The sequence below is a fragment of the Chenopodium quinoa genome, unplaced genomic scaffold (genome assembly GCF_001683475.1).
Source record: "Chenopodium quinoa cultivar QQ74 unplaced genomic scaffold, ASM168347v1, whole genome shotgun sequence".
Lineage (NCBI taxonomy): Eukaryota > Viridiplantae > Streptophyta > Magnoliopsida > Caryophyllales > Amaranthaceae > Chenopodium > Chenopodium quinoa.
In genome coordinates, this window is record NW_018744858.1 from 940,651 (window position 1) to 1,011,960 (window position 71,310).

The 71,310-nt window shown below is 37.4% G+C and overlaps 6 protein-coding genes across 6 annotated transcripts in view; 2 read left to right on the forward strand and 4 right to left on the reverse strand.

Moving 5' to 3' along the window:
- Nucleotides 1-8,176: 8,176 nt before the first annotated feature.
- LOC110704759 (PHD finger protein ING2-like) lies at nt 8,177-14,946 on the forward strand. The gene is made up of 7 exons (XM_021882570.1): nt 8,177-8,331; nt 8,438-8,509; nt 8,626-8,819; nt 12,341-12,404; nt 12,868-13,130; nt 13,229-13,267; nt 14,402-14,946. Exons 1-7 carry the CDS (start codon nt 8,286-8,288, stop codon nt 14,507-14,509), a joined length of 786 nt encoding a protein of 261 aa, XP_021738262.1. The 5' UTR covers nt 8,177-8,285; the 3' UTR covers nt 14,510-14,946.
- Nucleotides 14,947-34,748: 19,802 nt separating this feature from the next.
- On the forward strand, nt 34,749-39,378 carry LOC110704760 (TORTIFOLIA1-like protein 2). The gene is made up of 3 exons (XM_021882571.1): nt 34,749-35,780; nt 36,307-37,834; nt 38,372-39,378. Exons 2-3 carry the CDS (start codon nt 36,314-36,316, stop codon nt 38,864-38,866), a joined length of 2,016 nt encoding a protein of 671 aa, XP_021738263.1. The 5' UTR covers nt 34,749-35,780; nt 36,307-36,313; the 3' UTR covers nt 38,867-39,378.
- Nucleotides 39,379-39,495: 117 nt separating this feature from the next.
- Nucleotides 39,496-41,344, reverse strand: LOC110704761 (protein NDH-DEPENDENT CYCLIC ELECTRON FLOW 5-like). Its single transcript, XM_021882572.1, has 3 exons — nt 40,715-41,344; nt 39,868-40,314; nt 39,496-39,763 (listed from the first exon to the last, which is right to left on the reverse strand). The coding sequence occupies exons 1-3, from the start codon at nt 41,255-41,257 to the stop codon at nt 39,569-39,571; spliced, it is 1,185 nt and encodes a 394-aa protein (XP_021738264.1). The 5' UTR covers nt 41,258-41,344; the 3' UTR covers nt 39,496-39,568.
- Nucleotides 41,345-42,040: 696 nt separating this feature from the next.
- LOC110704763 (photosynthetic NDH subunit of subcomplex B 2, chloroplastic-like) lies at nt 42,041-44,787 on the reverse strand. Its single transcript, XM_021882574.1, has 3 exons — nt 43,906-44,787; nt 42,449-42,868; nt 42,041-42,338 (listed from the first exon to the last, which is right to left on the reverse strand). Exons 1-3 carry the CDS (start codon nt 44,386-44,388, stop codon nt 42,141-42,143), a joined length of 1,101 nt encoding a protein of 366 aa, XP_021738266.1. The 5' UTR covers nt 44,389-44,787; the 3' UTR covers nt 42,041-42,140.
- A 542-nt stretch (nt 44,788-45,329) lies between these two features.
- Nucleotides 45,330-53,422, reverse strand: LOC110704762 (T-complex protein 1 subunit theta-like). The gene is made up of 13 exons (XM_021882573.1): nt 53,060-53,422; nt 52,182-52,444; nt 51,933-52,079; nt 51,673-51,834; nt 50,511-50,588; nt 50,040-50,173; nt 49,076-49,148; nt 48,913-48,990; nt 48,651-48,773; nt 48,470-48,564; nt 47,144-47,353; nt 46,593-46,650; nt 45,330-45,714 (listed from the first exon to the last, which is right to left on the reverse strand). Exons 1-13 carry the CDS (start codon nt 53,205-53,207, stop codon nt 45,637-45,639), a joined length of 1,647 nt encoding a protein of 548 aa, XP_021738265.1. The 5' UTR covers nt 53,208-53,422; the 3' UTR covers nt 45,330-45,636.
- Nucleotides 53,423-71,020: 17,598 nt separating this feature from the next.
- Nucleotides 71,021-71,310, reverse strand: part of LOC110704764 — a 5,030-nt gene continuing 4,740 nt past the window's right edge. Inside the window, exon 9 of the mRNA XM_021882575.1 lies at nt 71,021-71,310. This exon is cut by the window's right edge and continues 252 nt beyond it. The gene's annotated coding sequence lies outside the window, so the exon portion shown is untranslated.

The following is a 71,310-nucleotide window of genomic DNA, read 5'->3' on the forward strand; positions in this document are numbered from 1 at the left end:
CCTGTTTCCCGCTCTTTTATCCTACACCCCACACCTCCTAATTCCACACCACACCAACCACTCACCAACACTCCCCTGCTCCATACTCAATCTCCCTCCTCAAGCAATCAACAAAAAACACCAACGTCAGTTCTGCATTTCTTTCCACCCATTAACAACCATCTCACCAACATCAATACCGACCATTCCCAAAAACGAACGAACATGAGCAAGAAAAAAATGAGCATACCTGTTGTCTTGATTTTCCCCTTCTTCTGCAACTTGTTTTGAAATGTCATTGAGTAATTTTGGATCTACAGTAGGACTCTTTGCAACTTTTTTCTTTTTAATGCCGAACATTTTATTAAGCGGCCTATTCAAGAAAATTAGGGTTTATATCAACAATTTAACACCACACTAAAATTTTAATTTATAGAAATGACAATCTAAAAATAAACATCTATACTTACATATCATCTTGATTTCCAGTAGATGTTGAAGTATTTTTTGATTTTCTACAAAAATAAGTGAAAAACTTGCGTTACTTTATGAATTCACCCACAAGAATTAATCTAAACAACTTTTTGCAAAAACAAGTGAAATGAATGTAAATACAAACTAATCTAAACAATTTTTTACACCAATTTCACTAATTAACGAAAATTTTCGAAGAATAGAGTTTCGAAAAATTCAGATAAAAATTCACATAATTCGGACAAAAATCAGTGCAAATTTACCTTTTCTTCGGATAATCCTTTTGATTTTGCATCACTTCTCATATATCCATTTGTTGATTTTTCAGTTTTTATTGAAGTAAAATCATGTAGAGGAGAGAGAAAATCAGAGAAATTAATTGCAGAAATTTTTGAAAAATTAATGAGAAGTAAAACGATTTTTATTTTATTTTTTTGTAAAAAGTAAATTGAAAGGCAAAATATGGCGGTAAGGGAAGTAGGTCGCGTTTTCGTTTGGGCGAGTTTTGCAACTGGGCTTCTTTATTGGGCTGGTGTTGCATGTAGAATAGCTGCACAAGGGAACAACTTAGACCAATTGCTAACAGGTCATTGACTATTGTTGATCGGTTTTGGCGTGATGAAAGAAAATGCCCCAAAGTTGGGATTATTTAGGAATAATCGATAGTTGGGATTAATTAAAGTAAATGGCCCAAAGTTGGGATTAATGATAACAATTTTTCCTTTTTTAACACCCAACTACCACATTTATAATTTTTTACATCAAAGATTTAAAGTCAATTCATTTATTTAAAATTATGTGTCGGTTAAAGTATAACATTAAAAAAAATAAAAAATAAAAAAAGGAGAAAATTAAGTGATACTTCATCCTTATTTTTTATAGGCACTTACCAATGCAAAACTTTGCTCAATAATATCTTTAATTATCATTAAGTGAAAGCAATATTTTTAATTATTAATAATTATTAACAAGTACCCCTAAGCCTATATTTTTTTCTTACGTATAAATAACTGTCATTAGTCAAAATGATGAATTGGGTAAATAGGAAAGTTAAAAAAAAAAAACAAAAAACAAAAAAGGAATTTGTCAAATGCAGCCATATAGAATACTCACTTTGCCAATTGTAATCTTTTAAAATAAAAATAGCAAATTGCAGCCTAAAAGTTTCAATATTTTGTTAATTGACACTTATTTCTTTTTTTTTAATGACGTTAGGCATTTTGCTATCGTTCACGCGTTTTGTTGAGTTATTGTGTAATTAAAAACCGCAAAGAGTTTTGTTGCCGAAAATAACAAAATTAGGAAATGAGTGGAGATGTTTGGGTATTTTTTCCATCTAATTTGTTTCCAAAAAAATTGAATTCGTGAAGTTAGAGAGATTCAACCCAATACTTACAACGAAAATCATTCTTCTCTAGACAAAGATTGAGAAAATGGGTCAAACGGGGTAGTAATTCCATCAAAATTGTGAGGAAACGGATTGGATCGAAGGTGGTAAAAGGGTGGCTTGTTCACCACTTATGATTGTGAATAAAAAGTGAGAAGTGTGTAGTCGGTAGTGCAACAAATTGAAAGTAGAAGAATGGAAAAAGAAAATGCATGAGATTATTTATAGTTACTTTAAGAGGCCACATTTATCAAATTTGATATTTTAAATGGCCGCATTTGGCAAAAAAAATTCCAAATTTTTTTTTTAAAAAAAAAAAAAAAAAAAAAAAACATAGCCTAAGCCTTAAGTTAGTATCCGTTGTAATTTAGCACAACTACTAACAGAAATCTGAAAACCCCTAAAAAATTAAAAAGGTACTAAACCACGTCCAGTATTTATCGGGTAACACCCGTATTTTTATATGAATTCCCTAATGTAACCCTTTCTTAAATAACTCTTCAATCTTCACTTTTACTTTCACTTTTACTTTTCTCTCTCTTGACCTTAAGAATTTCATCCACAACCACCACCAAGCAAATCACCACAATTCCGTCACCACCAAGCAAAGCCACCACAATTCCATCGCCACCAAGGGTTGCGACCGGCTACAAGGGACGATGTCAAGAAATCGGAAAGGTAAGGGGGTTGGCAATTAAGGTGGGCAACGTGTCGTGCCGGGCCGTGGCGAGTCGTGTCTGGCGGGCCACAGTCTCCAGCGTGCCGGGCCGTGCCGTGCCACCATGCCTGAAGATGCGTGTCGTGTCGTGCCACCCAAATTCGCAGGCTAGCCCACGGCACGGCCCACGTGCCGAGCGGGCTCGTACAAGGCTAGCTTGCGTGCTGCCCATTTGAAAGAAAGTTTTGAGCACAAGGATTATAAACACAAGGATTATATCTTTCACATTTATCCCAATCATCCTCATATATAGCATTGTTTGGAAATTTTTCATTGTAAAAAATTATTAAAGGATTCTTATATTCAATTGCCTTGGTTAACATGTCATAGGTGGAATTCCACCTAGTTGGACAATCGGTTTTGATGTTTATTGCTCTTATCTTTTGTTGTCTTAGAAAACTTTTCCATTCTTGGTATCTCATGTTTGAGCTATTAATAGACATAATAGCTTCTCTAAATTTGTTATAGTATGGATCAATTGCTCTAATTCCATCTTGTACACATAAGTTAAGAACATGGAAAACACATCTAGTATGAAGTGCGACACCATCTAATATTACATCGGTTAAATTTTGTTTCACATAATTAGAAGTATATGTCATTGAGGTTGCATTGTCAAATGTCATAGACATGATTTTTTCTCTAAGGTTGTATTCATTTATAGCTTCCATTAAATGGTGAGCAATGTTAATACCGGTGTGGGGGTATTCTAGTATTTTGAAATGGATTATTCGTTTTTGTAACAACCATTGATCATCTACCCAATGGAAAGTCACACATAAATAGTGATATTTATAACCATTATCCCAAGAATCGGCAGTTAAGACACTCTACAATTAAGTTTACTCAATTCGTCTTGTAACCGCATTTTGTACTCTAGGAAGCTTTTCATGGCGGCGGAACGAACGGTTTTCGTAGAGATTCTTTTATGTTGGGGTTGTAATGCTTTATTAATGTAAGTGTTAAATGGGTCACTTTCGGAGAAAAGAAAAGGTTGTTCGGTGTGTACTATCATTTTTCCTAGTTCATCCATATCCCTCTCACACTACTAGAAAATAGGCCATTTCCGGCGGAATAATTCCGTCGGAAACACCCTGAATTCCGTCGGAAAACACTGTTTCCGACGGAATTACCGTCGGAACGTGTTGTCGGAAGACATTTTGTAGGAAAAATGGCCTTTTTCGTCGTAAATTCCGTCGGAACGGTGTTTTCCGACGGAATTTTCTTGTAGGAAGAAAAATTTCGGCCACCGGAAAGTCCGTCGGAAATTTCCGACGGAATACAAATCCGCCGGAAACTTCCGTTGGAAATAGCAATAAAAAAATAAAAAAAAAAACCCACCACCACCCCAACCACCCTACCCCGCCCAATACAACCACCACTTCCCCACCCAAATAATTTAAAAAAAAGCCCAACACCATCTCCACCCCACTACTCCACCTCCCCCTTAACCACCACTCACCACCAGCCCCCACCACGCACCACCAGCCCCCACCACGCACCACCAGCCCCCACCACGCACCACCAGCCCCTCTCCCTTCCCCGTCACCCCACCACCTAATCTCCCCACTCCCCACCAGCCCCACCACGACAACCGGCCACCCCAAAAAAAATAAAAAAAAAAAACAACCACAAAAACAGTAAAAAAATCGAAAAAAATACAAAAATTAAACCAAAATTCGATAAATACAATACAAAAATTAAACCAAACAAATCGAAAAATACAATACAGACCAATCAAAACCATAAAAAATTCAATCAAATCGAAATTTAATTAGAATTTCATATAAAAATTAATAAAAAAAAACGATAATTATACATTAATAATTAAAGGAATACAATTAACATTACAAATACAAAAAAAACTAATTAGATCTAAATCTAAGATAAATTAAAACTAGATCTAAAAAAAAAACCTTGATAGTGTTACGCCGTTGTTGTTGACGGTGGTTGTTGTTGATGTTGGTTGACGGTGGTTGTCTTAGACGGTTGTTGATGTTGGTTGACGGTGGTTGTTGTTGACAGTGGTTGTTGTTGGTTGAAGTCGTTGTTGTTGTTGGTTGAAGCGTTGTTGTTGTTGTTGGTTGAACACAGAGAAAGAAAAGAGGAAAGAGAAAAGAGAGAAAGAGAAGAGGAGAGAGGAGAGAGAGAGAAATGAGGAAACAAGACGCACAGAAGAGGAAGAGGAGAGGAAGAGGAGAAGAGGAAGAGGCGCACAGAATGAAGGAAGAGGAGAGGAGAGAGAAAGAGAAGGGAGGCGAGAATGAAAGAGATAAGTTGTTCTTAGGGTTTTTTCCTTTTTATATTACTTATTTCCGACGGAATTTTCCGTCGGAAATTTCCGACGGAATATTCCGTCGTAAACTTCCGAGGGATTTTAATTCCGCCGAAAATGTAATCTTCCGACGGAAATATTCCGTCGGAAAGTTCCGAGAGATTTTAATTCCGCCGGAAATGTAATTTTCCGACAGAATATTCCGTCGGAAAGCCTTATTCCAACGGATTTTAATTCCGTCGAAAAGTCCGTCGGAAATTTCCGACGGAATTTTTTTCGTCGGAAATTTCCGACAGAATTATGTGTCCGTCGGAAATAGACCTATTTCTAGTAGTGTCATAGTTGTAGGTAAAGCCGTGTGGATGGAATTGGGAAATTTTTTGCTGGGTTGGATCACTAGCTGGTTGTGCACATGTTCTAAAGTGTCTACTTAAGTGTCCCGTCCCGGACTTGGATTCTGCCGAGTATATTTTACCACATGTTACATTTTGCTCTTGTTTGGGCTTTATTTAGCACAAAATAATTTCATACATCACTTTTGCGGCTTTTAGTATTTACCATGTCACTTTCGGTTAACCATTGCACTTTTGTGTTTGGGAATTGGGTATTTGTAGATTCGGGAATTTGTTGGTTAGTAATAGAACCGGAGGCATTTAGGGTATCTTGTTCGCTACCTTGGCTAGTATAAAAATTTGTGGGTCAAAGAAATTAGGTGGGAATTGACCGAATTGTGGAAATTGGTTTTGTGGTGGAAATTGGTTTTGTGGAAATCCAAGCATATTCATATTATTCATGTTATAGGGTTGAAAACCAGAAGTACCATCGTGCCTAAATTGTTCAAAGCCTAGGGGGACATTACCGTGGTCATTGGTTGGAATGGACGGACTCGAAATTTGGGGGCTTATTGGATTAGGTGATTCCCTAGAACTATTACCACGGACAAATTGGGCTTTCCTAGAGGATGATGGGTTGTTCATGTTGGGTGATGCCATAATTAACAAATTAACAATTATAAGAATAACAATAATAATAATTAATAACAACAATTATAACGATAGTAATAATAATAATAATAATAATTAATAACAACAATTATAACAATAATAATAATAATAATAATTAATAACAATAATTATAACAATAATAATAATTAATAAGTAATAACAATAATAATAACAACAATAATAAAGATTAGTTAGATCTTACAACCGTGCTTCAACGCTTTCTACTAATTACGATTATGAACTTTTAATTTTTTTTGATATTAATAAATAATAATTAGAGAATATAAGAGATTAACAGAATTAGAGATTAAGAGAAGAGATGAGTTGAATTGTGATTTGGAAGTGAATGAAATTTGGTATTTATAGGAAAATTTAGGAAAATAGTCGTTAATGGCCGTTAGAGGGGAGAAAGAGTCGTTAGAGATTAAGAGCAACGACATTATGGCCATTTTAACAGCCATTGCTGGGCATGCCAGGCCGGGCCGTGCCTGGCGGGCCGCCCACGTGCCAATAAAGGACCAGCACGCCGGGCTCGTGCCGTGCCTGTTTTCTGGCTGGCTTGCACGCGGCACGGCCCATGGCCCGCCTAGCGACCATCGTGTCGGGCCGTGCCGGGCCGCCTGCAGGCTGGCACGCCCCATGCCCACCTTTAGTTGGCGAACAGGTACTTGTTTTACATTTTATTATGTTTTACATTTTAGAATGTTCCATGGAAGGAACACTTGAAATTTTAGAATCTCCCTCGGAACATTCTAAAATTTCAAGCGTTTCCCCCCATAACATTCTAAAATTTCAGGCGTTTCCCCCCTTGAACGCCTGAAATTTTAGAATGTTCCAAGGGTGATTCTAAAATTTAAGGCGTTCTTTCTATGATTACGAAAAATAAAATTAAAAAAAAAAAGATAAAAATTCAGAGCATTCACCGACTCCGTATGCTCCGACGACCTTTCCAGTGGCGTCGTTGCTTCCTTAAACTCGTCCATTCACCGTTTGCGCTAATTGGTGAAGAGTAAAGCAATTTTTAAAAAAAAAAAAATTATGACGTGGTGGTTGTTCGTAGGTGATGGTTGTTGATGGGGCAACAAGTTAGAGAGTGGTTAAAGAAAGTGAAAGTGAAATAGGGTACATTTTATATTGGGACATGTTTATAAAGTCATGTTAAAATACGGACGTTATCCGGTAAATACCGGACGTGGTTTAACAATTCACAGAATTAAAGTGGGATATTCTCAACGGTAACCCCCAACAATTGCTACGCACCAATGGTAACCCCCCCTTTTTTGGATTATACAAAATGACCTTAATTTAATTTTTTCAATCACTCATAACCTTATTTCATTAAATTTATCAACTATAGTTAGATTTCTATTTAAAATAAAAAAAATAAATAAAAAAACTAATAAAATTAACCCAGCCACCTGCCAACCACCCCCAACTTTATTTTTTTTTCCCTTTCTTCTTCTTCTTCAGGCCACCACCTCCATAACTTCAGGCCACTGCCTCCCCGGCCTCTTGGCCCACTTGCCTTCCGGCCACCCTACCCAAAAACCCATCCCCTTCCCGTCCCTTTCCGATTTCCGGCCACCCCCACCTGCCCAAACCCCATCCCCTGCGCCGACTAAGCTAATTCGCCCATCTTTACCCACTTTTCCCCTTAAACCACCATCCTCGACACCCTAAAACCCCAAAAACGAATTCCCTAAGATCAAAACTGTAGATTTTGGCATTCCATCAACCTTCTGTTGATTGTGGAGGGGATTCTTCAGTTGATTGTGGCGGAATTCCGGCAACCTTCGCTGGTCAAAAACTGGTGATTTCGAGGTCAAAATCCAACAACATTGCAAGCCCATATCCGTTAGTTTCGCTGCGAAATCCGGCAATTTTGAGAGGTAAATTCGGCTGATTTTTGCAAGTTTAATACGATTCCAGCCACCGCAATTTCGGCAGGCTTGTTCCGGCAAGTCGATTCTTCAATTCCAGCAGTTTTCAAGAATTGCTAACCGTCGGGGAAGGGAAAAGGGGAGGGTGGTCGGGGAAGGGGGTTGGGCTACGGCATTCCGGGGGGAAGGGGGAAGGACTCGTCGGTTGTTACGGCTGGGTTATGGTGGGTGGGCTTTTTGGTGGGGGTGGCTGGCAGGTGGTTGGGTTAATTTTAATAGTTTTTTTTTTTTTTTTTAAATAGAAATCTAACTATAGTTAATAAATTTAATGAAATAAGGTTATGAGTGATTGAAAAAATTAAATTAAGGTTATTTTGTATAATCCAAAAAAAGGGGTTACCATTGATGCGTAGCAATTGTTGGGGGTACCGTTGACAATATCCCAATTAAAGTCTTGCTTCCCTCCTTTTCTGAAATCAAACTATAGAAAGACAGAAAGAGAGAGAAGGGACACCACCATAATTCGACAAACACAAACCTTAATAGCGCACTACAAGAGTGAGAAACAATGGCGATTGCAAGAACTGGTGTTTACGTCGATGATTATTTGGAATGTTAGGGTTCTTATTCCCTTAATTATCTTCATTTTATTATGCTTGATTAATTTCTCAATCCCCAATTTTCATTTGATTAATTTCCCAATTTTCTGTGAATTGACAGATGCCAGTACCTTGCCTGCTGAGCTTCAAAGGCTTCTCAATACAATCCGCGAGCTTGATGAACGTTCCCAGGGTAATTTCTCTCTCTTAATTTTGAATTTAATTCAATTTGAGGTTGATTTTGGAAAATTAGGGTTATTTTTCGATTTGGGTTTTTTGAAATTTGTTGATTTGTGGTGGTGGTGGAAGGAATGATAAATCAGACGAGGCAACAAACGAAGTATTGTTTAGGGATTTCGGGCCAGAGCTCAAAAAAAGGGTATAATGGTGAAGATGATGATGTTGGACTTGACAAATTGCGGAAAGATATAGAAGCGACTCAGGATAATGCGTTAAGCCTTTGTACCGAGAAGGTTTTACTCGCTCGACAAGCTCATGATCTTGTAAGCTTCTCCTTAGTCTCTGAATTCTCGTTTTAGTGTTGAATGTTGGAGCTTTTGGTTACTTACATGCTCGTTTCGTTGCTAATTATTAGAGAATTGATGGTGGATTGTTATACTGTAGTCGGCAGCTTATTCTAGATGTAAGATGTAAGTGCTAGGCTGCTAGCATTAATATGCCGGGAAAATTATAGTAGTATATTTAGGAGTAAATGGTAGCCAAAGTACTTAGTACAATAGTGAATTTTAGACTAGCACACCAATCACATTAGGAATCTTATTATGTGTTAATATGTTTGCAAACCTTAACCTAGAATGTCCCTTAATAGAATGTCCATTTCATTTTGAATTCAAAATGTGCTTTTGACTACTAATCTCTTTAGTTTTGATTAACTACAATTATAAAAAAAGTTGATATTATAAAACTACACATTGAGACGAACCTACCATTATTTCACATGACTTTTGTTTTGGACTTACTAGATGAGAAATTTTTGTCAAAGATTAAAGTTTGACCAAAAATGGATATCGGCAATATATTATAGGACAAAAGGAGTATAACCTTTCCTTCTATTTTCTCACACTTAGTCATTCCTTAGCATTTCTATGCATGCTTTAGGAGAGAGATCTTGACAAAACAAGTGCTATCAAATATTTCTAATTTTGATTTGTTGATATCTTGTCTGTTTGTTGCTTTGGGGTATTACTCCACTCATATAATTGTCTCATAAACTGTTTTGGTCGTATCCCAAACATTGTCTCATTACCTTAGATGGAAAATTTTCCTCACCCAACTCGTTCAACCCATGTGATGTGTGACTCTACTACTAACTAACTAACTAACTAACTAACTCTCTCTCTCTCTCTCTCTCTCTCTCTCTCTCTCTCTCTCTCTCTCTCTCTCTCTCTCTCTCTCTCTCTCTCTTATTTTATGTGATGTGGGATCTCCCACTACATCTTTTTCTATCAATCTATTTCTCTATTTTCTTTCCACTATCTACCAAGAAGTCTACATCATGGTATTAAATTTTGGCCACATGATCGCATCGCAATCGCATTGTAAAGGAATTTAAGCTTGCCACAATCGATATATTAGGCTGTAACAGCTGTATTCCACCCACGTTCCTGGGGAAAGTGGCTATGTGACCGTCACCGCGATTGTGACCACATCTGAGATTTAAAACCATTGTCTGCACTACCATATTATTTATTAGTAATACGTGTGTCGAAGCCTTAGAGGACAATAATTTGAGCCTCAAATTATGGCTACTAATTTGCTTATTAAGGGGGAACAATTGGTATTATTATCAAAGTTTATGTTCTTAAATGTAGCTATTTTAGGTCTTCAAACTTTTACTTCTTTTTTATAACAAAAATTAAATCAAGTTTTAAGCAACTAGTAATAATATGCCCTTCAACATTTCAAGCCAATAAAGGTGGAGAGCCCCAAGAACATCCACAACCTTTTTATTTTTAAAATTGCAATCCCATATGGCTATTATAGGGTCCACAATGCAAAAAATAGGGTGAAGCGACTAGACCCCCTTCTTATTGGCTTGAATTGCCAATTAGTCCCTATTGTGGTATGGTCATATGTGAGTCTGAGGATGCTGATCTAGATGTTTTTGATGGAGAATTTTGATGTTATGCAATGGAAGAATTAGAATCTATGGAACACACTTGATTTGTCTTTTGGAGTTCTTTCAAGCAGGAAACTCTTACACCAATGTTGGTGTTAGGAAATAGGAACACCCCCCACCCCCTTCAACGATGAAATTAGTCACAGTTTAAAAACTTGAATCTCTAAGATGGTCAAGAAATCTGAGGGTTGGAAATATAGTTTTGAAGAGACATGCTTTGACAACTTTTGTGTAAGATGATAATGGTATGACACTTGTTTCAAAAAATGCTTTATGTTCACTGTTCATGTCCTCGCAGGAATACTTAAAGGCCTCCAATAGTGGATTTCACTTGTGAGATAAAATAAACTGATATGAATCCTAGGAACCTTTACTAAATCCAAGTTTTTGAAATAAAGTCCATGATATATTTCTTGAAGTTTAAGACCTAAACAAAAAGGTGTGAACTGGAGACAACAATTCGTTGGTTTTGAAATCACTATAGCTCAAGTTGACTAATATTTTCACACACAAAATTTACTAATATTCTGAGAGGAGTACAAAGGGAAGGGCAATGTGTAAAGTGGAGCTGTTAAATATCAAACCGTGTACTGAAATTCAGTGCTTAGTTACAAGTACTACAATGCTTCTTTGTGCCTATACTCAACTGATTATCCTTAGCCCCTAGCATATATCATATTTGTGTTTTTCATTGTCTACTCCCGAAGCAACTAGGAAAGTAATATGACCTTGCTGCCAAAGGCAGAAACACATAAAAATAATCCAGCCCAAGTTGCTTATTACAACATATTAAAATCACCATTGTCATAGCAAGGAAGTAGTTAGATTGTGATCACCAAGTAATCAACATCATCATCATCATCATTTCAATATATCGAAGCTTCTAGCGTAGTTAGCTATAGTAAACTAAAATACTCCTCCGTTATCTTTTAAATGCATCACTTGCTTCATTTGGCCTTTTGTTTTTTTAAATGCATCACTTCTATATTTTGTTAACTTTATACCATATTTTATTTTCTCTCTTCCCTAAAACCCCAGTCAAACTATTTTATCATTCCTTTCTCCTTCATGGTCCTTATTTAAATGATTAAAAAAACTACTCTCTCTCACATGCTATCTCTTTTATGATCCTCATTGTACTTTTATTAGATAAATCAAATATCTACTTGCCTCACTTGCAAAATATAATATTAGAGCAAATAATCTCTCCTAAATCTTCGCGTAAATGCAAGTGATGCAATAAAAAAAAAAAAAAAAAACCAAAGGGAGTAACATACTAAAATCTAGATAATTTTTGTGCTTGTTCTAAATCCTAGCCATCTATTTATTTATTTATTATTTCTATAGATTTCTCAAATGCTGAAAGCTCTATTTTTGTCTCTGTATTGTCTTTTTAAGGTGCTGATGAGCATAAAGAACTTGCTTTTTCTCTATAAAGACATCAATGGTCAAAGTTGTGAGTTAGGGAGCGTGAAATTCTACATGTCGCAATAATTATGGAACAAATGAACAATAGCTTAAGACTTGGGATAACTTGGTATAGCGTTTCTATTCTGGTGTTTTCAGGTGCCCTTTGTGGTGTAATTCATTTGATACTTTAGTACTATTTTGCTCTTCACATATTTCTATGTGATGAGTCTTCTGGTGCTTGTTAATGGCTAATTTAAAAGGTGATTGATGTCTTCTTAATGACTTGTTTTGTGGCAATCAGAAAGTTTGGTGATTTAAAGTCTGAGCTAATACTTTTATGACAACGTTTAACTCTTATACAAACAGCTTTTGAATGGAAGAGTGGACACCAAACATTACATTATGGGATCCATGTATATTCATTTGCATGTTTTCCTTGCAATTAAACTGCTGAAGCAGTGCATTTCCTTGCAGATAGATAGTCATATAAAGCGCCTAGATGAAGACCTGAACTACTTTGCTGAAGATCTAAAGCAAGGTATCTTGTTCAATTGTATTTTTCAAATTCTGACCTGCTGTAGCTCTCCTTATCTAAAATATCTTCAACCACATACTTGCTTTCCATGATCAAGAGGGTTATAATAGATTGACTTTGTTTTCTAGTATTCTCCTATTGCAAATCTGAATAACGGCCTTTTTATACTCTTTTCACTTAGCCCATAGAGCTGTAGAGCTGGTTATTGATTTGTTGCACTTATATTAGGTAAATGTATAAAGGAGGGGAGGGTGTTGCTTCTGATTGTTGGTGATGATTGTGCTCGAATTTCTTGGCTCATCTAGTCATCATGGTCCTATCTCAATGGATCGTAGTCAACTCAACAACACGTTTTTTTCTTTTCTTTTTTTTTTTTTTGGCCGAGTGTGGGGGGTGGTAGGCGTTAGTGCGCTACTGTTAAGTTAGGCTTGTGCTCATTGTTGATATTTCCTCTTAACTTATGCAGAGGGAAAGTTACCACCGGATGAGCCTGCCATTCTTCCACCCCTTCCCATACTTACAGCACCAAAATCTGAAAAGCAGCGAAGTGCATATGGAACACCTCAATCAAGGCGTTTTAGTTACAGAGACAGGGATTGGGACCGTGAGCGAGATAAAGATTCAGAGCTAATGCCACCTCCTGGTAGCCACAAAAAGGAATTCCCTGTCCCTGTTGATACTGATCAGCCTATTGATCCAAATGAACCAATCTACTGCGTTTGTCATCAGGTGATTACTTAATAATGAGTTCTTTGGATTTGTCTAAAGTCTATTTAAATGCATATAATCTTGCTTAAATTTTTAAAATTATATGTTCAATATTGCAGGTATCCTTTGGGGATATGATAGCATGTGACAATGAGAGTGTAAGTTTTTGCCGTTTTTTCTTTCTTTTTTTTTTTTTTTTCTTTTTTTTCTGTTTTTTTTTTTGGTACTGCTCTTTATATCTATTGATTTATGGCCCTTTAAAGTTTGAAGGCTCCAGAGTTCTTGCCTTTTGTCTATTTCAATGGTGCTCCTAAAGATACATGCCAACTTGGGCTTTTCCTTATTGCTGCAAACTTCAGTTTGTGCGCAGACAAGTTTTTTTTTTTTTCTTTTTCTTTTAAGTATGTGTGAAGTGCTGATAAATGGATAAGGGATGTGGTTGTTGAAGTTTGAAAACAAAACGCCGTAGATATAATTCAGGTTTACTAGAACAAAATGAAGATTCAACATTGTATACCCTATTTACTGCACCATCACGCTTCCCTTCACAATGATTTTGACATTTCGAATCCTTGTGTCCAATTTAGTAGTTTACTGGATTTGTTTTGCTAATGTGAACTTGTTTGAGAAAGGTTTCGCCCTTTTGATAGAAAAACTCACCACTTTCTCAGTAGGATCAAAAGAGGGTTTTTGGTGGAGGTATGTAAAAGAGAATAAACTTAAAAGGAGTTCCGTCAAGATGCTCTGTTTATGTTGCTTATTGTATTTGTTACTTTACCAAAATAATTAGTTGCCATTTGTCCATTAGTTCTTAATATGTGGTTTGACAATAAGAAACGTTAAATTTTGGTAGGTTTAGCCTGCAATACAACTGCCATTATGCTCTTTCTTTTCACTTGAATTTAAAAAGGCAGTGGATTTTCGGACTTAATGTTTATACCGAAATCTAAGGACAAATATATGATATTTGTATTGGGTAAAACTTTTATTCTAATATGGAATCTGTCCATTAGTTGTTTGTCTAGCTTTGTCTGTCAAGGCTTGACATTTTCTACTAATTGATATTACGAGCAACTAGTTTAACCCATGTACGTCATTGCCAAAGAACGGCTATAGCCAAGTTCTCTCATTGTTTTTTTAACCTTCTTTTGGTGGAATTTTGTCGCCTGAATTTGGACCTTTCATCCATTTCCTTTATTAGCTTCAGCTGCTATTTTGCATTGTTTTTCCTACGGATTGTATTATTGTTATTTTAGTTGATTATTCTGAAAGTAAAATTCTGATTTTGTCAGTGTCAAGGAGGAGAGTGGTTCCATTATGCGTGTGTTGGACTGACCCCAGAAACGAGATTCAAAGGGAAATGGTACTGTCCAACTTGCAGCCCTCAGTTTCGGAACTGAATCACTTTACTGTATAAATCAACTCAAAAGCCAGGGTGGATCAGCATAGTATCATTCAGTTCAAGATTCAGAAGTTATTTTCTATATTTTGCCTCAGCAAAGCGATTCAATTTAACTGCCATCGGATTATCAATTTTTTGAGTCACATTTTGGGTGGGACTAGCAACTTGAAGCCTTTGCTGCTATTACGAGCTGTCTAATATTTTTTTTAGGAATTACAACTTTCCGAGATTGATTTGGCTGTTATGTGCATTGTAAATATGACCTTAACAGTTTGTAATTCCTCTGGGTATCATAAATTCCTTGTCAATGGTATGATAATTTCCTTTGTTAAGCCAGAATGTGGATTAATCTGCAGACAGCAGCAGTGTATGATACTCTACAACTTGTATATTTTTGTCTAGTGATATATCGTTTATGTGATTTATTTTTTAAAATCTTATATACCTAGATGATTTTATAATGACTAGGGTGGCTAACGCGTGCCATAGCTAGCCATTTGGGGAGCTTTTTCCATTTAACTTTAGTTGTTGACAACATTAATGAGAAAAAAAATGTAAATAAATATTTTTAGGGGTGTAAATAACTTTTCTAGGTCATCAAAAAAATGTAAACGGCACAACTTGTCAACAACTTGTCTCCTGTAAAGAGTAATTAATTTTGATGAGAGCAAATAAGTAAATAAACATTGTACTATTTTAGAGAATAAATTGTCCAAACACTATTAATAAGTGTTATTTCAAATTTCTTTAGGTATTACAATAGTTTGGTAACTATTATCTTTTACTTTTTTTTTTTTTTTTGACAAGCTATTATCTTTTACTAATCATTGTAGATTTATTATTGCTAATGTCAGAAATCTCTTTAAAAAAACATTTTTCTTAAAAAAAAAAAAAGAAAATACCTTGGAATTTTTTTTTGTAACAACACTCCTTAATGTTAATTTGTTTTGTGAGAATATACATTAGACCAGATTCTGAACATTGACTATATTTCAAGTGTTGATTTTTCATCATATGTTCTCTTAAAACGGCCTCTCTTTATTATTTTTCTCTCGATTGGCCATTCCCTCTCCTTTATTCTTCGAAACTTCCCTCATTTACTCCTTTCTCTCTTCTCCTTCATTACCTCTGTCATAGCAAAACGAATTGATTGCTTCAATTCGTGGGTTAATTTTAGCCTCCCAAAAGAGTAAGTTTTTATTTTCTCTCTCCGCTCATTTTGTTAGTGATTTTCTACTTTTGTAATAGTTTAGTGTGATTCGTCGTTCACTGTGTCTGCCATGGATTAAAAAACACCTAAAAAATTTCAACAATTTCGGAAGGTATTAGCTCATAGAACCATGTTCTATTCAGGGGAACTCTTTCTATCTAAGCTGGAGTTCCATGGCTCCTAAAAGAAAGCTTACAGCAAGAACAAAGCGTGGAGGGTGGGCTGGGGTGGGGGGGGGGGGGGGGATTACACTCATACGAAAACCACAATGACACTTTTGGCCCTTCGAAATCAGTGTTACATCCATGCTATACACAAGAGTGAGCACAATCAATACACATGTCAAAAAAAAATTAATTTGCAATTAAAAACCCTTTTATGATAAAAGGAACAAATCCACAAAATTAATAAGTAGCAAATTCATTAAATTTAACAGCTTACTTACCTCGAAATTAAGTAAATTGAGGTGCTCCCAATTGCAAAGTGCTCATACTGCATCCACGCAAAATACAACATATTTCCTATGGTTTAGAAGTATGTGTTATTTGGTTTTGAATTTATATAATTTCAATATGACTCGTTCTTTTAATTTTTGAATAAAAATTAACATATGTCATGTTGACCCCATCAACTGCTTTAATTGCCACATTCATGACGGTCTCTCATCAATGACAGGTCATGAGAAGAAGGTTGCTAGGCCAAAAAACTTTGCGGTTAGTTTTATAAAAATTTTATTGTTTAAAAAATGGCTTGTAGGCATATTGGATTTGCGCCTATAACATGGCGTAGGCGCTTGAAAGTTGTGCCTAGGCCATGAGAAGTGTAGATGGACATTAATGACAAAACAACATAATTAACTTTAGAGTTGCTGAAATTTACATTGTACACCAGGGTGTACCGTGGATGAAAATTGTCATTCAAAAAAAAAAAAAAAAAAAACAAGTTAGCTTTCTAAATTTATGCTCCTTAATTGAAGGATTTTTGTTATTTCCTTTCCATAATTTTAGCTTCTCATATCCATAATTGTTTATAATCAGTTTTTGAAAAAATAGAGAATTTTTAGAGAGAAAATAAAATTTCAAGAGAAAGAAATAAATTTTTTAGAGAGAAAATGATGGCTCATCGTGAATTTCTTCACGATCTATGATTGTCGATTTGCACTTGATGATCAGCAGATTGATGTTTTTGACAATTGATATTTAATTTTAGATTTTGTCATCAAATGAGAAGGTAGTTTTTAATTATATATTCTTTTCAATTTATATTTCATAATTTTGTTGTTGATGATGATGTTTTTAGATTATTATATTTGTTCATATATAATTGTTAGCAAATTCATCACTGAAAGAAAATGTAAATTTATTTTTATTATTATTATTATTATTATTATTATTATTATTTTAAATAAAATAAAAATTTTGTTATTTTCGGAGGTTGAAGATGAAGTTCTTTTGGGTTAGAATAAATGTTATTTTATCAGTTTTTATTTATTTATTTATTTATTATTTTTTTTTATCCATATTCATTGGAATGAATATGTTCATTGAGTTTAATTAATATGCTCTTTGGGTCTTAACTATATGTTCTTTATAGTCACAAACTATGTTGTTTGGATTTGAAATATGTGTTCTTTACGTTACAAACTATGTTCATCTAATTGCGTATTTTTTTTAAAAAAATAAAAATAAAAAATCATCTAATTGTATATATGTATATTTTTTTAAATCAAGATCATAAAAGTTGATGAAGACGACATACTTTTGGGACCTCTTCTATTGATGATAGATTTTCTGATAGATCTAAAGAACAATCGCTATATTAATAAAGAATATGCTAATATTATTTAAAGAACATTATTTATATTATTTACCCAACATGTTGAAACATAATTCAGAAAACATATCACAATAAGTAATGAACATTGGTGTGACAATAATGGTACATTAAAATTACAATCAAAACATGGACATTTAAAAATCATATAATGAACATCATAATAGATATGCATGACCAAGATGAATTTATAAAAAAATATAAAAATATATAATTGGTTATTTAGAGAATTTTCTTAAAAAAGAAAAAGAACATAATAAAAATATTGGAATTTGAAATTTTGAAAATGAATTTCAAATTTTAAAATTTGAAATCTGAAATCTGAAATCTGAAAATGAAATCTTGATAAAAATAATTTTAGAGAGAGAAATTATAAAAAACTGAATATTTTGAAATGATTTGACATTAAATACGTGATAAAAATCAATTGGTAATTATCTTTTACCTATTTGAAAAACTGTTTCACCAAAATATCACGTTCTTTATATTTCAATGCTCTGTTCTTTTATAATGTCGTGATGTTCATTACAAATATAAGTTATGTTATTTTCGCTTTTTTCTTTTTTTTTTTTAAACTAGTTTTGATCTGGATGTACCATGCGCATGGTACACCTGGGTGTAGGGGTGTTCAAATTTGAGTACCCGGATATTCGGGTACCCGAAAATCCGGGTACCCGGATCTTCAGGTAGTTGATAAGTCGGCCCGTGTCTTGTCCCGGATAATTCGGGTACCTGGTGTTTCGGGGTTTTTTGATGTCCTGCGGGAGAGTTACAATTCCGAGACTGGAACCGGACGCCTGTACCTGCAAAACAAACGGATGCTCCGGATGATTGGAGATCCGCCTCCGACGGTCAAGTTAGTACTTGATTAAGGAGTAATTAATGCGGAAATTAAAGTGATTGGGTCTCTCTAGGTGAGAGTGTTTAATGTGTGTAATCTGCGTAATCTCCCTTAATGAGGATTAAGGGAGGTATTTATAACCTCGGGAAACGTGCCAATCTAGGTTTAGGTTAACCTTGGGCTGATTGGGCTTCCCTCGGAAGTTGGGCCTAGGTGGCCGACTTCTCCATTAGGCATGGAGTATGCCACGTGTCATGACATAATAGGTCCAAGGCGGACGAATAAGCGTGTGCCACGTGGCAAGCCCTGAGAGGTCCAACTGGGGAACACTTGGCAGGACCTGATTGGCCCACGTGGCGCATTCCGATTGGTGGGAGCAAAATCCCCTAATCATTTGCCCCTCACAGGTGGCACGTGACTGGTCACGTGTTACCTGTGACAGGTGTCGCCCTGTAACAGGCGACGACCTGCTACAGGTGTCACTCGGCGAGAGGCCGAGAGATTCTCCCGCCAAAATTTTGAATTCTGGAAGTGACCCTTCGCCTTCTCACTTCGCCTATATAAAGGAGTGTTGACTTCGGTCATTTTCACACTTGAAAACTTTGTGAGAGAACATTCGGACCCCTGAACTTGCTCTGACATTTTGGACCCTTTCTGCCTACCGCCTGCTCTGACAAGCCGACTGCAAAGGATTTTCAGAACTTCATCAATCGTCACTCGTTTAGGTAACCGTCGGTTCTCTTACTCTTAATTTTCTCTTTACTTTATTCTTTTTTGAAATGGCACCACGGAAGCACACGACACGACCTAGGTTAGTGATCAGCCGGTCACCGGGGACGGCTGAATCTAGGACTAGGAGTGCCGCCTGCCCTTTTCTGGACCCATCTTTGCCCTTTATACAAAGTCCGACTGTATCTGTGTCTATGCAGAGCATGATGGCCAGAACAAAAAAGACTGCCAGGATCTCAAACTCAGACGGCTCCTCCCACAGGGTGCCGATTAGTGAAACATCTGACCAGGCGCCAGATGTGGAAGTGAAACAAAGCGGCTTGAAAGCCGGCAGTTCTGAGGGAGGAGTCAAAGTGACCCCTTCCCATTTTACAGTTGACAATTCTACATTCTCTCCTGCTCCTTTTAAAGGAGAAGAGGCGGGCCCCTCCGGGAGAGGGGAGGAGTCGTCCTCTTCGGACTCGTCAGAGGACGAATCCGAGTCTAGCTCTTCTGGCCATGCTTCTCTGGACACAGAAGAGAAAAACAGTCGCCTACAAGAGGCGAGGCTTTCTCACGCAGTTGAGAAGGGGGACGATTGGGCGGAGCCATCCGCCTCTCACCGAGAGCAAAATACCCCCTACTACTGCACGGTACCTCGGGGCCGGATCACGGCCATGTAAGAGAAAGTGGGGAGCTTTATCGCAAACCACACAATGGGCCCCGGCTTTTTAGTGTTCGTGCCGGATCCAGAAGACACAATCGTCTGGCCGGCTGGTACCAGTTATGATGGCGCCTGCTTTGGCTGCTACGAGGCGGCCATCAAGGTTGGGCTGCGCTTCCCACTACATCCGGCTGTTCAGCGGATCTTGGATGGGTATGAGTTGGGGTTATGGCAGTTAGCCCCGAACTCCTAGGTCAACGTACTCGGCTATGTGGCCGGGTGCGAACTGCACGGGGTGGAGCCAAACTTCGAGGCTTTCGCCCACATGAACTACCTCAACCGGACCCCTAAGGCAGGCGGTACCGGCTGGTATCAATTGACGAGCCACAGGGGCTACCTCATGACAAGAGGTAAAGCAAACAAATGGAAGGACTGGCGGAGCACCTTCTTTATCATTGAGAGTTCAGACACAGAGCTGAACAAGCGCTTCAACAGGTGGAACAGGAATCCGCCCCTTCTTGCAGGCGGCCGCAGCATGCCGCCTGTTCCCCCAAGGCTAAGAAAGAGATCCTAGATAAAGGACTCTTCAAAGTAGAGTCGAAGGTGAACTCTACTTCAGGGGTACGAGAGCAAGTACCCCTGCACTGCGTCCCGAGCTTCAAATGGCTCTACGACGAGTACTTTTTGGCCGCCTGTGGCCTCAGCAGTCGGTGCTCAAGAGGTAGCCGGCCTGTCGAATACTCTGTTGTTCCGTGCATTTCTTGTTATGACTTTTATTAACTTTGCTATTTGTTTTTGCAGCGGACTCCATGAGAAAATTACCGCCTCCAAGACTGCGGCGGCCATGTTGCGGGCCTCCATCATGCAACAGTCTTCAACCGACTCCCCCAACAATGGGGCACCCTTGGTGGGCTTCGAACCTTTCACCCTCTTTTTGGAGTTGTGTTTATGCATATACTGACTCTTTTCTTCTTTTTTAGACGGGCGCTCCAAGAGCTTCTTCTTCCCAACAGCTGGACCCCAAGGCCCGGAGGACGACTGTTGCGAGCTCTCTTGGTTCTGCCAGGAAACATGCGGCGGCTGAGAAACAGCCGGCCACTTCTTCTAAAACTCCAGCTGGGCCACCTAGAAGTATGAAATTATCCTTGTAAATTTTAGACTTGCTCCCTTCTTTACTAGGTCTAATCCGTTTGTTTATGCTTGATGCAGCCGGCCCTCAGGAGCCTGACTTGGTCGAGGTGGCCAAGTCTATGATCAAGGTCGTTCCTCCAGCTGAAAGGGAGGCGGTCAGGGGTGTCGGCACCCTTGACCTAGACGGGATTGCAGGGGTCCTTGCTGAGGTATACTTAGCATATTTTTTAGTATTTGAATTCCAGGACGCCTGTTTTCTTTTTTGTTTGGAAACTGACGCCTGTTCCCCTTTTTACTTAGGCCCTGCTCCGAGTGAACGGCCTTCGCAAGCCGCTTGACCGGAAGAACAAAGAGGTAAAGGCTGCAAAAGCTATGGCCGCCTCTGACTGTGATAAGACAATGTTTCAAATTGCCCAAAATGAAGTTCTGACCATTGATATTCTTTATTATCAGGCGCAGGCTACCGCCGCTATCCGGGCTCAGTTAGAGGCGGCCCAGAAGAGGAATAGCGAGCTGGAGGCGACCATCAACAACCTCAAGGCCGAGCTGAGACCTCTTCGCCAAAAGATGTCCTCATACGAAACCTTGGAGAAATCCTTGGCGAGCGTAAAGGAACGCCTGGTGACCCAGGAGAAGAGTCTTACTCAGGAGCTCTCGGAAAAGGCCGAGCAAGAAAAGAAAGAGCTGGTCTGGGAGATGATGGAAGACTCTGCTCAAATCCAGCGCATGACTTGGGGCCGCCTCTTCCCCAATGCCGACTTTGCCTCATGGGAAAAAAACGTACCGCCAGTGTTCTGATAGATATAATCAAGAGATCCTGGCGGCTGCTGAGGAAGAGGCGTTGGAGGAGGAGGAGCAGCCGGTAGTGGCGCTTGTGCCGCTTGGGGGTAATGCATCAAAGAAGGATGCAGCTGAAGCCGAGTCCAGCAAGAAGAGTGCTGACCAGGCGGCAGCTGCTAATATTGAAGATCTGCCCCCTTCTTAAGCTTTATGTCTTCTTTCCACGACCTGCGTGCCGTTTGTTTGTATTTACCCAGCCAGGGGGCCGAGGCTCTGAATATTTTGCCGGTCTTTAATGACCGGCTTCCTTTTAATGAATATTTTTGTTTTGCTTCAAATTTGTTTAAGTATTGAATATTCTGATATCCAATTGTACACTATACCGACTGTTTTACATGGCCGATAGTTGCAGACAAGTACGGATAGTTAGTCACGCCGCCTATGCCCCTGGACGACTGGTTGTCTGTTTCCAGGCTAGACGATCAGTCGGCCATTTATCCAATCGGTATTCGAACCATTTTAAAGACTGGATCCCCTTTAGGCAGGCGGTCCTGTCATTTGTAAAATTAACCAAGTAGGAAAGTGGTTTCCTACTTGTCATGTTTTTAGGCTAGAGACTTTAGGCCGTCTATGCCGACTGTTCCCCGCCATATTTAATCTAGTGTGAACAGGTGCTGTATGAACACCTTTTTAGTTTCATACTAAATTTTTAAGGAGTGACCAAGTAAACATGATTGTTACCTAGTCGCCAAGTAACTGAGTAGTAGAGGTATCAAGCGGTGGGTACCGGTTGTTCCCCTTTATTCGCCAATGTTTGTTGGCTATTAACTCATAAAATACCAACTGTTCTTATCCCAATTAGTTCAGTCGGTCGGTTGACCCGGATGGTTACTGCGAACACTTGCTTGACGTGATTAGTCAGTTAAGTGAGATATCCTTGTCCGGGAAACGGCTACGTGGTTGTTTTGGTTAGACAGTCGTATAGGTGCCGTGTAATGATTTTATAGAACAATGTTCCACCCAAAAAGGGAGCTGCTCTCTGCGACGAATTTCATCCGGATGGATGCCGTCGGACGCCTGCTATAACGTTGGGACAGGTCGAATTGAATTTTTATATTTTGATCAGTTGGCTTGGCGCCTGGTCTGATCATTTTAGTCATGAGCCTTTGATAGTTCTTGGTGAACTGTATTATGGGAGTGTAGCCGGTTGAGTGAAACAAGCGGCGTGCCCCTCTTAAGTAAGAATAAAAATTAAACATGGAGAGTAGCCGACTGTTTGTCAGTAGGCATGCCCCTCTTAAGTAAAAATGAAAACTGAGTATGGAGAGTAGCCGACTGTTTGTTAGTAGGCGTGCCCCTCTTAGTACAAAATTTAATGAAACAGCAAACTTTAATTAAGTAGCCCTTGACTATTTACATCATTCAAAAGAAATATTTCTTAAGATTATCTACATTCGAAGTTCGAGGCAACGGTTGTCCGTCTGGTGTTCCCAGACGGTAGGTACCGTCCCTGACCTCTTCACAGATTCGGTAGGGTCCTTCCCAGTTGGGAGTTAGTTTGCCAGACTCATTAGCCCTACCAACTGCTTCCATTTTTCTAAGTACAAAGTCCCCCACTTTGAGTGGACGCCTGTGTACTTTTTTTTTGTATGATCTAGTCATTCTCAGGCGGTAAATTTCATGGCGCAAGACAGCATTGCCCCTCCTTTCAGGAAGTGAGTCTAATGCCAGGCGCATGGCTTCCCAGTTTGCCTCTTCGTCATATAGCATTACTCGAAGAGTCGGCTCGTAGTGTTCTATTGGAAGAACAGCTTTCGCACCATAAGTTAGGAGGAATGGAGTTTCTCTAGTCGCCCCTTTTTCAGTCGTCCTAATGGCCCAGAGAACATGTGGTAATTCATCCGCCCATAGGCCGCCTGCTCGTTCAATCTTTTTCTTGAGACCGTCTGAGATGATTTTATTAAAGGCTTCTACCTGGCCGTTTGCTTGTGGACGGCCGACAGATGCAAAGTAGTGTGCAATTCCTTGGTCACCCAACCAGCTTTTGAGAACAGGCGTCTCAAATTGGGGACCATTATCAAAAACCATAGACATGGGAACCCCGAACCGAGTGATGACATTTTTCCAAATGAATGAAATTACATCCTTCGTCTTGATTCCCTTTACAGCCTCCGCCTCTACCCATTTAGTGAAGTAGTCGACGGCAACAAGTATGTACCTCCTTCCGCCTGTAGCAGGCGTATATGGACCCAGAATATCCATGCCCCACTTAGAAAACGGTAGTGGGCTATGAATGGTAGTGAGGTCAGTAGCCGGACGGTGAATTAGTTTGCCAAACCTTTGGCACTTGTCACATTTTTTCACCATCTCCATCGCATCTGCTTCTAAAGTAGGCCAAAAGTAGCCCTGCCGCCTTGCCCGTTGAGCAAGCGTCCTACCGCCTATATGGGAAGCACAGTAACTAGAGTGAAGATCGTCCAGTATCTCTCGCCCCTTTTCTGGAGTAACACACTTTAAGAAGGGTTGAAGGTACCCCCTTTTGTGAAGTTCTCCCTTTATTATTTCAAAACTGGTTGCTCGTTTTTTCAGTGCTGCCGCCTGTTGATGATCATCCGGTAGGGTACCATTTGTCAGATATGCCCTGATTGGATCCATCCAGGTTGAGCTTCTGTCTAAGATTCCAATAGGTTCTTCCTCAATGCTTCTCCTCTCCATTACTTCCCAAAAAACTGTTCGAGGAGTATCACAGGCGGCGGTTAATGCTAATTTTGAAAGTGCATCCGCCTGGTTGTTTTCTGATCTCGGCACTTGGGTCAGATGGAAATCCTCAAGGGAGCCGACTGCTTGTCGGACCGCCTGTAAATACTTGATCATGGCCGGATGGGTTGCTTCGTATTCGCCATTGTACTGACTCACTATCAATTGTGAATCGGAACAGGCGTCTATTTTTCTTGCTCCTGCCGCCTTGCACATGCGGATTCCGGCTAGTAAAGCTTCATATTCTGCCTCATTGTTTGAGGCCTGAAAACTGAAGCATAAAGCATACTCGTACCCGTCGCCCTCTGGCGACTGACATATGACTCCTGCTCCACAACCATTTGAAGTAGAGCTTCCATCCACATATACCTTCCAGACTTGGTCTGTAACTTGAGAGTCAGGAGGACGAGTCATCTCAACAATAAAGTCGGCAAAGGTTTGCCCCTTCACTGCTTTTCTAGGCTCGAAAGTAACTTCGAGGCTCTGTATTTCTATGGCCCATTTGATCATTCGGCATGACGACTCCATGATGGTCAGTGGCCGCTTGATAGGTTGGTCTGTATACACGACGACTGCATGTGCCAAAAAGTAGGGCTTCAATTTTTTAACAGCCATGAAGAGTGCAAGACCAAATTTCTCCACTAAGGGATACCTCAACTCGGCATTTTTCAGTACATGACTGACAAAGTAGACCGGGAGCTGACAGCCGTCTCTTTCAGCAAGGAGAAAAGCGCTTAACGCATGATCAGAGACGGCCAGGTACATGTAGAGTACTTCTTTGGGCAAAGGGCTGACCAGCCTCGGCAAGGAATGGAAGTGAACTTTCAATTTCTGGAAGGTCGCCTCAGCATCCGGCCCCCATTCAAACCTTGCCTTTTTCTTAATTGCCTGGAAAAAGTATAGGCATTTGTCGCCTGATCGACTTAGAAATCTTCCCAAGGCCGCCAGACAACCTGTTAACTTCTGAACCTCTCGGATGGTACGAGGCGACTGCATGTCGATGACCGCCTGCACCTTCTCAGGGTTCGCCTCTATTCCTCTCTGATTGATAAGGAATCCGAGAAATTTCCCAGACTCAACTCCAAAGACACATTTCTTGGGATTGAGCATGACATGGTGCCGCCAGAGTGTGGCGAAAGTTTCTCGGAGGTCCGACAGATGATCTTTCTGAAGTTTAGACTTGACAATCATATCATCAATATATGCCTCGACATTTCTCCCAATCTGATCAAAGAACACAGTGTTTATCATTCGCTGGAAAGTGGCCGGGGCATTCTTAAGACCAAACGGCATGACCGTGTAACAGTATAACCCCTGATCAGTGACGAAGGCCGTCTTCTCCTGATCTTTCTTCCATAAAGGAATTTGATGGAAACCAGAGTAGGCGTCCATAAAGCTCATCAAAGCATGGCCGGCTGTTGAGTCGACCAGGTTATCAATTTTAGGCAGAGGGTAACTGTCTTTGGGGCACGCCTTGTTTAAGTCTGTGTAGTCTACACACATTCGCCAGGTGCCATTCGGCGTTTTAACAAGCACCACATTTGCAACCCAGTCTGGGAAGTAACATTGCCGAATGAACCCTGCATCAAGTAATTTTTTAACTTCGACGGCTGCCGCCTGACTTCTTTCTTCGCCATGGTTCCGCTTCTTCTGCCGTACCGGCTTCTTTTTCGGATCCACGACCAGTTTATGTACCGCCAAATCAGGACTAATGCCTAGCATTTCATGGACTTCGAATGCAAAGATGTCCTTGTATTCTTTCAATAGTCTGTGAAAGTCGTCACCCAGGTCCCTTAGAGCAGTCGTCCCAACCTTGATTGTTCTGTCAGGACGCGAGTCATCTAACATCAGGTCCGTATGCTCACCAGCTGGCTGAGGGCGGAATTCATCCGACCGCTCCTCTACCAATGATTGCTATTTTCTGTCTTTTCTTGCGGCCCCTGTCTGGGATTCCTTTCTCTTCTTGCCGCCCGCTTCTTGAACAGGCGCACTCTCCTTGACATTGTCAAGGTCTATTTTTCCACCACTCGACCCAGTGGCCATAACAGTGGGCTTGACATCCGAGAGATAGCACTCTCGGGCCATCCTCTGATCTCCCCTTAGGGACCCGACTGTTCCATTATCCCTCTCAAACTTGAGCAACATAAGAGATGGGATTATAACAACCTTGGAATTATTCAGGGTTGGTCGTCCCAGAATCATGTTGTAGGCCGAGAGTTCTTCTACTACCAGGAACCGGACTACCATGTGTCGTCCTTCCCCTTTTTCACCCAGGCGGATGGGTAAATCCACTCGTCCCACTGGGTGGACGACTCCTCCTCCAAACCCTACTAAAGGGTGGGATGCCGGATGTATGCAATCAGTCTGATATTTTAGTTTCGACAGACATTTGCTACTGATGAAATCTGAGGAGCTTCCGGTATCTATGAGGATTCGGCCAACTCTCTGGTTGGCCACTTTACATTCAATAACGATAGGGTCGTCATGCGGCCCTCTTACCCCTCCTAGATCTTCTTCAGTGATGACAATCTCAGGAAATGAATATTTGGAGGGTCGTTCTTGGTGAACGGAATTTACATCTAACCGTCTGATATTGTCTTTGTTGCCCCTAATAGTGGGGCCGCCTCCTGAGAAGCCGCCTGCAATGGTGTAGACGACTGCATCATCTGTATCGGAGCTGTCGGCCTGTTGATTCTTTTTGGTCGACTGCTTTTTCGAGGAAGTGTTCCCCGTAGATTTCTTGACATAAGTGTCAAGATCACCTTGCTCAGCCAAGCGGTCCAGATACCGCATGAGACTGATGCATTCATTGGTGTGATGACCAACATCTTCATGATAATCACAGAATTTTTCTTGGTTCCGATTGTTTGCAGAACCCTTCATGGGGACCGGCTTCTCAATTGAGATCCGTCCCTTGATTTCCTTTAGGATAAATTGGCTATCCTTGTTAAACACATACTTTGGGGAGTATGGTTTGAATTCTTTTTTCTTCTTCTGGGACGACTGTTTAGAGGAATCAGTTGCCCAGACCTCTTTTCTCTTCTCGTCTTTGTTTGACGACTGCTTCTGTCGTCCTTCTCTTTTGTCGGACCTTTTCCCGTCTGACTGTTTTACCGTACTACAAAGATCAGTCGCCTGTATATAGGCTTCCGCTTCAATCAAGGCCTCTTGAAGAGTCGCCACCCTCTTTCGGACCAAATCAAATTTGAAGGTCGACCCGTCTTTGAGACCTCTGAAAAAGTCAGTATAGGCTACTTCATCAGGTAACCCTTGAATCTGTATTCTCATCAGGTTAAACCGCCTGATGTAAGAACGAAGCCCCTCCTTCTCGCCCTGCTGAATTGTTCCTAAATCAAGGGTCGTCTTCTTCGCAGGGATGTTCATGGCGAAGTTGGAGGTGAATAAGTAAGCAAGCGTCTTGAAGTTATTTACACAACCAGTCGGCAGGTTGCCGAACCATTGTTGTGCGATTCCTTTGAGAGTCGCTGGAAAACACTTGCACCAAGTGGGATCATCCAACCCTTGAATGTACATCAGGTTGGTGAATGCCATCAGATGGTCTTCTGGGTTAGTAGTGCCGTCATAGGCGCCTACTAATACATTTTCACTTTGGCCGGTTGAGCGGCTTCAGTAATTTCCTTGGAGAAGGCCGACGGCTGTTCACCAAGTCTAAGCAACCGTAGCTGCCAGTCCATAGGTTGGACATTTTTTGCTGCATGTCCACCAAACGGAGGTGGCTGTAAAAAATACTGTTGTTGCGGTACAAACGGTAAGTTTGGTACCGCCTGGTCGCTATGAAAGCCGGACTGACGGGAGGTGTCGCCTGACTGACTCTCATGATACGACTGAGTATGCCTCATCGAGGTATTTCGCAGACTGTCTTGGAAGTTTGAAGTAGAGGCCGACTCTGACAATCAGTCACTCTTCTTCTGCTCTAGCAGTAGCCGAGCGTCTGTGTATGTTTTCCTCGACCCGTCCGCCTGAATATGACAAACAGGTTTCCTATTTCCTGGAGTAGGAAAACGATATTTTGTGAAATCAAGGGCAGGTGGCTCCCACTTCCTAGATTTAGGATGAGGGGTCGCCTCTCGCCCTTGAACTGGCTTCCTCTTCCGTGAAGTGGAGGGTTTCTTAGCCGACTGCTCCTTGCCCAGAGCAGGCGGCTTCTTGTTGATCAACTCTTGAATTTCTCCCTTGAAGTCCCTCATGAAGGTCATGAGTTCGTTCCTTGTGATGGGAGCAGACCCATCAGTCGGCTGCTGCCGAACAGGCGGTGCGCCTGCTGGCTCGCTTCCAGTTTGAAGATGTTCCCGTTCCCTCCTTTCGGTATGACGGGTACGTCGGGCCCTTAGGGTCCCGTCTGAAGCTGTGTGAGCTTCAACTTCAAATTCATTCTCAGTATCGTGGTCCGACTGAACTAGAGGGTCGTCCAGGGGACGTCTCTCTTCAGGAGCCGGTACAAACGTGGATGCCATCTCAGAAGTACTCTCCCCACAGACGGCGCCAAAATGTTTCGGGGTTTTCTGATGTCCTGCGGGAGAGTTACAATTCCGAGACTGGAACCGGACGCCTGTACCTGCAAAACAAACGGATGCTCCGGATGATTGGAGATCCGCCTCCGACGGTCAAGTTAGTACTTGATTAAGGAGTAATTAATGCGGAAATTAAAGTGATTGGGTCTCTCTAGGTGAGAGTGTTTAATGTGTGTAATCTGCGTAATCTCCCTTAATGAGGATTAAGGGAGGTATTTATAACCTCGGGAAACGTGCCAATCTAGGTTTAGGTTAACCTTGGGCTGATTGGGCTTCCCTCGGAAGTTGGGCCTAGGTGGCCGACTTCTCCATTAGGCATGGAGTATGCCACGTGTCATGACATAATATGTCCAAGGCGGACGAATAAGCGTGTGCCACGTGGCAAGCCCTGAGAGGTCCAACTGGGGAACACTTGGCAGGACCTGATTGGCCCACGTGGCGCATTCCGATTGGTGGGAGCAAAATCCCCTAATCACCTGGTATTCGGGTACCCGAATTATATGGGACGGAACACGGGTACCCGGATTTTATTTAGTTATTTTTTTTAAAATAAATTTGTACCTAAAATCTGGTTGTAATATAAGTAATTCAATATGACACATCAACTTAAAAGGAGGATGAAGTCACTCTGTTTATGATTTCTAAAGGTCTTTTCTCAATTGTTCTTTGCAAACCTGCCAAAGGATTTTTAGAACAACGTGAAGGTATAGGAGTCTCCTGGCCCCTGGCCAACAATGGTAAATGGAGACTTAAGTTTCTGCAGACAATCTAGCAAAAACCACTTCTCAGAAAATGCAAATGGATTACTATCCCACTGGCCACAAACAAAAATTCGGGACTGGTGTAGCAGAAGAAGAGCAATAAGCTGTAAAATGACTCAGAATCAGGAGGATTTATTCGTAGCTTTAGTTAAGTAATTCAGTATACAAACAATTACAGACAAGTAAAGGTTATGTTTACAGACAATTATTATTATTATTTTTTTTTTAACGGGTATCCGGGTACCCGAGATTAGCAAAGCCTGTTCCATGTCCCGGCCTACGAAACTACTATTTTAACGAGACGGGTACCTTACCCGGAAAAAATAGAAAAATTTGTCAATTTTCCATTAGGTTTTTTGCGAGACAATCGGGTCGGATTTTTTTAAACACCTCTACCTGGATGTACCAACCAATAATTAGATCGACTTTTTCCAACTAGCCAACATCTACTGTATTCTCATGAATGACAAGAGTTATCAAAAAAAGGTACACTTGTTCGAGAAGATATTCCTTGGCCTAGAGTTCACAGCATGGTTTATATCACACACACAAGGAATATGATGTGTAACACACATCCACGATGAATAAGAATGACAATTAGACAGATATCTATGGACTCGATCCATCTACTTCAAAATATTGGAAGAAAACCCCAATTGAATGGATGAGAAGCGAGTGGTGACGGATGAAACAGGTGATGGATCAGATCAACTCTATCCGTTTGATATTGATTCACTAGTATAAAATGCCCTTTATTCTTTTACGATGTTCGAATTCGATATTTCGTAATTGAATAATATTCTTTCAAAATCAATTCAAATTGTTACTCCCCTTCAAAATAAATGACCCTATTTGACTTTGCACTATTCACACATCACTCCGATCTCTATTTGTACATTACTCTTTATGTGTTTTAAATACTTGCTCCATTCTCAATACATGGAGTTTTAGGATAAATTGAAAAAAGTAATAAAATATGGAGGTGGTGTGGTAGGTAGAATAAAAAATTATAAAAAGTAAAAGTACTTAAGAGAATATGAAATTAATAACATACGGAGCATGATTTATTTTGGGTCCACTTAAACCTGGGCACGGGCCGGGTTGGCCCGCGTGCCGCCCGACACGGCCCGGCACGGCCCGAAGTCAAGCACGGCACGGCACGAAGTTCAACTCCCGTGCCACGGGCCGTGCCACGGACAGGGTTGAGAATTCCCAGGCACGGCCCGGCACGAGCACGGGCATGGCCCGCCGTGCTGGCCCGCAGGCACGGCCCGTAGGCACGGCCCGCGGGCCAACGGTAATGTTACCGTTTCATCTACCTCTAATAAGCCAAAAAACGGCTATAAAACGGCTAGTTTTTTGCCAATTTGCTCCCCAAAAATTCTATAAATACTCACCTCCATTTCATTCCCAAATCACAAAATCACAATCTCTTCTTCTTATCTCTTATATTCTCTAAATCTCTAATAATCCTTATTTTCTTAAATTCTCTAATTATTCTCTTAAATTCTCTAATTATTTTCCTAATATCGGAAAAAATTAAAAAGTTCGTAATCGTAATTAGTGGATCGTTGAAGCACGGTTGTAAGATCTAAACTAATCTTAAATTTATTATTGTTTTATTGTTATTATTAGAATAATCTTGTTTAATTATTATTGTTGTTAATTGTTATTTTTGTTGTTATAATTGTTGTTATTAATTATTATTATTGTTACAATTGTTGTTATTATTTATTTTTGTTGTTATTGTTATTGTTATAGTTGTTGTTATTAATTAATATTATTGATATTTTTATTGTTAAAATTGTTGTTATTAATTATTATTATTATAGTTAACCACTTTTTATTAAAAAATTAATTGTTAATTATGGCATCGAACAACCCATCATCTAGGTCTAGGGGGAAAGGCCGACTTATCCGTAGTAGTAGTTCTAGGGAACCACCAAATACAACGAGCCCCCAAATTACGAGTCAAACCAATGACCCCATTTACTTCCCCCCGGGCTATGAGCCATATAATACGTCGGGATTTCCAGCACCATACCAATTTCCACCTAATTATATCGGTGATCAACAAAAATATTGTTCTAGCCAAGGTAGCCAAGAAAGTACCCGAATTCCCTCCGGTTCTACCCCTTCTACTGCCACTCCCACTAGTCTCACTACTAACCATCACACACATCATGAATGGTTAACCGAAACTGAGATGCTACTTTTGAAAAACCGAAGGAGTGAGGTATGGCGTTATTTTGTCCTAAGTAAAGATGGTGAACAATAAGCAAAATGTAAAACATGTAATAGTGTATTCACGGCAATTACCAAAAACGGGACGGGACACTTATCTAGACACATGAAAGCTTGTGCAAAACCAGCTAGTGATCCAACCCAGCCCAAAATTTCCCAATTCCATCCATACGGCTTTACATACAACTATGAGAGGGATAGGGATGAACTAGGAAAAATGATAGTACACGCCGAACAACCTTTTATTTTCTCGGAAAGTGACGCATTCAACACCTACATTAACAAAGCACTACAACCCCAACATAAAAGAATCTCTAGGAATACCGTTCGTTCCGCCGCAATGAAAAATTTCCTAGAGTACAAAGTCCGGTTACAAGCCGAATTGAGTAACCTTAACTGTAGAGTATCTTTAACAGCCGATTCTTGGGATAGTGGTTATAAATATCACTATTTATGTGTGACTTGCCATTGGGTAGATGATCAATGGATGTTACAAAAAAGAATAATACATTTCAAAATGCTGGAATACCCACACACCGGCATTAACATTGCTCACCATTTAATGCAAGCAATAGACGAATACAACCTTCGAGATAAAATGATGTCTATGACTTTTGATAATGCAACCTCTATGACATACACAGCTAATCTTATCAAACAAAACTTAACTGATGTACTATTAGACGGTGAAGCTCTTCATACTAGATGTGTTTGCCATGTACTTAACTTATGTGTACAGGATGGAGTTCGGGCAATTGGCCCATACTACAGCAAAATCAGAGATGCTATTATGTCTATTAATAGCTCTAACATGAGATACCAAGAATGGAAGAGTTTTCTAAAACAACAAAAGATAAGGGTAATAAAAATTAGAACCGATTGCCCAACTAGGTGGAATTCCACCTATGACATGTTAACAAAGGCAATTGAGTACAAGGGCCCGTTAACATTATTTTACAACCAAAAATTTCCACAAAATGCTTTGTATGATGATGATTGGAAAAACTGTGAAAGATATATGCAATTTTTACAGTTATTATATAACATGACGTATTGTTTTTCTACTGTTTACAATCCTTGTGCTCAAAACTTTCTTTCTAATGCATGCTTACTCGCCCAACTTTTCGCTGATCATCGCCATCAAAGTGATTATGATCAGTATCTTCCAGCAATGGAAAAAAAGTGGCGTAAATATTATAGTGAGATTCCTTTGATTTATATTTTTGCTTCCATATTAGATCCTAGGCAAAAGTATGAAAACACATTTATGTTAGTTGACATTTACTTTCAATGCATGTTTCTTGACGATGATGTAGAAAACTATAAGACTAATGTGAAGGATCAGTTTTTTGCTTTATATAGAGTCTATGAAGCCAAATATGGCACCGTTCCTCGCTCAGGGCCTTCCCAACCATCCAAAAACGTAAGTAAGAAGGCCAAACATTTATTTTCACAAGCTACTAACTTGATTTCAAGGTTTTCAGGTGATTCATCAATCAGGAGAACGCAAAGCGACGTCTCGGAGTTGCAGATGTACCTGAGTTACGACTTCACCAAAGGCATGGACGACGATGAGATAAACAGCCTCGACCTCCTTGCATGGTGGAAACAACAAAGCTCGAAGCATCCAACTTTGGCGGCAATGGCACGAGACATTCTTGCTATCCAAGTTTCCTCCGTCGCCTCCGAACGAGCTTTCAGCGCATCCGGAAGGGTTTTAGACGATAGAAGAACAAGTCTAAAACCCGAAACACTAGAAATGTGCGTGTGTTTCAAAGATTGGTTGGATGCGGAAAATCGCTCACAAGACCGTTCTTACGACCACAACGACAACGAAGAAGGAACCTCCGCTTCCGGTTCGGGTTCGGCTAGTTCCCAATCTATGCAACTAGCCGATGACCTTGAAGGCGAAGGCGAAGACGAAGACGAAGACGAAGACGAGCAAGAAGAAGGAGAAGAAGAATAGACAATTATTGTATATTGTACGATTTTAAAAATATCAATTTTATCATTTTCCAATTTTTGTTTAATACCATCATTGTATGATTTTTATCATTGTTATCATTGTACAATTTTCTCAACTCAAGTAATAATAATATAAAGTACGCATTATTCACATCCAAAGTCCAATTTGCCTTTTTTCCCCGTTTTGTTACAATTTGTAAATTCATATTAAAATAAAATAAAATTATACCAATTACTAATAAATCATAAACATTAAATTTTAAAGTAATAGTATAAAGTAAATATATAAATATAAATATTAATATACAAATTATAAAACATAAATATTCAACTTATAATTATAAAATTCATAACTTAATAACTTATAACTTATAAGTTATAAACTTATAAGTTACCTTATAAAACTTATAATTATAATTTTATAACTTATATACATTATAAACTTATTAATTTATAATGTTGTCATATAAAATAAATAAAAAAAATAAAAAAAAATAAAATAAAATTATTTGAAAACTGCACCAGCCCGCTGCCAGCCCGCAGGCCGGCACGAGCCCGCCAGGCACGAGGGCCGTGCCGTGCCGTGGGCTGGCCTGTGAAAATGGCCGGCACGGCACGACACGAAATCCTGGGCCCGCCGGCATGACCGGCACGGCACGAACCAGCCCGTGGCCCGCCAGGCACGGCCCGCGGCGGCCCGGCACGACACGGTGCCCAGGATTAGGTCCACTAGTTGAGAGTAATGAATTAAAGATTGTAAAAACTTTTCAAATAAGGAAATGGAGCAAGTATTTAAATATGGTCGGTAATGAAAAATACAACAAGTATTTAACAACAAAGGGAGTATTTGTATGATTATACTTCCTCTGTTTTTTTTTATAGTTGCAACACTTCTCTTTTCACGCTTGCCAATGCATGATTTCAATCGTTAATATCTTTAATTATCAATATGTAAAAAATATAAGCATTTGATATTAATATAGTATAAATTGAGACGAATCTAATAACATCTCACATGACTAAATTTTTGCTTAAGTATAAATCATCAAACCTAATCAATGTGTACACACGAATAGTGTAAAAGTCAAACTGTTGCAATTATGAAAAAAACGGAGGAAGTATTACGACAAACAGAGGTATGTCAATCTAATTATGATATTTATATTAAAACATAGAGAGTATATTCCTTAGATCACAAAAACAAAAACAAATTCAAAAAAAAAAAAAAAAAGAAGACCATAGGTTAATTTAAAAAAAAAAAAAAAAAAAAAGGTTAGTTTAAAAATAGAGGAAATGGACAAAAAAGAGCTGAGGAGAGTGAGAAACAGCGGGGGGAATTACATCAAAATAAAAAAAAATTCAAATTAAAGGGTATTCCTATTCCCGTTTCCCAACAATAGATTCAAATGGTTTGTCTTTATTATCCACATTACTCAAACGTCACTAACACAATGCGCGCATTTCATGCCAAAAAATTCAAACCTATAAACATTTTTAAATTGGATCATACAGTACACATTCTTAAATGCTGTAATAATTGTTTAAACCCTAAAAAATAAACCAAAATATTAGAAACCCCAGAAAAATTTAAACCCCTGTTTCATGCATTACAGCTGCTCTTTCCTCATTTTCTTTCACTATTCATTTCTTGATTTCTTTCCAAATTTTGAATATTTTTACTTTCTCTGTCTTCTTTAAAGAGAAAGAGTAGATCTTTCATTATCTTTTCCCATTTAATTTTTTTTTCCCCAGTTTCAAATTAAAGAATTTCATCATTTGAAGTGAATATCTTCAACAGTAATTCGACTTTTATCTCTTTCTTTAATCTGCTGCATTGGCCCAGGTAATTTCTTTCTTCCTTTTTCTACACTTAATAAAAGTTTAACTTTTTTTTGTGTTTTTTAATTTGATTTGGGTCGATTTTTGGGGGGTTTTAAGGTTTAATTGATGTGGGTTTTTCACAAAATGTGTAAATATTTGATGGGCTGTTAATAATTTAGCAAATTTATAATCACAAGGCCGAAAAATATGATTTCTTGGTTAAAAGTCCACTCTCTTTTTTCAATATTTTTGCTGCATATTTTGGTTCTATATGGTGACATTGATGTGGGTTTTATTCAATAATGTCATAGTAAAATGGGTATTTGATTATTTTGTGTTTATTATAATAAAGTTCAGTCCTTTGTGTATTTGTTTTTTCAATTAAGTGACTATTTTTGGTTCTTTAATTAAGTAAAATTGATGTGGGATTTTCCTTTCAATTGAAAATGTGAAATGGGAATCTGAATGTATTTAGTGGATTATATGTATTTTGTGATGTGATTTTTATTGGTTTGTTTCTTATCTGTGTATGTATAAAATTGGACCAGGTTATCAATGGGTAGGAATTTGAGTCCTGCATTGCGACAAGAGTTAGCCAAGTTAAAAGATGCAGACTGTAGGAGGTCTGCAATGAAAGCACTGAAATTGTATGTAAAAGACATGGACTCGAAAGCGATTCCACTATTTCTTGCTCAAGTTTCGGAGACTAAGGATGCCGGTTCGTCGCCGGGGGAGTACACCATTTCCATCTATGAAGTTCTTGCTAGGGTACATGGGCCTAACATTGTGCCACAACTTGATAATATCATGTCTTCTATTATTAAGACTTTGACTACTAGTGGAGGGTCATTTCCTCTACAGCAGGCATGTTCTAAGGTAGTTCCTGCAATTGCTAGGTATGGGATTGAGCCCGCTACACCGGAAGATAAGAAGCAACAGTTGATCCATTCGCTTTGTAAGCCACTTACAGATGCTCTTTTGGGCTCTCAAGAGAGCCTGTCTTGTGGTGCTGCCCTTTGTTTGAAAGCCCTTGTGGATTGTGATAATTGGAGGTTTGCTTCTGATGAAATGGTGAATGAGGTTTGCTTAAAGCTAGCTAGTGCTTTGGAGGATAAATCGACACAAACGAATTCTCATATGGGGTTGGTTATGTCGTTGGCCAAGCGCAATTGTCTTACAGTTGAGGCTTATGCACGGCTGTTGATAAGGGCGGGGTTGAATATCTTGAATTGTGGCCTGACTGAGAAGAATTCGCAGAAACGCTTGACAGCCATTCAGATGGTGCATTCCTTGATGAAATGCTTGGATATTAGGAGTATTTTTTCGGAGCTAGACTCGATTATAGTGGAGATGGAGAATTGTCAATCTGATCAGATGCCATATGTAAAGGGGGCTGCATTTGAAGCATTGCAGACTGCTAAAAAACTATTAGTAGATCAAGGGTCTAAGATCAGTTGTGATGAGGTTTCAATGACTGGTTCCAACTTCAGTAGGAGTAGTAATAGCCGGAGACAGTTATCAAGTCCTGGCAGTCAGTCACCGTTATCTGTGTCACCCGAATCACTGACCTTTGATTCGTTTGGTGAGTCTTTCATGGACTCGCCAATGTCAATGAGTCAAGCTTCGTGTAATGGGAATCATATCAGGAGAAATTTCAACAGGAAACAATGGAATCAAGAAAATGGATATGTGAATGTATCCCTAAAGGATGGACTTTTCTCAGAACTTGCTCACGAAAGCATCAGATCTCATGTGTCCTCAGAACAAGATGAAGGTTCTGATAGTAGAAGTTATGCTAATGGATTTCCAGGGTTTACTCCTGGAACTCCAGTAAATGGATCACTGAGAAGCCGGCCTCAAAGTCCATCGAATGGAGCATTCAGAAGGCAAGCTCAAAGTCCAGCAAACGGAGCTCTGAGAAGCCGACCACAAAGTCCATCAAATGTAGCATTTAGAAGGCGAGCTCAAAGTCCAGCAAATGGAGCTCTGAGAAGCCGACCTCAAAGTCCAGTAAACAAAACTCTGAGAAGCCGACCTCAAAGTCCATCAATGAGAAGCCAAACTCCCAGTCCTCAGGTAATATAAACATTGATCACAATTATTGTTAAAACAATAATGCTGCGTAGACTTTAGCTTCTTAGTTCCCTGATTACAGTTGCTAGGAAATAAAACTTGACATACAAGGTTGTATGGGCCTAGAAACATGCTATAGCATATGATTCTTCTACCAACATGTATAATATTTGAAATAATTGCTGTTGTTTAAATCTGTGTTTAGTTGCTTGAGTATTTTTAATAGTGCATTCTTTATGCTTTTGTTTATATTTTATCACATCCTTTTAACTCCCTCTACTTTTTAATCATGGAGCTAGAATTTATGTTGGCATTTTTAAGTTTTGATTTGGTGCATAGTTCTGAATATGTATGCCATATTATCTACCTATCCTTCAGGTGTTGAAATTAATTAAAGGAATTATTTGGCAAGACATCATATTATCATTATAATTGCCTATCTCAGGATGAAAATTTACGGCCTTAATCTACTATATTGATCTGTGGCTGCAATAATCCTGAAACCTGCTAAGCTAATCTCTTTCTTTTTGGTGTTTTCAGAGGACGCGCTCTCAGATAAATCTCGATTATGTTAAGATTTTTACTACTCCTAGGAAGCTTGTTCGTTCACTTCAGGATAATGATGAGAATTCAGACTACTATGGGGATCAATCTAGAAGACAGAGAAGTCCTTGCTCAGCAAATTGTGAATGGAGCCCTGTAGTCAAGTATAACCAAAGCAGTTGCTTAAATAAAAATAGGCCCCAAGATGGCACTGGCAACATAACAGATGAATGTGAAGATCATCAAAGTCATTCTATTTCAGAATCAGTCTCATCAACTCAAGACGTTTTGGCCATGGCTAATGGCGATGTCTCTCTCAAAATGTTACATAGAGATCAAAGTACATCTGAGAAGATTGTGAAAATTCCTGGGCGGAACTTGCGGAAGATGGCCACTTTGGTGTTGTTAATCGTCCTGGTATTTTCTTTAGGTTTTGCATCAGTTTTATTGCTAGGTGATCAGGGTGAATTCGTTGGAATGGTTCCAACTTAGCTTCCTTAATTTCCAATGTAGCATGATTAGTTGTCATGAGAAAACAGCATTATTTTTCTCCATAAAAGAGACCTACTATGTATCAATCTGTTAAGATGTATTGTATCTGTACAAATGAGTACTTGTTTCATCTTCTGAAACTTCAATTAGCTCTCTTTTGGATTATATCATAGATCTCTTCTAGCTGGAGGCTTATCATCTAAGATTTTTCTTAAAACGCCGAATATAGTTTTGTAACCAACAGTCTATGTAACCAACAGAGCTTGCTTTTTGTCCAGTTATTGTAAATGACTACAGAAGTTGGTCTGTCATCAGTCCCATTTCGGATATTAGTGAGCCTGAGAAAAGAGAGAATATATCACAGAACGATACTCCGAAAGTCATGGTGATAAGCACTGTTGTGATCACTCCTATCTCCACCATTCTCGAAAACAACAAATTCACAATTTGTTTGTAACAATGATGGCATTTACTGGAAATTTCTACAAAAACCTGGCCTCCAAAATGGGGAGGAATAAACCTGAGAGCAAGTTAAATTGAGTCAATAAAGACCTAACAAAGAGTCATTGTTCAGCAGTTCTGTGAAAAGAGAAGAAATAGAAAATTTTGACATCAACACAACAAAGCCAGACTCAATTCATTTAGTTGATGCATTTTATATGATGGGTTCTTTTTACAAGATGGAAGTGTTAACTATGGAATTTAAAGATTTGGATTATGTAAGCGCTGCTCGCCTTTCCACGATTGTTCAGGACCTAAAGTTATAGGTTTGAGCAAAGCTGATTGTCCAACACATAAGTATGCATACTTGCCGTAGAGTTCATGGCTTGACCCTGGACTGTACATGTATAATTCTCCAAAGCCCCTCCTTCCAACATTGACTGAATTTCTTTTACCCTGTTAAAAAAACAAATTTCAACAAATTAGTCCAGTAAATAATCATTATTTTTATTCATAATTTTTCAAATTAGTTTTCGAAATAACAAGATAAAAAGCCCAACCCTGTCTATTATTGTGAAGTTTCGAGGTGCGCATGTGTATATCCTGCTCATTTTTCCAGATAAATGCTTATAATTATCTTCCTCTTCACCTTCTGTTTGCTCGTTTATTTCTGTATCGTCGGTTTTTGCACCAAACAACTCTTTGAGTGATGATAGAGGCCATGACTGACTAGGACTAGTCTTTTTGTTCTTTGCCAAGTTGGGAGGCATTATGAAGAAGTCTGAGATGGGAGGTAGCTTGTTGACATAATTTGATCCCTCTAGTCCAAATGCATAAGTGGCATCTGGTGAGCTCACAGTCAGATGGCTTAGAATAGAACCTGTTAACTCGAGTTGTGAAGATCTCGAGTTTAATACACTGACCTCTGAATTCAAGGTATCATCTTTCAGAGTTATAGTGTATTTTACTTCAACCATGTTTTCAATTTCTCTGCTTATCAATTCTACCTGCATTTTAAGATATACAATATGCCATCAGTAAAACTGTGGCGAGGAAACTGAACTTTAATCACCTTACAACAGCTAAAATGTCTATAAAATTTGCACCACATGTTAGTTCAGTAATTTAACTCGATTTACTCACTTAAAGAGGAGACTACAAGTTAACAATTCCTGCTGCAATCAGATAATAATTGGTCCTTCTTTCCATAGTAAGTTAGATATTGTAGTATTTCATATTACCTTAATGCTACCAATGAAGTGAGTACAAATTTGCTTTGCTGTTTCTTATAATTCATATCAGTTGCGTAACTGTTTGATCATTGAAACCTTCTTTCTACTTGTATATGTCAATTATGTAACAAAAATTCAGTACCTCAATGTTTCTCTAATAATATCAGAAGCAAACCTGAATAGAATCTTGGGAGCTACCCTTAACATCAGTCAGAATCCAACTAAGAGGAGACCATGAAAACCCATTCTCACCAACACATTTCAAGGCCAAAGAAACACCACCTTGAATGATAGGACCACCACCACCATCACCATACATAGCTCCTCGTTCCGAAACAGAGGTATGCAAAACCTCAATGGAGCTTCCATGCCACATCTTAGGCTTATAGGATGTGATCAGACCACTAGGCATCAAAATACTGGCTGCACTCCCATTCTCCAAGAGCATCCTGATGACATAGCTGCTTTGTCCAAGCTCGGCGAATGATACTCCATGGCTTCCAAATTCAATCTGCAAGTACTCAACATTAAAGGGCGGTTGTGGGTAGGCAACTGAAGGAGAAGTCACAGATATTGGTAATACAAAGTCTCTTTTATTGAAGGTAATATATCGGGATGAAGTAGACAAAAGGTAAGGAGGTAATGAGGTAGGGGAGGTTATGGATTTTCTAGTGGTTACTAGAGAGGAGTTTGATGGGAAAAGAAAACTGCAAGACATTTTTTCTTGTGTTCCATCAAGATATGGTGTTCATAGTATAGAATGTAGAAATGGCTTGAAGTCCAAGAGGAAGCAAAAGAAGATAGAGAGGGTCCACTTATCCTTGCTACCAGCAATTTGTCTCAAGCAGAGCTTTTAGTTGGAAGTGTATATTGAGATATTTTCTGTTGATTATTGTCAACTTATGGCGATTAGCTTAACAAATTTTTTCTTATTGTTAAATTTAGAAAAATTATTTAAAGGCGAAATAATGTCCCCTATTAATTTTTACCTGAAATTTGCTTCTCTAAACTTATTAGAGCTTATCAAAGAACTTATTATTGTAAACTTATTCCTCCTAAAATACAGAAGTGTTTTTAGGGTGAAGAAGGAAAAGCCTTAGGAGGGGGTAAGCAGCCTTATGATTCAGACTTATGTTATCATTAAATAGCCCCATACTTACTGTCTGCTGATCCTATTCCATCCAAATATACAATCAGAACGTTTATTCTATGACAAATATATGATATATTCATTATGAATATGTAACATGTTTATTATGGAGCACAATGCACAACATATTCCAGGATGTAGGATATAATTTGCACAACATACCCCAGTGATTGAGCTCATTCTTTCCATTTAAGTGTAATTAAGTAGATCAACCATTCCATCTAGATATCTATTAGATCTTTATATTTCACTGCTACTCTTATGAAGTTAAGATTATTTTCTTCCTTGGTGGATCCAAATTGCTTAACCTATACTACAACATGCGGAGTATGTAACAGCTTACTGGTAAACTTTCAGAGTCACATGAATAAATGATTTATGAAGCCTATTTATCTTCAAGGTGATAAATCATGTTACAATGACACATCTTTACAGTGAATGTAATTACAAATTATGTAAGATTATCATGCTCGATAACCTGAGCCCCTCTCCACCCCTCCCCTGGGTCCACAGTCACTGGTACCAACATCGAAGCAGGTCCTGTGCAGATGAAGTAATCCCTGCCATATTTTTCAGATAAAGAACCAGGGCTTGCTAAGTATATGTCGTCATAACCCATTCTAATCACTCGAAACTCAAGCTCCTTTCCCTAAAACAACGAAAACATAAGAGTTTCAGTCAGAAAATGATAGCAGAATGTATCAGGTTTATTATGCAGTAAACATAAGAGTTTCAGTCAGATGAAGGTTTTTCAGTTACCTGATCAATTGTCTCATATTTTGATGGTGGGGTTCTGTAGAATCGCTTTGATCTCTCTGAAGGAGGAGCTGTATAAACCCTGCTAAACTTATCCTTTAAAATGGTAATAGGCACATCTTGCGTGGTCCATTGACCGGGCTTGCTAGGAGACTGGGAACTATCAGCTTTCATGGCCTCAGCAGGAGAAAGAATCTCAAAAGGTGAAGATAAAGGAGGTTGGGAACAATAAGAGCAACCTTGAAGTCCTTGTATTCCCGAGCCTCCACGTTTTTTGAATTTGATATGGCTGAGTATCGCACTTGTAAGATCAATCGCCTTGCGGCCATTGTTCTTCACAAGAACTGCTGATGCCATGCTTTCAGGATACAGGGAAACTACATATGTTATGTCTAGAGTTCCACTGGTGCAACTCAATTCAACCTGAAAGAAGATTAAGTGAAAAGGTAAAAAGGATTGAATGCACCTTTTTAAGTCTAGCAGAAAACGAATTTTCTTGCTTTCAACTGATGGCTTATAAACACTTTTTGGTTCTAAGCTCTATGTAATCATCCTACGCTATAAAAGATGATATTATAGGGGAAAACCACCAAACTATGCTTAGATCATTTGTTACATGCTTCTTATAGGAAGCTAAGCTTGCAAAGTATTTGTAACATTTGAATAATTGAATGTTTGTTCATTATATATTAATAAAGTGTTCAAGCGTGCTATAACATCTTAAACTCCGTGCTTCTAATTTTTTGTCTAAAAGTTCGGATTTTATTTAGAGTTAAGTGCAATAATTTCCAGATACTTCGGAGCATAATAAGCAGACAAACAAATTAAAACCCAATTTATCATTAATTAGTACCATTGCAAACCCCTCATAGGAAAGCAGTAAGCCAGTCAGAGATGTCAAATTAATCAGTCTTACTATACCTAAACAGTTTAGAAACTACTCCCTCCATGATTCTATCTAGTCGCCTCTGTCCCAAGTCCCAAATCCTCATAATTACTGTATGATTCTACCCCCAAAAGAAACCTTTATAATAGCTAAGTCAATTCTTTCGTGTCGTACATTAATCAAGTAATGGTATATGTAATTTAATGATCTCTTATTACTACATTAGGAGATGTGACAATATATTCTTGACATCCTAAAGTAGTACTTCGTATGTGACTAATTCAATCTTCAGATTATGTGGATGGTCTCTACTATCTCCTTTTGGAAACGTCAATGAGGGATTCCGATACGGGTTGCCTTATGGCCGGCCTTACCCCCTATGATTTAGAGTACATATAGCCATTGTAAATTAGAGTTTGCTAAGTAGTACTTCAAACTACATAATAGTATCACAACCTCTACGCTAGCACAATTCAATACTTAGAAGCAAAGTAATTGGCCAATTGATCAATTTGTCATACAATGCCGTTTACAACAAGATAAGAAAATTGAGACAACTGTGTTTCGATTATACCTGGACAGCATCAAAAGAGTCAGAATCAACATTTTTTACAGACCACTCAGCTCCTGCAAGCACTGACCCTTTAGCTGCAGCGGGTTCAGACTTTCTGAAAGGGTCTGGTTTCTTAGTAGCAGCAGCAACTGGTTGTGTTACATCATTAAGCACTAATCCAATACCGCCTTTGGATTGTGGAAGTGTGTACAAAACCTCTTCAAAACCGTCGTCTTTCCAGTACACTTTAGGCCTATATGAGGTAACATGTGCATTTGATAGTTGCAGCTTTAATGAGCTCCCATTTCTTACACTTAGCTCAACTATGGGAGTACTAACATTTGTACCAGTATCAGTTGATTCTAAAAAATTTATGCCTTTCCTACCAAATTGATCATTGAGAGACTCAACTAGAGAAGACGGTGAGGCGATTGTTGCCGGGGCTGAGGAGGCTTTGCAGATTGTGGTGGGTTTGAGCAGGGAGAATGGTAGTAGAGAGGCCATAGAATGTATCAGTGGCAGTAGATGATGAGGTGAGATAGAGGTTTCTCATCCTCTTTTTTTGGTTTTTTCAAGTGGGATTTTCTCATGTGTGGGAGTGGGACACCCTTTTTTTTTGGCTTCATATTTGTAGTTTTGGGCCTTTTGGCTCCACTCTTAATTTATTAATTTAATTTTTATTTTGAGGGTAGTTTTTTTTTCAACTTTGGTTGTTGCAATGAGGCTAGAAATGTAGAAATATAAATAAAGAACATAGCACACTTGTATTCGCCCTACGTAAATGTTATTGAGAGATGATTTGTTATGATATTGAGAGATAAGTAACTCGATATATTGTTGAGATAACAGTTTTAATTGAAATATTACGACTAGTTTTGAAATAATTTGGATGACATGCAGAATTCTAGTGCATCTCCCTGTTAAGGTCACCCCGCATTTGGCCAACTCAACAGCAACTCTGCTAGCCTTCCATAGCCTGAAAGCCATGGTCTTTCATAATGTTCCCTCCTCCACAGGTTCCAGCAACTCTTAGCAATGAATGCATGCATTTTCACCATTAAATTGCTACTAGAAGGTTTTTGTACACTGATTTGTTATACATCATCACAATTAACTTACAACTTCAGGCCTCTGACCAAAGCCAACAGCACCGCTTTTTACAGCTGTATACATCCCAAAGTTGGCTGGGAATACCAGGACAAACCCACAGCCCTCGGTGCTTCATCTGTATTCACAACCACCTAACCTCAGGGTACACAGGAGCTTTAACAAATTCAAATCACTCGTAAGCTGACATTAAATGAATGTTTTTGTAATATAATCATGCACAAATGTCACAGATTTACCTCAAGACTTGGATTTCTTTTAAAGATTAGAACATTAGATACGGCATAGTTGTTTACAGAGGTAGAGAAGCTCACTACCTTACCAAAACAAGATGAATAGGAGAATAAAAGAATAATAACTATAAAATTAAAGTTGTAGATTCAGTTTTCTTCCCCAAACAAGATAAGCATATGACATGAACTCTTAGAACTGATCTACGACTTAACAGTTTTTCTTTACTAATTTCTTCTGACTATAGCTACAACAACAATCTAGCCACTCTCCATAGCAAAATTTTGTGTTTCAAATCATCCAAAAAACACTAAAATAAGAGGTAAATAATGCAGCCAGGAAACGGATTTTACGTGAACCAACAAAATTACAAACCAAAAAAGGGAAAAACAAAAAGCTTTTCATAGGAAGCACTTAGTCCTCTTCCATTCCAGCACCAGCAGCAGCGGCAGCATCTCTCCTAGGTCCACCAGCTTGTTTTGCCATTATGATCTGCAGGGCAAAATTAACCATTATAAATAACCTAACTACTGTAAATCAAGAGTTAATCAGGAGATCACAAAAGAGCAAAGACGCAAGAAATATGTAAATCCATCCTGAAGTCCTGAACAAGGTTTGACCCTCAAATTATAATCTAATTATTTAAATTTTATTATAACAATTCACAGGTTGGCTAGCAATTAAGAAATGGCAGTCACTGGCTTAAGTGGCAAGGCTTCTCCAGTGGTTGTCAGCACTGTCTGCCCTGGTGGTTCTAGCCTATTCAGGTTATTTCACTAATCTCTTCAATATATCTCACATTCTCACTATACCTTTACAAAGAACAAATAAAAATTATGTAAATATAAGTGCGCCTTGAGGTCCTTGCCCTAGCCTTTGCCTTAGGGCCTTGATGTGCATCTTTTAAAGCTAAGAGAACCAACCATATTATTGAAAATGGTGACAGCGGACTTTTACCCCCAGTTGAACGCAATAGCAATGCTAAGGTGGGTGAATTCCCCACAAAAGAAAACTATTAAGTCCTACAGGAAGTGGGTTTGGCCGGTTCATACGCGCACAGAGTTATCTTATAGGTCGTTCATAATTACAGAGAACCATATAAGCGCAGGCATCATACACTGACAAGATAGTAAAGTAAAGCAGTTGAGAATTGAGATAGCTTGAGTTGACCCCCTTATACAATGCTTAGCGAAGCAGACTCGGTAGTATTCTGAATTAATGATACAGGAAGAAGAGTTGAACTCTAAAAAATTAACCCAATTTTCCTTTACCAATTGGATTATTGCCATGTTAGTAGACACTAGACAATCAACCTTTTACCCACATTATCCATTTCAACTTTTCAAGCTACAAAGCAAGTTGTAATGTACCTGATCAACTCGTAGAACAGTGCAGACAGCGTCGGCAGCATATTTGAGAGCAAAGAACCTGCACAGAATGCAGTAATTTAAGTTACGATTATCTAGCTCAGACACAAGCTTTATGTACGACCCAGCAGCTCTAACTGAAAATTTTGGCCAGGACATTGCTAGAAGGGCAATTAATAATTGACACTTGATTTACAATATACTTCCTCTGTTTTTTTTTATTGACACCATTTGACTTTTACACTATGCACAAACTACACTTTGACTAGCTTTTGTGATTTATAGCTACGATAAAACATAGTCAAGTGGGATCTTGTTTGAATCGTCTCAATGTATGTTTTATTAATATCCACTTTTTATAATTTTACAATGTCGAGAATTAGAAATATTAATGGTTAAAATAGTGCGTTGGCAAGCGTGATAAGAGAAAGGTGTTAACTAAATAAAAACGGAGGTAGTATTAATTAAAACTGAGATTCCTCGAGCAAATATTATATGAAAATTTGATACAAATTTGGGAAATGAGTACACTAGGCGAGCGGAAAATATCTTACTTGGTGACATGGAGGTCCCAGATACTCAATGTTGAAACATCCTTGCAGGCACCCTCCTCAAGGTCAATGCCAACTCTTGTATTCCCAGATGAATGTTCACTATATAATGATGATATGATTTGCATCGCATCAAGGCCAGCATTCTCTGCTAGTGTTCTGGGGACCATCTCAAAGCTCTCCGCAAACTTTGCAATGGCATACTGATCTAACCTGTAGACATGAATGGTTATGTAAAATAATTCTCAGAGCAACAGGGCTGATAATATTGCACAAAGCATGAGACTTTAAAGCAAAAAATAAAGATAGAACTAGAAAGAGATAGGATGGGAAAATGACTAAAAAAATAAGCCTAATGTAGACATGCAAACAATTCATCCAACTACTTTGAAGAGAGATTACTAATAAAGAAAAAGCACTAGTGTGTGAAAAGTAATGCTCAACTTATTTCCATATGACTTCTCTGATTGATAGGCAAGCTTTTAAATATACACATAAAGCAGATAAGAACAGAAGCAATGGACACTTTACCGACAACTAAAATTACAGTTCTTGAAACCACATTTAACTTGATCAAAGAAAATGCGACACCAAAAGTGATTGGAGAGCTTAGTCCACATGATGTCTAAAAATTAGAGTCAATTAAGGGAGCAGAACTGACAAATCATATTTCATGCATCAACATACAAATCCTACATTCATTGACGGAGATAAAAAAACAAATAACACATAATAAACCTTCTATAAATTCCTAAATAGCATTATTCATACATTAACATGATTAAGTCCATCAAAGTCTAAGAATAAAGTCAATACAAGGAACATAATAGACAAGTCAAAATTGCATGCATAATTACCATTAAAAGGAATTTGACATTCATGCATGGCACTAAAATCTTTCACAGGGGGAAGAAACGGTCCAAACAGATTAATAATGTTCTCAAGCAACTATGTTCAAATCAGACTCTATCTTGATAGCATGAGTACACAACAAAGTGCATTTAAGTCTAACTGAAAGACCTAGGATGATGGCAGGGAACATAAAATACATTAAAGTTATTTTACGAAAAATGGAAATAGACATGACAAGTCATCTGATACATCTTATCACAAAAAGACAGAGTGCAAGATGAGAAAGGAGAAACATTGCCAGCACTCAGTAGGCAGCACTGCAGTTTAATTAAAGCCGTGATGATATGACAGCAAAATGACCAGCTTGGTCAGACCCGAAAGGAAATGACAAAACCTATCAATACGAGGTTCCTCCAACTAGTTATTAACAGCTTGGTACTAACACGATCATCCTAAAAGTCTAAGATCCATAATTACCCTGTTTCTTTGAAAGAGAATTCCTTCAGTCTCCTCGCCAACTCAATCTCAGTAGCTGCTGCACCAGGGACAGTTCGACTATCCTTGCACATAGCCTGGAAACAAAGAGCATAACAAAACATGAGCATCTTATTCAAACTCCGATATTTATGAAGACAAAAAACGAAGTGCAAAAACTTGCCTTGTAAGTGTTTACTCCATCATCAACTGCTCTTTCCAGATCATCCAATATACTATCTGTACTTCCTCGTAATACCACAGTTGTCAAAGAGTTTCCACCTTCTTCATTTCTTACAACAGTGACCTACAGGAGCAAGATAATATAAGAATAAATTCTTACAGCCATCAAAGACATGGGAGCTGGAGAGAAGCCATAAGAGAATTATAAGAGATTACCACCCTATAACACAATTGGATGTAACAATGCTGATCAACAAACATACCCTGGTACCACCAATTTCCTCAACGGAAACAGAATCGACATGTCCCAAATCATTTGGATTAGGCTGGCTGAGTTTTAACTGCCATACCGATTATAAGCGCACATAAGTAAGGGAAACCAAAAGGATAAGTTAAAAGAAAACCACCACATTTAGAATTTCTTACCAGTGCAACTGCCCCAGTTGTGCGACAAAATCTTCGCAACTCGAACTTAGAGCTGATCTTGAGGACCATAAGCCTGCAACCAAGCGAAACAGAATTAACATCCAAAAAACACAAAGAATTCGAGCATACCCTTTTTACTACAACATAGCATATCAACAAATTACCTTAGCAATTAATCCATACTCAAGATCCTACAACAAGTAAGAATCATTTTACTATATGGTGAATATCAACCTCATTACACCACAACAGCCAGAATTAGCATGTCAAGATCAAACAAAGCACTTCACAATTCACATACATCATAACTCCATCACATTGGTTAGTAAGAAGAATATAACTACATAACAAAATTATCCACCAAACGAAAACATTAATTAAATGAAACAAATTGACACAACAGCAATATGTCCATGTCATGCTGGTTATCATCCTCTACATAGAAGCTTGTTATACCAAAAGAGAGCTATCCAGTATTAGCAAGTAGCAACAGGACTCAAAATTTCTATTTCCAAATACCATTAAATATAGTCAACAATTTCAAACGTGTGAGGAGACAATATGGAAATACATCTTCAAGGCATGATAATATAAATAAAGTTTTCATTTACTGGACAGTGTACTATGCCCATGGCTCTATACTTGTAAGCTTTTTATTTATTCATAACTAAAGACAAGGAAATAGGTTGCCTTCACACACCCACATGAATTTTCTTTCAATCAATCAATCAATCAATCAAAGCCTTAATCCCATAAGTGGGGTCGGCTACATGAACCAAATTTGATTATTCCGTGTAGTCATCCACAAAAATCTTCCTCCTCCATCCCTTACGATCCAATGCATGAATTTTCTTTCACAAGTTCACAAATTTCTGAACTTGCAACCAACAAGGCTTTGTCAAGCTAGTGACCAAAAATAAGACAAAAAATGAATATAAAGCTTTTAGAAGCAGACAACACATACTTGTAACGCTCACAGAAGTGCAATGCCATGTCTCCTACAGCACCACCACTGACTATAACTTTGGCACCAGATTCGGCAACTGTCTTAATGAGCTCTTCAACTCTTGCTTCTTCAGTTTTGGAATAATTCTCCAGCTGCAAAGTATGGAAATATATATAAGATTTACTATAGAATTACAATAGCAACTGTATTCTAATTTGACAATGCCCATCTCAGACATTTAACAATAGCCATGCCCAGTTAACACACGGTATTTGTATAGGCCAACGTTTTTTAGATTTGGCTATCCGTAAAAAATACATGTGCGCTATTTCATGAAAAATGAAGATTCAAGGTCAATACAACAATACCCATGTCGTAGTATTGACTACCTGGCATGGGGATGTGACATAAAATGAAGGGTCCAAAAAGCAATTGCAATCAATATATTTTCATCTGATCATCAAAGTAAGCTATAAATAGCCAGGGTACCTGCTCAGCACTGTGAATGAGAACAGTTCCTTTTGTTTCGGTAGCTGAAGTATCTACACCTTGTACGAACACAGCAACCTGAAGATGCACAATCAAACAATCAAGGACTATAGTATTGCATTTTCCCACATTGAAAACATCAGGAGCTTATGAGTAAAAATGTAGAATAGAGTAATTTGGTAACAGAAAAGTACATAAAGCCAGGAAGTAGTCAATTAACAGTTTTGAAAGAGCTAACAGTGGTAGTGAAAGAAGTAGACAACAGAAGTAGTGAAAAAAGTAGCATTTCTAGAAGAAATGTAAAAGACAACCTAATCATAAAGGGTTGATAAGTAGGAAGGAATAGATAAGGATCTGACCAGCACAAGGTCAAAGTTAAAAAGAGACATGCGCCCAGGATACAATAAGAAGACTAGGAATACTTCAAGTATTACAAACCAGAGGAGGGGCTCCTATGGGATTTTCCCTTTAATTGTTATTAAAAACCAGAGGAGGGGATCCTATTAGTGAGCTTTAGGCAGTCAAGTGACCCTTCCTCCCCCCTGCCCCCCCAACACTCCCAAGTCAATTTTGCAATTCTCCTTTATGTCTGAGTTCTTCACAGACATATCTTACCAGGATCACACATCCTTAGTCAATAGTCATCCAGTTGATCGTTTTAATGTAAGCATACATCTAAGCCAAACCTTTTACCTTACTTGGAACAGAAGTCCCCCTTAACCTAATTTTGAGCCACTTCATTCCAAACATTGACCATCACATATACCCATCTATCAAACAGCATAATGTTACTAACTTACTACCGAGCTCTTCTTTGCAAGTGGAAAGCAAATTAAAGAGAAGCAGCAGTCAACAAAATGGAGCTCATAAGAAAGTTAGTCATTAAGAGAGAGAATACTATAATCCAGGATGGCAAAATGTTAATCTTAATTCCTTCACCTTTGGTGAGAAAATAAGAAGGAATTTGAAAAGAAAAAAACATAATAGCATCACTCTTAAAGGCACCAAATATGATTACAGAGTAGGCAGGATATACTAACATATAGAGCTATATACTCACTCTCGACAAGTTAGTTTGCAACAAATACAAATGTAAGAAGATCAAATAAAGGTAATAACACCACCTCGTGAAAAGACAATGGAAACATGAAGAATAACTTGCCTTGGATTTCTCCACTCGCTTTATGCTGCCAACAGCATCACTCTTCAAAACCATTCCTCGCACAACAGTAGAGTTGTGCAAACCACCTCCCACAAGTTTGGCAACACGCACATTATCGACATTGAAGTTTACAGGGTTGTATGGACACACTTGGATGCATGCCTATGGAACAGTGAAAGTTGAAGCCAATTAAGAAATGAATGACTAACAGTACTACAAGGAAACTGATTTCATGAAAATGATGAGCAAAGGCCAATTACATCGGCAATAAGGTTGCACAGCATATCCTCCTGGCCAAATTGCTTGCTTGCAACCGCAGCTTTCATCCGAGAAATAACCTCATCCTTGTTTCTCACGTCCATTTTGTCAGAGCCTTCCTCAACCAACTCACCCAAGATTTTAATTGTCTTAAGGAAAATTTAAAAAAATATATCAATTCAATAAGCATGTGTCTTTAAACCTGTTACACATTTGAATAAAACGTATCAAGCATAATAGATATGACGAACCTCATTGATCCCTTTGGTATATCCCATGATAATTTCACTTGGGTGCAATCCCATTCTTATTAGCTCTTCTGCACCTCGAAGAAGCTCTCCTGCAAATGAGATTGTCAAGTTTGCTCCATCTCCAATCTCCTCTTGCTGAGCTTTACCGGCTAAAACCAAGATTTTAGCAGCAGGGTGCTGTATCTCTAGCTCACTCACAATAGTACCAGCATCATTTGTGATAAATTGCTTATCCAAGTGATTAATGACCAACTTGTTCCTCCCTACACAACATACAAAAAAAATCTCCCAAATTCAACTTATAGTAATATCGAACCATGTGAGATCCCCCGACGAATGAGGGCAAAAATAATAATATAGAAACCCTAAAGCTACTTCAAGTGCTCCAAATCATGTTTCCCTCCGCCAAGCAAGTGAAACCCATTCGCAAGGACGAATAATAGAGTGGATCCAAGAGTAAAGTGCGGTTAATTTGGGGGTTTGGACCTTCATTTAGGTCTTAATTATTAATTTAAATGGCGCATTAACACTATATAATACTCAAATCATTGACAATATCCAATACATTAAGCTAGAGTGAAGGATCCAATTACATCAAAAACCTAGAGCTAACTACTATACTTAACATACATAATCCAAAAATTCAAATCATTCCCAAAAACGGAAGTTCATTTCAGCCCATTAAAACCTAAACCCAGAAAAATTGACACTCGAACAAAGCAAATAACATCAAAAAAAACATTCAAAAAAACTGCAAAAAAAAATTCAGGGTTTTTTCCAAGACAACAAATTTAAGCAAACAAGCAATAACCCACATCATAAATCAGAACAAAAACCCAGAATTTGTGATCTAAGAGAGAAAAAGAGGGATATTTTACCATTGGGGCCAAGAGAAGTGCGAGTAATGTCGGAAAGTTCTTTGCAGGCTTCGATATTTTTACAGACGGCTTCTTCGACACCAGAAAGATGGCGATGGCCTTCCTTAAGCATGGATTGTATACCGTACGGCTGTAAATTGAACCCCATTTTTAGAGAGAGAAAGCAAAGGAGAGGAGAGAGAAACAGGAGGGTTTGTTTGAGTTCGATCAGAGAAGTGGGTTTAAAGTGAGAGAGTGTGGTTATGGAAATCGGAGAACTAGTTTGAAGAAACGAGAGAGTGAAGTCGAAAGCCCTAGAATTTTTTTTTTTTTTTTTTTGACTTAAAAAGCCCTAGAATTTTTCTATAACAAATTTTTTATCTTTCCACTTTTTTATTAAGATGGATAAATGAAAACTAATAATCTCACATTTTCAACTTTAGCTCAAAATAATTATACCTTTTCGAAATCTGAAAATGATTCCACTTTTGGCCCTAACAGCTCAAAATTATCCTTTTTACCCATAACCTGTTTCACAGGTTAAAAAATTTTATTTCTTAAGCTTTCCTTCCTAACCTCTTCAATGGCGGCTACACCATTATCACCACCCCCTCCTTAACCAACCTCATCAACACCACCACCTGACCCAACTTTGCCAGCAGAACCCCCCACCCAACCCCGCCTAGTCCAGCAGCCCTCTCACCCAACCCCGAAACACTAGAATTCCACCTGACCTCAACGACCCTACGACCCACCTGACCTCCACCGATTTGGAGTTCCATGTGGACATTTAGGACTTTATGTTGTCAATATGACCTGACCTCCACCGACCTCCGCAATTGTGGAGTTTGAGTGGTCTGATGAAATTGCAAATAACCATATACAAGTTTGAGTGGTCTGATGAAATTGCAAATTGCAATTGTAGAGTTTGAGTGGTCTGCAATTGTGGGTCAGGTGGGATTTTCCGATTCGGTGGCCTAGGGTATGGTTAGGAGTACTCTGTGTTAGGCTCCGGCAAATGGAGGATGGTTGGGTCCGGCGGGCGGCTGGTCCGGCAAGGGGAGGGGGCTCTGGCAGGGTGGAAGGGGAAAGAGGGATTAATTTTTTTTTTATTCTTTTTTTTTTTTTTAAATTAATAAAAAAAACCAATCAGAAGGTGACACTTAAACAGGTTACCAATTTCACAAATCGGTAAAAGGCTTGTTTTGAGAATATGAGAGTTAAAGGTGGGATTGTTTCCAGATTTCGAAAAAGTGGGATTGTTTTGAGCAGAAATGGCAAAAGTGGGATTATTAGTTTTCATTTTTCCTATTAAGATTAAGAAAGCTACGTTTATAATTCTTCGTTATTTTTTTTACTTGACACGTTTTTACTTTTACACTATTCACCACCCCTCTTTTGACCACTTTTGAGAATTATTTGTAAGGAAAAACATATTCATGTGGGATATTGTTAGACTAGTCTCAATAACTAGATTAACTACTATCATAATATTTAGGAAAATTTGTCAAAGAAAACCTTTTAAAACACATTTTTTTTGTCTAAGACAACCTTTTAAAATTTTCTGGCAAAGTGAAACCTTACTTAAAAAAAATTTTGTTAGGAACAACCACGCTACACTTTTAGGCATTGACTATCCCTTTTCCGGCATTGACTCCCATGTGCCTTGCACGTGACCCTTATTTCTCCTAATTACACCCCTTTTCCCTCCATTTTTTTCACTTAAAACCCTACCCTTCTTCAATTAGACCCCCTTACATCTAGAACGAAAATTAATCCCAATTTAGAAGTTTGAAGGGGGAATTCTACACTTCGCAAGTGGTTGGATTGAATTTCTTGGCATTAAGGTGAGTTTATCGATACTAATTGATTTAATTTTGGTTGTATTTCTCAATTTATAAAACTAGAGTTTTGATTTGGGTTTCATTTGGTAGAAACTGCAGCCTAGAATGGCTTGATTTGAAGAGAAGAGATGCGGGTGTGGGTTTCCAGTTGCTAGAAGGACTTCGTAAATGACGATTTAAGAAGGTCTTCAAGTTGCTGGCATTAATGGGGGAGCATGGATTGATGTTTTTGCAAACATTAATGATGTAGCTAGGAAGAGAGAGAATATGGGTCAAATTGAAAAAAATTAGAGAGAAAAGGGGTGCAATTAAGAGAAATAAGGGTCACGTGCACGGCACATGGAAGTCAACGTCGGAAAAAGGGACAATCAACGCCTGAAAGTGGAGCGTGGTTGTTCCTAATAAAATAATTTTTAAGTAAGGTTTCACTTAATTTGCCAAAAAATTTCAAAAGGTTGTCTTAGACAAAAAATGTATTTTAAAAGGTTGTCTCTGACAAATTTTCCTAATATTTATAACATTTATAATTTTTACTTATGAAATTTAAGTTATTGATGATTAAAGGTTTGCATTAGCAAGCATGATAAATGAAACAGAACAAGTAAAAAAATGGAGGAAGTAAGAAGTTAAGAACCCTAGGCCTAATTAGGTTCCGTTTATTTTTTGGAAAAACCTAATAAAAACCTAATAAAAAATTTGTAAAAAACAATGTAATTCAAATTCTTCATATATAATTGCATTTGAATACTATACTTGATAGATGATAATCCCTACAATATCAAATTTGAGTCCAATTATTACATTGTTAATACTTCCTCGTTTTATATTAGATGCGTCACTTTCTAAAAGAATAGAACTTCTAATTTAGATACATCATTTTTCGTCTTTCCCTTTTAGTTATTAAATTTTCTCTATCTCTTTCGTACTTTATGAACCCTCTTTATTTTTGCTCTCTTTCTCTCTCTACTCCAAAATTTTTTCTAGGAGTCCGCAATTATATAAGTGATATGCATGCATCTAAATAAAAACATAGGAAGTATGAAGAATTGTATGTTATTTTTTCTGGTGCAGAATATCCAAATACAATTCTTCTTTTCAAATGCTTCCATAGGGGGGACATTAGTTGACGGGAGAAAAGATGTGATTTATGTGGGTCTTGCATTGAAGGAGAAATTGACATATGTAAATTCGATTTTACAAGGACCAAAAAACTGATTGAGTTGTTAGGTTACTCTTATAGTAATGTTGACATATTCTATCTTGTTAAAAAAAAAAAAACTAAAAAAAAAAGGGCTTTCAATTTTTATGTGATGACGAGACAATGGAGGAATTGAACTTCGTATTGAAGGGGTTACACATGGGCCATGAATTGTACTTCCATCATTCTTTTGAAGAAGGTGATAATGGAGAACTTTTGTATCTATCGGAAATAAAAGTTGATTATTCGGGGGAACTTAATAAAAAATAAAAACTACACAAGTTCCTGTGGAAATTATAAATGGTGATCAAAATGAGGAGTTACATTAGAGTGAATAATGTTGAAACCGGAAGTAGACGATGAAGAGTTTAATAATGTGCAAATAAAGAAAAAAGAATGGGTAACTAAAAGAAATGATTCTGGGAAAAAAAATCATGGAGGAAAAGAATTTTGAGAAGGTCAGTATAGATCACAATAGGGACATGGAGAAATATAGACAAGCAAACAAGCCTGCAAAAGTGAAAAATAATTTTTGGGGTGTAGGTGAATATCTTGAACGAGATGAGGTGATGACATGGATGGAAGTGAAATAGATTATGAGGATTAAAGTCCACTTAGTTGTAGCGATGACGAGGAAAGTTCTAAAGTTCTACTGAAATGTGATTAACCTCTATATGATCCTAATACTCCATTTGGGTTTGTTTAAATAGAGTTGGGGCAATTATTCCAAATGTCAACATGTTAAAAAAAGCACTCATCCTATATAGTTGCCAAACCCTAAGGCATGGAACTATTGCCATAATGAACTGCAATAACTACTTGTAAAATGCAAGTTTTATTGGAATGGGTGTCGTTGGAAGCTTATTTAGTGCGAGGTATACAAAGGAGTTTGGGTGCTTACAAATCTGATTTATAAAAGATGTTCACAATTTTCTTGCTGAGGAATACCAAGAAAAGCTTCTAATTAAAACATCCTACTTGGAAACTAAAATGTTTATTCAAGATGTAGAAGACACCCACGGTGTAAAGATTAATAGGAGGCAAGCTACAAGAGCTAAAAAAAAAAGTCTTGTTTGCATGTGCAAAGGTTGTTGAAAAACAATATGAATTTCTCATAAGTCATATGCATGAACTGAAGACTTCTAATGTGGATACTAGCGTGTTCTTATCTTTAAAACCACATATTTCACAATTGGAACCTCAATTTCATATGTTCTACATCAATTTTGCTGCTTTGAGACAAGGATTTCTCCATGGGTGCAGAAAGGTTCTTGACCTTAATGAAGTATTCATTAAAGGATATTGTAAGGATGATCTGAGCTTCTTAGTGCCACAACAAGGGATGCAAACAATCAAATGTATTCAGTTGATTGGGTAGTTTTAGAGACTGAATCCAAAGAAAGTTGGTCTTGGTTTCTTAAAGATCTTATAGAAGATCTCGAAATGCAAGATGGCAAGGGATAGACTTTGTTATCTGATTACCAAATTGTACATTTTATAAATAAGTTTGACCTTTCCATTAGTAAAACTAAATATTATTAGGAATTTTATTTACTTTTGTCCTTGGAAAAAACTTTAATTTTTATAGCTCCTTAGTTCATGCTTAAGTGGTTGGTAAATGTGATTATTTTTTTAAATGATACATGTTGAAAGCATGAACAAGCAAGGAAACATATATAGTCCATGGGGTGCAGATATTTATGGGTTGTAGTTTCATATTTTTTTAACATCTAATATTTGCTCAATTCTATCACAGGTATACTTGTCTATCATACCACAATTTCTCCCTAAAGTTGACCACAAGGCTTTTTTTTTTTTAAATGGTAAGAAAAATGAAAGCTTTAGGAAACCCTCCTCACGAGGAGAATTCCTAATGCATCTGAAGAAAGAATGGGTAATAAAGAAGAGTTATTACCAGGTATGATATCCATATATACTATCACTAACTAAATGACCAACATTAGCAATCCAGTCTGCTGCTTGATTCGCCTCCCGGTAGATATGTCGAATACTCTAATTGTCGAACTTGTTGAGAAGAGAGTGGATATCTCTGATGATATGCTCAATTTTCTATGGAACTGACCAAATGTCTTTGACAAAGTTGGTTACTAATAGATTGTAACCTTCAATATGAATGTTTCTTACCCTATGCTCGAGACCGAGAAGAATGGCTTTATGAAGAGCTGTAGCTTCTGCTATGAAGACTTTGGTAATGCCGAGGTTAAAAGTGTGTGCTCTAGTAAGTAACCCTCTTCTGTCTCTGATGATGACCCCTGCCGCTGCTGAATTGTTGAGAATCGAACCGTCAAAATTGAGTTTATAGAAATTAGTAAGAGGTGCTTCCCAGGAGACCATGATGGAGTTTGATGTAGAATGAGGAGATGTAGTGGAGAGGAATCTCCGTATCGGAGATCCCGAGGAAAAAAAGGTATCTGTGAGAGTTCTATAATGCCACTCGTTAAACGCAAAATGCGCTCGGTGGTAAATTCTAGAGATATCAAAGGATTCTTGGCGAAAAATAATAGAGTTACCTTCTTTCCAGATACTCCAAATTAAATTAGGAATATAAATTTTCTAATAGTTTGAGTGTGTACTCTAAGACGTAGAAGTGCTTAGAATAGATCAGTGTAGGGAACTGTGCAATCCAACCACTTCTTATTTAGGGCATGACTCCACACGTTTCTAGAAAAGGTACAAATGAGAAAAATATGGTTAACTGTTTCACTATCAACATTGCAGATACCACAATTACTAGTAAGGACTATGTTTCTTTTATAAAGAGTATCACGGACACTGAGGCTATTATGAAAAATTTGCCACAAAAAGATTTGAAGCTTAGGAGGGATATCTAGTTTCCAAATCCAACGATGAGCCCATTTATTTTCATCGGGGTTAATATCATGGGCTAGCCAAGTGGCTGATTTCACTATAAAATTGCCAGATGAAGTAAGTCTCCATACTGGGGTGTCCATCATAGTGTTGCTAGGTAAAGGAATGCCTATGATTTGAGAAGTGATATTGATGGAAGGAAGGATCGAAGCTTGTGTTTGTCCCATTGATTGTTTGGGAGAATGAAATCTGACACTTTTGTGTCTAAGTCGACTTGGTTTGGGTCCAAACAAAGGAGCTCAAGCAAGCTTTTGTTGGCGGCTCAATTATCGATCCAAAAGAATAAATCTTGTCCATTTCCAATCTTCCACCGAATGCCTTTTCTTAGAATTTCACGTTGTGCCAAAACTTTTCTCCAAATATGGGAATCTTTAGGATTATAATGTTATTCAAAAAAGGAATTATTATAGAGGTACTTATCTCTAATGATTTTTGTAATCCCCCGTATTTTTAAATATTTTATTAACGATATTTTATTTTATGTATAATATTTATTTGTAATTTTCCGGAATTTAATTTTAAAAGTTTTAAATTATTAATTTGGGTCAAAAATTATTTTAGTACAAATTATTTTATGAACCTTCCTTCTACAATTTATGCCCATACAAACAAAGTATAGTCCATTATATTTACTTAATTGGCCCAATATTTTCATGAGGCCCAATTTTCCCTAAAACACTCTCCTATAAATACCCCGTGAATCCCCAAATTTTCTCCACACAAAAAGGTTAGTCTTTATTTCTTTCCCCTTTATTTTCTTTATTTTCTTTTTCCTTTATTTTTCTTTTCTTTTTCCTTTTTCTTTCCTTTTTTTTCTTTTCTTATTCTTTCTTTCCCTTTCCTCCTTCCTACGTGAGCAAAGCTCACTGCCGCCAGCCACCTCCGGCGCGCTGCCCTGCTACCGTCGCCGCCACCTGGTCGCCAACGACCACCCAGCCGACCTAGCTGGCCCACGTGGCCTCCTCCCCTTATTTCTCCTTTGTTTTACTTGTTTAGTTTGTATAATTTTAATGTATTGGTTTTGGGTTTTTGATTTAATTGTTTGAAATTAGTTTATATAGTATCAAAATTATGTTTTTGATGTTTTAAACTAATAATTCCAGATTATATAATGGTTTTAATTTTTCAGATTTTGTGATTTTAAAACCTAGGGTTTTAATTTATGTAAATTGGGATTTTAGGGTTCTAATGAGTAATTAAATTAGGGCTTTTGTCCCTATTGTATTCTAATCATTAATTAAGCATGAAAACATGTTTTTAAGGAAGTTTTAAGGAGTTTTTAATAAAATTATATTGCTGGAAATTAGTTTGGGAATTAATTTATGATTGTTGGTTGTTTTCTTGGAGGTGGATATTCCCTAGGAGACTTTTGAGTGATTAAAAGTGGCACAAAGGATTGTTTACACGAGGTACGTACATGTCTTCTTTGTTGTAAGTAGTATCATGTTTAGGTACCAAAAAAAGAAAGAACTTAGTTTCATGTTTAGAGAACTCTTGGATGGAAATTGTTTGGTTAAACATTGAATTAATTCAAGTGCTTATGTTTATGAGACATGTTTTGGTGAATTGATTATGTTTGTATGGAATTATGGATGCAAGCATGTTGAATTATATTGGATTAATTGTTTGTATGGAATGTTGATACAAGCATATTTTTATTGGATTGGTTTGTTAACCACATTTGGATTATTGAAGGATTGGAATTGAATGGTTTAAGTGGAATGAGTTTATTAATTATTCGATGAGGTTATTGTTATCTTATTTATTACTTAAGCATGACTTGTTAGTATGTTGAGTAAAGGTGGATCTAGACCTGATCAAGTATGGCCCGGCCCAGCCCGATTTTAGGCTGGTTTTGGGCAGAATTTTTTGGCTCGGAAGGGCCCGGCCCGGTCCGATTTTTTTTGGGGCGGGTTTGGGATGCGTTTTTATGCATATTTAGTTGATTTTTTAGGCCCGACCTGAAAATGGCCCGAAAAGACCGCACGGCCCGACCATTTTTGGCGGGTTTGGGCACAAAAATTCCGCCCCAAATCTTGGCTCGGCCCGGCCCGAGAAGTGGGAATTTTTTTTGGCTTCGGCCCGGCCCTACGTTTGAGCAGGTCTAGGTGGATTAAGCTGAAATGGCTAGGTGGGTTGACTATGTTCAACAATTTTGGATATCTTGGAAGTTTAATGGAATTAAAGGTCAATTTGTGATGTGATCATCGTTGTCCTAAATAAGATTAAAAGTGAATTATATGTATGGTTTACTTGAATGAGTCGGCTATTAATTAAACTTGTAATTACATAAAGTGAAACATGGATGAGCAATAAAACTCTGGAAATGGTGCACTTCTAGAGTATTGACAATTATGGGTTGGGGTACACGGTGGTAGCCCGTGGCTTTCCGAGGCTTGTTTGATCAACATGTCCTCTTTTCTTTTGGTATTTACATTTTTACTTTATAATGAAAGTTAGATGGGATCTAGACTATCTTTGTAAGAATGGAGTCGCGCCCATTCTTGCATTGCGCTATAATTTATTTTAAATGATCATTTGGGACCAAAATGATTTGGTGGATTGGACAACCTCGTCTATTGCTTACTCCAAATTAAATTAATTAAATTAAATATAAAGAGTCAAGTGATTGGAATTGGTTAGTGAGATGTGGAGTTTATTGAACTATTTTAGTGTGGAGACTGGTTAGTGAATTCATGTTAAATGTTTGTTACTTTAATTAGTTGAGCATGCTAGGTTTAGTGCGTTGTAGCTTGTATGTACTCAGCTTTGCTGATTGTGTGCTTTTGTGTGTTTAGTCATGACCTTCGCCTTTCAATGACCTTGTGATGATCCAATTATTACACTTGTATTATTGGGGAGCAGTATGCACAGGTTAGCTTGATGATGTGAAGTTCAGGGATTTGGCAAACGCATTGTTAAGGGATTAGTGTGATTGAGAGTACTCGTTCTTTGTGATGAACATATTTATGTTTGTTATTCGTTCATGCTTTAGATTTTGAATATTGGTTTGGTTTTAAATAAGGGCATTTGTGGTTCTAGTTTGTAAGCTTTGACTTATTGATTTTCTAAACTATGTTATTTTAAAGACTTAAGTTTGGTTTTTCCGCTGCAATACTTTGATAAAGACGGAACGTTTTAACACGTAGAGGTAACATGCCAATGGTTCTCCTATATTTTTATTTAAAGTAAGTGGTTTGGAAAAGGGAGAATTATTGGTGTGTTACAATTTTGGCCCATAAACTATTAGGATCAAATATCACTTTCCAACCTAACTTTGCTATGAAAGCCTTATTAAGGGGAAGTGTTCGGTGTAGGCCTAAATCACCTGAGACCTTCGGTCTACACACTTTATTCCACGAGATAAGGGAAAATACTGTTTTTATCTTTTTGTTGCCTCCAAAAGAAATTACGATGAAGGAAATCTAATATTTTTGCTACATCAGAAGGGAAGATGAGCACAAGTATGAGGGTAAAGCCTCAAGATTGCTTTGAATAAGCATATGTCTACCTGCTTTTGATAAGAATCCCGCTTCCCAATGTTGAATGCGTTGTCCAGTTATTAGCATGACATTCTGATAATCTTTTTTCGTAGGATAATAAGAGTCGAAGAAAACACCTAGGTATCTTCCTAAGGAATCTTTTGGAGTCATATTAAAATGTGCGGCTAAGGCTGCTCTACGGCCATTTGAATTGTTCTTTGAAAAGATTATTGAAGATTTATGAAAGTTTACTAACTACCCTGAGATGCCACAAAACATGTCGAGAACTTTCTTAAGGTTAATGCAAGCTGATGCGGTAGCTTTTGGAGAATACAAGGCTATCATCTGCAAATAAAAGACGAGGAATGGTAAACGACCTAGGACAAATTTTGAAACCTATTTCGGATTTGCGATTGGAAATTTCCAAGGAGAGTTTCCTTATGAGGACTTCCATATAAAGAATGAACAAGTAAGGGGATAAAGGATCCCCTTGTCTAAGTCCTCTTGATGGATTGAACCATTTTGTTGTTTCGCCATTAATTTTTGAGGAATAAGATACTTTAGTGACACATTCTTGAATCCACTTAATCCATTGAGAAGGGAATCCAAAAGCTTTAAGGCATGCCAATAAAAAATCACACTCTACTATATCATATGCCTTTTCCATGTCAAGTTTTAAAGCACACCAACCTGTTTTGTTTTTAGATTTCTAGAAGGTGTTTAGAATTTCTTGAATGATAAGGATGTTATCGTAGATAGAACGATCTGGCGTAAATACATTTTGAAGTGGACTAGTCGAATTTTGGAGAATTGGGCAAAGACGATTGACCAATATTTTGGAAATAGCTTTGTACACTGTGTTAACGAGGTTAATTGATCGAAAATGATTAGGGTTCTCTGGCATTTCGATCTTTGGAATAAGAATGATAATAGTGTGGTTGAGCGACGGAGGGAGACATCCATGAGGAAAAAAAAAACCTTTGGATTGCTAATGTAATATCTTTTTCAATAATTTGCCAATATGATTGAAAAAATTTAGCCCCGAAACCATCGGAGCCTGGAGCTTTGTGTGGTTTCATTTTAAAGCATCTTTAATTTCTTTTTGAGAAACCGGAGCTAGAAGAGAGTTGCAATCATCAGTTGTAGTTATGGGATCTATAAAAGATAAATCTAATTGTTTTGAAACCATGTAAGCCGTTTTAAAACGTGAGCTAAAAGAATCCAAAAGAAGGCTTTTAATCTCGTCATGGTTATCAATCCAATTATTATCCTCATTCTTTATTCTATGAATGGTCGTGGAGGCTATTTTTTTTCCTCATTCTATGATGGAAGAAACGAGTGTTTCTATCAGCTTGAGTTAGCTAATTTTTTCCGCTTATTGAGCCCCAATGTCGTTGCCCAAATAGAAGGAGTTTTTCACGTTGATGAATCATTCTATTAATATGACTGACTAGGATCGGGTTATAAGGTTGTCCTCGAAGAACATGTTCGAGCTGTTTTATTTTCTCTTCGTTTGCCAACAATTTATTATCGTTGTTACCGTACTTGTTTCTAGCCCAAGTTTTTTAGCGCGGTCTTTATTCTAGAAAGCTTTTGTTGAATACGATAAAAGCGTGAACCTTGAATAGGATGAGGCCATAAATTTTTTACTATTGAGTGGGACTCTTCGTCTAAAACCCAGTAATTTTGAAATCAAAACGGTCTTGGGACAAAATTAGTGTTCTTATAGCGGGAATCAAATAGAAGAGGTGCATGATCCGAAACAGTAAAAGTACCATAGGATGACAAGTTATGAGGAAATATTTGATTGAACGATTGACTACTTATGGCTCTATCTAATCTTTCATAAATTGCTCTATTGTTATGACATTGTTTCCAAGAGAAAGCATTTTGCACACAAGGAACATCTATGGAATTCGTTTCCGCAAAGAGTTTTGGGAGACGATATAATTGGTGGTTAGAAATTGGTCTTCCTCCAATTTTATCCGAATAAGATAATATTTAATTAAAAATCCCTACAATGAGCCATGGTAATTGAACAGTTTTGCTAAACGAGATTAAATAGTCCCAAAACACGTCTTTATCTACCTCTTGTGCAGGACAATATACACCAGTTATGACCATTTCTTTGTTTAAAGGTTTGAAGTTCAAAAATAGATGAGCACACCTATCTTTGAGGTCAATGTTTTTAATTATAATATTGTTAGAATTCCAACAAACCCATAATCCACCCAAGTGATTCACTGGTTCTATTATGTGTTTATTCTCAAAGTGTAAGGCCCTAAGAATTTTTTTTGCTATAGTAATATTAGTCATAGTTTCCAAAACAAAAATAACATCAGGATTATGCTTATTTTTTAAGTGAACCAACTCGACTAGAGCCTCGGGCCTTTTCCCCCCTTGGATATTCCAGCAAAGAATCCTCATATTATGTCGTATCCATATGATGTGACAATGTCACATGATGGTCATAGCAGGTGTCAAGCACCCGGTTCCAGCAAGGCCTAAGGACCTTGTTAATATCTTTTAGTGAGTTGATACAAATATACAACATATAAATGTCAACACTGGACATTGAAAAAATGTACATAAATGAGAAATTAGGAATTGGCAGGTTGAAAATAGTTTCTACTCTTGAGCTCGATATGAGATGGAGTGAATTTGCAATAATGAGCATTATCCACCCAAGTTCCTTGGAAAACAAGAATGGACCTGAATTCTCCTAATTTTTATAACCATAAGAACCTGGTGTCAAGTCTTTGCAAGAGAGATGTACAACAGAGGAACTGAAAACCCCAATCCAAGAACAAGAGCCAATTGATAAAATGAAAATATAAACCAAGGAATTGTGTTCGAAAATCGAAACTCATATTATAGACCAAATAAGCGACCCAAAATCTAGGCACGTATTCACAAATTGGACCAAGATTATCAAAGGGGCACCTTTACACAAACTATGTTGGAGAGCTATGAAATCATATACTCAAATTGACTTTGAAAATGCTATGAATGAACTGAAAAAGCTAAGTCCAAAAGCTTATGAAGATATGTGTACAAGGAATGTGAAGAATTCTTGCCAAGGAGATTTCTCACAGGTATTTGAATAATATGGACATGCAAATTTGGGTTTTGAATACGAGCCTTGACTGGTTCCAACGTGTAAGATTTAATTTGGATTTTTGTTTTGGTTTGAAACCTGATTTTAAATGACTTTGTTTTTCCACTACTAATTATGATAAAAGCCTTAACGTTTGAACATGTGGTGGTGACATGTCGGTAATTCTCTTGCATTTTATATTAAGTACATTCCAGGTAAAAGAGAGAATTATTGAGGTGTTACAAAAAGTAGATAGCTAAGCACTAGCTAATCATTCATTAACCATTAAAATGACGTATGTAATTTTAATGGAAATTGAAATGAAATAATAAAGAAGGAATAAAATGAGACCAACCATTCTCTTCCATTAATGAACATATTTGAAGACCGAATAGCCGAGATTGTAATGGATTCTAAGGACTGCTAATAAGTAATTTTCGCGGTTGTAAGACCATCTCCAATGATGAGACTTGATGGAGTTTTTATTTAGGAGAGAGAGAGTATTTTTTGCAAAGGATACCAATAAGTTGCTATGTTTAGATACTCAACTTTGAATCTCACTTGACAAAAAGTGTGGACCCTTTATTAATATTATAATATGGATTTGGTGGGCCATAAATTGAAAGTGATATTAGTATACTTTAGAAAGTCTCACCATTGGGAAATTACACTTCACAAGAGTTGCTAAATTGAAAAGTAGGTTAGGTATCACCATTGGAGGTAAAAAAACAACTCATTTTGTATTTTAATACTCAAAGTTGAGTCTCACCAATGAAGATGGTCTAATCGGAATTGTTTGAAGATATTACGGTAAGTCGAAACTAGAGTGCAAGAGTATGTATATGAAGTTATGCGTAAACTTTTTAGTCGTAAGTGTAAATCGATATATATATAGAGAGAGAATGCTATATAAGATAGATAGTAGAAGTTTCTTAACTTATATTGGATAGGATGATGATGAACATGATAGCTTCGGTTTTGGGGGAAGTCGGTTTTATCCAAGTTTAAATCAAATGGGCATAACACAAGGGTAGAATAATGAATGAGGATTAATTACCATACTCCGTACTTTATTAAAGTTAGTTTGTTAGTCTAGTTGCTCCTACGAATACGGTGAAGATGATTATGACTTAGCATGCAGTTGAAGAAATATAGATAAGACTAAATAAATGATTAACAAGATAATACGATGAAAGAAATCTAATTTTGTCAATAAAATAATTGGAAAGATATTTTCTAATTAAATTTGATGATAATTTGATAATTTTTTTAATATGATAAATCTTATTTATCAAACATGGTAAAAGTGGGAATTTAAAATACATTTGAAAATTAATTTATTAAATAAATTACTTAAAATAATAAGGAAAAATACATTTTAATAATCTCAACTTTTCTCATTTTACATTAGATAATCCCAACTTTCAATTATTCAACAATAATCTCAACTTTCACCAGCATTTTCTTTCTTCAATCCGGATTATCTTTCACGTGTTGCATTTTAATTGGCTAAAAAAAGTTTTTTTGAACAAAAGTTAAATTAAATTAATTTTGTTTTTCAACAGAAATTAAATTACAAAACAAAAAACCACCAGCCACCACGCTAGTGGCCACCCCTTTCCCCAACCGGTCATCCTTACCCTCGAACCACCCCCAGGCCACCGGAAACAACCACTCTCCCTCTCCCCACCCCCAAAGCTGCCCCCATCCCCTCGGCCCTCGCGCCCCTCACCTTGAAACAACCCATAATAAACCTCCGTCCCTGAAACCGTCGTTAACCAAAATCCTTAATGTTGTTTCGAAGGTTTTGGTTAACGCCGGTTTTGGTGGTTTTGGTTAACGGTGGTTTTGGAGGTGGTGGTTTCGGGGATGATTATAGGTTGTTTCAGCAGTGGGGGGAGGGAAAGGGGGTGGTTTCGGCGGTGGGGAGAGGGAGGAGGGTTGTTTCCGGTAGTGCGGTAGGGGAGGGGGTTCGTTTTGTGGGTGTGGGGCTGGGAAGAGGGAGGCTGCTGTCTGTCGGTAGTGGTGGCTAGGGTTGATTTTTTTTTTTTAATTTTTTTTTATATTTAATATAATATAAATTTTAAATTTTTATTGAACAAGTAAAGCTTGTGACACATGGAAAATTATTTTTTTCCTTTTTCTTTTTTTATTGATTTTTTTAATTTTTGGACTAATCACAATCTGACACATGTTAAGTAACCTTGAAAATATTAGGTCATTGACTTTTGTTGATCGGTTTGGGATCGAAGAAATAATTATTATAGAATAACCGAAAGTTGGGATTATTTAAAGTAAATTGAGCAAAGTTGGGATTAATAAAGTGATTTTTTCTAAATATTAGTCACTTTTCAACTTTTTTTTTTTTTTACATATGTACTTAATATGTATAAATAAGGTATTACAAATTTTTATGTAAATTTTGTAATCTCCTCTCCTCTATAAGTTTTTGTATATAAATTTCTATTCGAATAACATAATTTAAAATTTTGTAAGTTAATTGTTGTCAAAATATTTTAAAATAAATTGGAAATAACTATTCTTATTGGATATATATAGATAAAATATCTAATTTAATAAAAATTTATTTTAAAAATTTATGTAAACTCTCAAATCTCATTTTGTATATTTTTTGTGATTTCATTCATCCAGTAGTTACTTAGATAAAATCCTTAAAATCATAAGATTTTTTTTATTTTTCATTTAATTTAACCCTTCAAATTATCTTATACTTCCTCCGTTTCTTTAAAGTTGACCACGTATCTTTAGTCACGGTCGCCAATGCACAACTTCAACCATTAATATCTTTAATTACGATAAACAAAAATTATAAAAAGTTAATATTTTGAAAATATATATCATGACTAATCTAACAAGATCCCACATGACTATATTTTTCATTACGTATAAAGCACAAAATATGGTCAAAGGAGAGTGAGTGAATAGTGCTAAAGTCAAAACGTTTTAACTAAAAAAACGGAGGTAGTAATTTTTTTAATACATACGTGTGAATTTTAAGTTATCAATCTAATTCGTTTAATTTTCTTATATGGCAATCGTATTTTTTAATTCTAAAAGAAATTTCAAAATCTCTTTTTTTATTGTCTAGAATATATTATGTTCCTACCTGGCGTTCTAAAATCTCTAGAAAAAAAAAAATCCCCTTTATATTATATCCCACTTCCTGGCCTTTATATTATATCCTTCGTATATAATTACAAAGTTTTTTTTTTAAAGAAAAAACATACGTAACCCTAATTTCTTTGGCCGACAATTCTCTCTCATCTCTTCTTGTAAAATCCATTTAGTTTTTTCCTCTTTTCTAACATTAACGAAGAACACAGATCTAAGTCACGAAAAGCTGTATTTTGCTTTCCCCCCCCTCCTAATCTACGATATAATTAGTTTTAAGGTGATATGTACTTGTATTGAAATTTTAGATTTCTTAGGAATTGTTTGTAAGTGTCATTTGACTAGCTATCGTTTATTAATGAGACCCTTTTTTTCAGGCAAAAAAAAAAGTATTCTCAATGTGCAATAATTAACTGCTTTTTATCACACATTCAAAATAGAAGGAGCCCTAATTTATCACCTTGATGAACAAAATTCGTTTATCATGTGACAATATCGTAAATAAATCAACAAAAATGTCAATTCAATATGTCATTTTTGTAATTATATCAACAACAGTGGGACCCATAATTACTGAAAAATTGTTGATTTATTTATAATTTTGCCATTTTGTTTATCCAGGTGATAAACTTGTTTTTTTTTTTCTCTTCAAAAAATTAAGTAATTATTGGAAATATTATAAAATAGCCCTTTATTTGACTATGACTTGTAATTTTTTAGTTGATGTAACAACATATATTTTTGTAGTAGGGAAAATTATCAACTAATTTAAGTGATAAATCCTTATTTCTTCTTGCTATCATGTAGTGTAGGAACAGGAAGAAGATGAGTTTTCCTGTGTATAGTGAGACCAGTACATTCAGACATGTTATATTTCGACTTCGACTACAGTAGGCAGCGTCGAATTGAACTTGTGCACTAGGTTTGCTAGCACAAGCTCATTAATAGTAGGATAGCATCTGCAAATGAAATTCCTGGGCACATTCTTCTGCTACCCTTGAACGGAATAATCAATGCGAAGCCTTGTCGTTTCAAGTCTGTTAAAAAGTTCAAAAACCTTTTAGGACATAAATCTTTAGGTTCTGTCCATACAACCATACAATAGGGTCTCTTTGCATTGCCCAAGCATTATTTGCATACAAGGAAAAAAAAATAAATAACAAATAGCTTTGGTCTGATCGTAAGTGATATACTGAATTGGCAACTCTTTTTCCTTAATTTGAGTACTCTCATGTAGGTAGAAAGGGTAATAGGATAGCTCATAGGTCGACTCATTTTGAGCAACGAGTATAATGAGATGAGACTATGAGAGTATGGATTGAAGTGCAAATATGTAGCTCTTGATAATTCAAGTTCTCTTTAATATAAAAAAAAGTCTTGTTAATTTTCTTTAAAAAAAAAAAAAAAAAAAAAAAAAAAAAAAAAAAAAAAAAACCACTAGTCTACTAGAAAAGTCAAGGCGTTATGTGATGAAAGTTGTATTCAAAAAAATCACTTTTAAAAAGGACTAGTTATTAGAGATTCGGATTATTTGTCCAAACCAATTGACGGCTTATACGAGAGAGCATATGAAGTAACATACACTCTCTTTGTTTTATTAAAATTGCAATATTTGTACTTTTACACTAAAAAGAAATACATAAATATTTTATAAATTTTAATTAAGTAGAGAAATTACTATAGCACTACCTCCGTTTCTTTTAAGTGTCCCGTTGACAATTTTAACACTATTCATTTAATTCACTTTGACCAATGTTTGTAAATATACATAAGAAAAGAAATAGTCTTGTAGGTATTCGTTGTAATCATCTAAATGAGTAGATTATTAATATATAAATGTTGTAATTTATATTTATTGATGAGTAAATATATTATTGGTTAAAGTTATGCATTGACTAGCTCCAATTGGACACTTTGGAAACATCAAGATGCAATATTTAAGAAATAGAATACGCTAACATGTAACAAATTGACCTGTAGACATGTGATCCACTTAGGAGAGACAGACTCCAGAGGCCTCGAAGATTTATGAGACAACCAAATGATTAGCTCAATGAGATACAAGTATACAACTCGTTATAATGAGAATCAATATGGCTATGATGATAGTGACAATATTTATAATTCACTAAGATGCTTAGAATGAATTGTCAATCCACATGGTTATCATAGCTTTATTTATTTGACGCAAATTGAATCAAGTACTACCTTACCTGATTAGGTCTAAACTGAATTCTTTTTTATGATCTGTTCTAAACCAATTATAATCCAATTCAATTTGGAACAAGTAAAACATAATGCAAGATAATTGGAACACAATCTTTGTTTACGCCATCTCCGTTACTCAGAAAACAGAAACTCAATTTCATTAAAACTACGCTACCACTATCCCAGATCCACCAAAACACAGCCCTTTTACTACAAAACGCAAATCAATATCTGCCCTAAAAGGCTACATTCAAAAAGAAATTGAAAAATAGAAGATAACACAACCATATCTTGCATATCAACCCCCTCCCACAATAAGAAATAATCAAAGAAAAAGGTAAAGTCGCAATAACAAAGAAAAGGAGCACCTATAACTAACTAAAACTTATGGATCAAAACTAGGCACTACGCTGGATTCTCAC

Bases quoted from the DNA above. Each gene is read 5' to 3' on its own strand.
- LOC110704759 (XM_021882570.1), top strand. From the start codon at position 8,286: ATGGCGATTGCAAGAACTGGTGTTTACGTCGATGATTATTTGGAAT. The intron at 8,332-8,437 runs GTTAGGGTTCTT...GTGAATTGACAG, and splicing joins CGTCGATGATTATTTGGAAT to ATGCCAGTACCTTGCCTGCT. The intron at 13,268-14,401 runs GTAAGTTTTTGC...TGATTTTGTCAG, and splicing joins TAGCATGTGACAATGAGAGT to TGTCAAGGAGGAGAGTGGTT.
- LOC110704760 (XM_021882571.1), top strand. From the start codon at position 36,314: ATGGGTAGGAATTTGAGTCCTGCATTGCGACAAGAGTTAGCCAAGTTA. The intron at 37,835-38,371 runs GTAATATAAACA...TGGTGTTTTCAG, and splicing joins GCCAAACTCCCAGTCCTCAG to AGGACGCGCTCTCAGATAAA.
- LOC110704761 (XM_021882572.1), bottom strand. From the start codon at position 41,257: ATGTCTTGCAGTTTTCTTTTCCCATCAAACTCCTCTCTAGTAACCACT. The intron at 40,315-40,714 runs GTTTGCTTCTGA...CTTAAAATGCAG, and splicing joins GCTCCCAAGATTCTATTCAG to GTAGAATTGATAAGCAGAGA. The intron at 39,764-39,867 runs GTTGGGCTTTTT...TTTTTTTAACAG, and splicing joins ACTTCACAATAATAGACAGG to GGTAAAAGAAATTCAGTCAA.
- LOC110704763 (XM_021882574.1), bottom strand. From the start codon at position 44,388: ATGGCCTCTCTACTACCATTCTCCCTGCTCAAACCCACCACAATCTGC. The intron at 42,869-43,905 runs GTATAATCGAAA...ATCTTCTTTCAG, and splicing joins ACTCTTTTGATGCTGTCCAG to GTTGAATTGAGTTGCACCAG. The intron at 42,339-42,448 runs GTAACTGAAAAA...TCGTTGTTTTAG, and splicing joins AATATGAGACAATTGATCAG to GGAAAGGAGCTTGAGTTTCG.
- LOC110704762 (XM_021882573.1), bottom strand. From the start codon at position 53,207: ATGGGGTTCAATTTACAGCCGTACGGTATACAATCCATGCTTAAGGAA. The intron at 48,565-48,650 runs GCAAGTTTTTGC...CTTTGTTTCCAG, and splicing joins ATGGAGTAAACACTTACAAG to GCTATGTGCAAGGATAGTCG. The intron at 46,651-47,143 runs GTAAGATATTTT...CATTCTGTGCAG, and splicing joins TGGGACCTCCATGTCACCAA to GTTCTTTGCTCTCAAATATG.